General features: G+C 41.3%; 2 protein-coding genes, 1 long non-coding RNA gene and 1 pseudogene across 6 annotated transcripts in view; 2 read left to right on the top strand and 2 right to left on the bottom strand.

Moving 5' to 3' along the window:
* Positions 1 to 4,565: 4,565 nt before the first annotated feature.
* On the bottom strand, positions 4,566 to 4,682 carry LOC116071870 (annotated as a pseudogene).
* A 19,147-nt stretch (positions 4,683 to 23,829) lies between these two features.
* Positions 23,830 to 55,330, top strand: Pdlim3 (PDZ and LIM domain 3). Of its 3 annotated transcripts, XM_031339694.1 has the most exons (8): positions 23,836 to 24,037; positions 35,160 to 35,311; positions 36,414 to 36,498; positions 44,671 to 44,738; positions 49,271 to 49,534; positions 50,914 to 51,044; positions 53,378 to 53,489; positions 54,735 to 55,330. In XM_031339694.1, exons 1-8 carry the CDS (start codon positions 23,945 to 23,947, stop codon positions 54,922 to 54,924), a joined length of 1,095 nt encoding a protein of 364 aa, XP_031195554.1. In that variant the 5' UTR covers positions 23,836 to 23,944; the 3' UTR covers positions 54,925 to 55,330. The 3 variants fall into 3 exon arrangements, with proteins under 3 accessions (XP_031195555.1, XP_031195554.1, XP_031195556.1); XM_031339695.1 differs by lacking the exons at positions 44,671 to 44,738; positions 49,271 to 49,534 and adding an exon at positions 44,119 to 44,306 and having other exon boundaries at positions 23,830 to 24,037; XM_031339696.1 differs by lacking the exon at positions 49,271 to 49,534.
* LOC116069223 lies at positions 44,211 to 49,378 on the bottom strand. Of its 2 annotated transcripts, XR_004109923.1 has the most exons (3): positions 49,174 to 49,378; positions 47,155 to 47,245; positions 44,211 to 44,469 (listed from the first exon to the last, which is right to left on the bottom strand). It is a non-coding gene; the product is annotated as an uncharacterized LOC116069223 (long non-coding RNA). The 2 variants fall into 2 exon arrangements; XR_004109922.1 differs by lacking the exon at positions 44,211 to 44,469 and having other exon boundaries at positions 46,360 to 47,245.
* Positions 55,331 to 63,993: 8,663 nt separating the features above from the next.
* Ccdc110 (coiled-coil domain containing 110) overlaps positions 63,994 to 67,221 on the top strand; it is a 17,574-nt gene continuing 14,346 nt past the window's right edge. The window contains exons 1-2 of the mRNA XM_031339697.1: positions 63,994 to 64,119; positions 64,422 to 64,573. Coding sequence (XP_031195557.1) covers positions 64,037 to 64,119; positions 64,422 to 64,573 — 235 coding nt within the window. The 5' untranslated portion in view covers positions 63,994 to 64,036. The remainder of the gene's footprint in view (positions 64,120 to 64,421; positions 64,574 to 67,221) is intronic.

Consider the following 67,221-nt stretch of genomic DNA (forward strand, 5'->3'; position numbering starts at 1 on the left):
TTCTGTCTCCCTCCCAAACTCAATGTTTTGTCTTTATTATAAATAACTCTTAAGTCCAAAACATGTAGACCCCGGGCACACAGGTATGTGCCCATCCACGAGGGCATGAGAAACCTACCATCAACCACACTCCTGTAGAAGAGTGACTCTCCCTCAACAGCCATCAACTGCCAAAATCTTCTCAGACAGAGGTGGGGCCTCAGGGATCCCTAGCCTCTGAGAAATTCCTCCATCCTTGTTGGAATTTCTTGTTTTTGAGACAGCATCTCTCTATGTAACCAGCTGGCCTGAAACTCCCCATATAGACCAGGCTGGCCTTGAACTCAGACATTCCCCTGCCTCTGCCTCCAGGGTGCTGGGACTAAAGTCATGTACAACCACACCCAGCTCCTGCTTGAATTTTGACCAGCTTGATCTTATAGCACAGAATTTCTTAATGTTTTCCACTCATGAGCCCTGTTCACCCAAGGAATTGTTATAAATCCTCAGTATATAAACATTTAAATAGGCATACAAATCACTTAGTGATAATAAATCGTGAATCTACTTATCTAAAAATAATTATTTGATATATGTATGCTTTTACTATTTTTTTAAGAATAAAGCAAATCTTCATACTAATCATGTATGTGCTTAATTATTTTTACATAAAAATTTAAATGTTGGCTAGATATTTGATACTGCAGAACATGGAGTCTCTTCAACATTTCTAAGCATTGAATATTATTTGGATTTTATAATTATTCATGTTGAGAAAATCACTTCACACAAATATGTAGTTTCAAATAATAAAAAAAAATTTAGTGGCCATTTCAGAAATTGATAAGAATTCTGTGTTGATCTCAAACAAAAACTCACTTAATGATTTAATGACCTTTTATGAAACTCAATTCAGCAACTCAAATGGCAGTTATTAAAATCAAGCATTCTAACACAATATGACCCAAGTATATACAGATGTAATACTTACACTCTGAGGAATGATGATTAAAAAAATTAAAATTCTTTGTTTTCTATAATTAAACTATTATGTTCCTATAAAAGTTGGGAAACTTTGCATACACAGTTTAAAAAAGCAGTCAGTTCATAGCCTGTTCTAGACTCAGATCTGAGACTAGATGTTTCAGATAACAATTACTGGTGTAATATTATGTATGGTACAAAGTGTGTGTGTTGTGTGTTCAGAACCAAGACTGCAGTAAGATCACATGGTACCATGGTTGAACACTACCAGGACCTCCTCATACCCATGCCTTTGATCTTGAACTACTTTGTGGCCATTGCAAATTAAGAAGTGCTTGCCATCACAAAATATCTGCAACCCCCACATTCAGCCCTATCTGTGCTCCTGGCCCACAGACTGAAAATCTGTAGTTTATGACCCAGTGTCCAGAGTCTCTAGATTTCACGGTAGCCCCAGAGGGGAAAACTCACAAGCCATGCACTGCCAGCAGTCCTTCTGATCCCTGGCGCTCTGGCAGACTTCCACGCTGTTTCCTTCTAAACCATCTCTTCTGGAACGAGTAAAGTTTCATCTTTGCCAGAATAGGTCTTAGCCCTAAAGCAAACCAGGCAGCTGTTTGCCAAACTCAGCGGCGATGTTTGATGCTAATGACCAACATGGAGTTAAGGCCCTGGGAGCAAGTGATGGAATGGAACATGATGATGTTTGATTTTCCAGCAACAGTTATAACATATTTATCACATAACTAACATAACATAACATAGGATCTATCTTGCTGGCTCTAGCCTGCGGGGCATCAATAAAACTTTTCTTCATTTATTGTTCTTCTACATTTGTGGAAAGAATGTTAATGAAACACTTGCTTTATAAAAGGCCCTTGGTATAAAATAAGCTGGGCATCTTGAAGTTAAGGATATCTAAAGTATCGTTAAGGTGAATAGGAGGAAGCTTGGAAGAAAAAAAAAGGAATACAACCTATTTCTTTCTTCATTATTTTTTGGCTTGGAGACATGGTCTTACTGGGGAGACAAGGATACCCTCAAACAAGGCCTTCCTCCTTGAGCCTCCCAGCTGCTGAGATTTCAGCCATGTGTCACCATCTTTCTTTTCTTTTTCTTTTCCTTTTTTCTTTTTAGTGGTTATTTTATTTATTTACATTTCAAATGTTATCCCCTTTTCCAGCTAACCCCCTATCCCCTCCCTCATACCCCTGCTTCTAGGAGGGTGCTCCCCCACCCACCCACCCACTCCCGCCTCCCTGTCCTCACATTCCCCTACACTAGGGGACCTCCACAGGATCAAGGGCCTCTCCTCATTTTGATGCCAGACAAGGCCATCCTCTGCTTCATATAAGGCTAAAGCCATGGCTCCCTCCATGTGCACTCTATGGTTGGTGGTTTAGTCTCTGGGAGCTCTGGGGACTCTGGTTGGTTGATATTGTTGTTCTTCCCACCATCTTTTTTAGTCAGCCATTCTTTCTAAGTGCTTACAACCTCAAAACATTACATTTTAAGCTGAGTAGCATATCAACACTGGTCAAATACCACTCATAGGTTATTCTAGCTTGAGATTTAAAAAAAATAGACTCACCTGAGTTTTTATGGAGTAGAGACTGAAGGAAGGACAAGCCAGCCTGATATAGCTATCTCCTGAGAGGCTCTGACAGTACCTGACTAATACAGATGTAGAGGCTCACAGCCATCCATTGAACTGAGCACAGGGTCCCCAATGAAGGAGTTAGAGAAAGGATCAATGGAACTGAAGAGTTTGTAGCCCCCTAGGACGAACAACAATATGAACTAACTAGTACCCTCAGAGCTCCCAGGGACTCAACCACCAACCAAGGAGTATACATGGTAGGACTGATTGTTCTGGCAGCATGTGTATAGTAGAGGATTACAAAATCAATCGTCAATGGGAGGAGAGGCCCTTGGCCATGTGAAGGTTCTGTGCCCCAGTGTAGGAGAATGCCAGGGCCAATAAATGGGGAGGGTGGGGTGGCAAGCATGGGGAGGGGGGAGTCAACGGGGGGTTGTTCTTGTTGTTTTTGTTTGTTTGTTTGTTTGTTTGTTCCTAGGAGGGGAACTGGGAAAAGAAAAATCATATGACATGTAAATAAAGAAAATATCTAATAAATAAATAAATAAATAAATAAATAAATAAATAAATAAAATAGACTTACAATTAAAAGCAAACTACTACAATGTTTGTTCTGCAGCTTCAATTTTAGAGGAATTCCAGTGCTCCTTGAATCCCTCTCTAATTCTTAACTTCCCAGGTGAATCTCATATGGGCATTAGCAAGGTTCACACCAACAGCAGCAACATGTACTAGGTGATATCTAAAATTACACACTTCATCCATGAATGTGTCTATGAATACACATGAGCATACCAATAGATGAACAAGGTTTATTATAAAATACTGGTTGGTATATTTTTGGGAACAAAGAATTTTCTTGATTTTCATTTACATGCTTGAGACACAGGGAAGTCAATAGCATAGCTCAAAGATGTGAGCATTGAAGAGCTCATGATGAGATGTCAGACCAGACCTACAGATCTGAGAGGCAGAAATTTGAGAGAAGATAAATGCCCTATCTCTAGCAGTTGGACTACATCCAAACATCCTCCAACTTTTGTTCAACTTAGCCCCTCAATCGATTTTTCGATGAGTACTCACAGTGCGAAAGTTATCTACTTTGCTGGACCCATCCATTCAAACACTAATTTCTCCCAGAAACACCTTGTAGACAAACCCCCAGAGATAAAGTTTAATCAGCAATCTGGGAATCCTATGCCCCAGTCAAATGGGCATATACAATTAGTCATGAAGTCGAAACCACTGTCATAACTTTTATTAATATCTACTAAAGCACTGATCCTAACAGTTGCTAGGCAACAGGCAATGATGTCTATGGTGTGATCACCTACCCAGACATCATGCTGTCAATGTTAATGTCTAGCTACTTATGCTCTAAAACTAATAAAGTCCAGCAGTTACCTATGCCATTTTTGAGGATAATATTGGCTAAGGAAGTTATCCTTTGAAACCACCATGGTTTTGACACCGTTTTAAGTGGCAGAATGAGTGCTTCGATTCCACAAATATTCTCCTGAAGTCACTTTCTCACAATTTCATTCTCATTTGCTGCCTTATGATTCCATCGTGCCTTACCTTGGTTACTCTGAAATGACACCTTCCTGCTACAACCCATGGACTTGCTACAACCTTTGAGTACACACCCAACCTCTTGTTCTCTCTTCCTCTAGGACTAGTTCATCCAAAGGGAGTTGTACACGTAAACACCCTTTAATGAAAAACCCATTGAGTATCCGGTGGACTCACAAGTCCTCCACACATATCCAGAAACTCTTCTACCACAGGGCGTTCATGTTGCAAATATCCTTTTTTTTTTTTTTTTCCATTGAGAGCATTTGCTTCAAAAGAGAGATCATTTATAGAAGATATCAAGAAATGCTCTTGTCTTTATTCATGCCAACTGGTAGAGGAACTTAAGTATAAAACCTGAGTTGTAAAAAAAATCATAGTTATTCATCTCAGCTTCAACCTTTGCTTGTTCGTATTTTTTGCACTCCCCAAAATATCACCATTAGTAAATGACAATGCCTTAATAATCAATTTATTGAAAGGCCCAGGAGCCTTTTCCATCCATGTCAAAGGAAATGCTAAGGAATGGTCGCCTTTTATACAACACATTGGGGCCTTCTTAAGTAAAATTATATAGCAAACCGTAGCCTTCTTAAATTATACAACACACCATGGCCTTCTTTAAATAAATTAAAGTATGTTCATTAATCCCAAAAGGAACCATCAAGATCTTAATGGAAGATAGAAAAATAATAAGAGACGTTCCAAGTTAAATTCCATAACAGGGTTTAACAACATGGAAGTCTCGGGACTCTCTTAAGCAACTTTTAGTCATGATATTGTTTCTAATTTGAGGGTCATAGGGGACAGAAAGCAAGAAGAAAACATTGTAACAAGGATTCTGAATGTCTCAGTTGCCACTGCCCTGGCTTCCATCACAGCTAGGTGACAAAGCAGTGTTATAGTCCCCAAGAAGGGTTATTCTGTGTCTTCTCTTTTGTTTGTTTTGTGTTGTGATGTTTGTGAAGATAAGTATTTTTACTGATACATATTTATCATTCACAACACTAGGTTTCATAAGGACCATGGCTTGTATTTTAAATTGCTTTATAAAATTAAGTTAGAAGTTGCTCCAGCCATAAGAATGTCTATAAGCTTCCTTCTAACCCCTCAAGTCTATCACCATTTCTTCTACCTTCAAAAAATAGTTAGTTCAGGGATCTCTCTATTCCTATATTACTGTGCAAAGTAAGTTTAAGCTAGAGTGTTAAATTAAACCCATGAGAAAAATGATACGGCATTTTTTTCTAGACAAGGAAACATATTACCAAATGTGCCTCGTGAATAGGAGGGCTAAAGGTTGATTTTCCCTGGCAGTCAAGGATGTGAATCTACTCTTAAGTTCGGCTTCATTCAAATTTCATGCTTTCTGGGAAGTTTACAACTCATTGTTTATATTTCACTTGCAGACAAATATAACATTAAAACTGCTTTGCTAATTGTTTTAAGTAGTGAACTATCTTAAGAAATGCATAGTCAATGGTTGTAGTTTTAAAAGATGTCTAGAATATCTCAAAATAGCTTTGAAATCACTTTACAGTTTAATTTACAGGGAATTTGTAATCAACAAGCCAATTCCCTAGTCAAAAATATTAAACACAAATCATGAGTTTTAAATGCAGCATTAATAAGCTGACTGCAACCTATTTCAAAAACACCTAGACTACAGCTATAAGCCCAGACAACTATGAAAGGCATGCAATCCCTTAAATATAGAAAAAGTTGATGGAAAATTTATTTGCAGACAGCAAAATTCAGTCAAGTCAGCTTTAATAAAAAACTCAAAACAAATGGCCTATGGTACATTATCATTTTTGTACCTACAGGAAATATGTAACTTATATTGACCTCCCATTTTCAGAGAGTAGAAATAATGTTGTCACTATTTTCTTTTATTGTCCCTAGGATTGAAAACACATACAGATTTAACCTATTGTTGTCTTTCAGGTGATCAATCCCAAGAAGTTGTTACTCGGTGGTTGTGGGAAGTCAGAAAACCTTCAAAGAAGTTTACAAACTCCAGTTGAACATCATAGTCACGGTTTTATAAAAATCTTGAAAGAACCTCAGTTACTTAGTTGGGCACTTTCTGTAAGTTTAACTTGGAGTTTACAAGTTCAATCACTGTCAAGATCCAACCTAGTATTTAAAGGTGTCCTCATGGTCTCATGTCTGCAGTGAAATATCACTTCCTGGACATGACAGAACCATTACATACATGAACTCCCAACAACTGTGACTGTATGCATAAGACCTGCATAAGAGCAAGCCAGTCGCTATCCCAGCAGGAGCTGGGGAGGTACTCATGAAGTCTCTCTCAGCTCTAGCTGAGAGGCCATGATAATTCTTTGGTACTAAGAAAAGACAAGTAGGTTTCCTTCAGGGATGCTATACCTGTTAGGCTGACTATACAAGCTCTGGGAGATGGTCCCACTCCCGTGTACACACCAGCAGGGCAGCATTCAGAGGGCTCCAAAGGTTAGAGAGACAAAGAAAAGACAAAGAATCTGACATTGGGAGGGCAGAGTGGTGGTGAGGATAAAGAGGGGTTTGGAGGGGAGGGAAATTGATTAACTTGCATTATATGCTTTTCTGAGAGCATCAGTAGAGGAGGGCAAAGACATAAGAACAATGAGCCAGGCATGGTGGCGCATGCCTTTAATCCCAGCCCTTGGGAGGCAGAGGCAGGCGAATTTCTGAGTTTGAGGCCAGCCTGATCTACAGAGTGAGTTCCAGGACAGTCAGGGCTACACAGAGAAACCCTGTCTCGGAAAAACCAAAAAATAAAAATAAAAAAAAAAAGAACAATGGGTTTCATATGAGAAGTGTATGTTGAGCATTTATTGGACACTTGTCTGGTAGAAATCACATGGAGTATGGGAAGCAGGAAGAAACCAATGGTGAGTGTTCTTATCTTTAAAATGTTTAGTACCAGTTGAGCATAGTGTGATACACACCTGTAGTCCCAGCTCCCAAAAGCAGAGGCAGGAAAATCACTGCACACTGAAGCATGCCAGTCTACAAATAAGACTCTGTTTATAAAAAAAAATAACTTAATAGCTTGATGCTTTTGGAATCTCTTTACTGCTGATACAAAATGTATGTGGCTCTATTTCTACCATGAGAGCATTTAAGAAGTTCAGTATTAATGTTCAGTATTTAACAAGCATGGGGAGTATGCACATAAGTGTTCTATGGAGGAAGCGAAGAATTTCAGGAAGATGGAATCAAAACAGTGCTCCCAGGATAAAGCTCATGGGAGAAACATCTCATTGGTAGTCAGCTGCTATCACATCTGCCAAGTCTACCATAGACTGGGCCCTGACAGTGTGGGTCTGCAGAAAGGGAATGACACCTCGCTTGGCCTGAGAAGAGAGGGAAGAGAAGGTACATAAGCTCCAATCTCCACAGCATATTAATAGAACACTCTACCCCATTAGGGATGTGGTCTGATGGGTTTATCCACAAACCAGGCACTTAGGAAGACCAAGTAAGGGTAGGGTGAGAGACAAGCATCACCACAGAAACCAAGAACCTCTAGAGGAAAACAAGAAGGGGAAAGCCTGCGTAAACGTTCCTCTCTAGAACCACCTTGGTCAGCCCTGTCATCTCTCCCAGTCCCACACAGTCTCTTAGCTAATCTTCATATTCTCACCATGACTATGTTGCCCACAGTCACCCACCAATGTTTTTATCATTATTACTACAAAATATAGATTGTAATGTCATGGATGGAATTGTTCACTTCTAAAATGTCTATACTAAAGCTCTGTCCCTCAGTGCAGTTGCACTTGGAATAGAAGAAAGAGGTTAAATAGGACCACAAATGTGGGACTCTGATTCAAGAATCAGTACACTTAAGAAATGCAAAGGAACTTGGTTTTTTTTTTTTCCTACTCTCCCTTCCCTCCTCTCCCCTCCCCCTCCCTTCCCATCCTCTCCTCTCCCCTTTTCTTTTCTCTTCTTCTTTGCCTTTGTCTCCCTCCATCACTCTCATCTGTTCCTGTGCACACACAGAGAGAGAAAACACGACCTGAGTACACACCAAGAGGGCTGCCATGCACACCCAGGGAGACAACGATCCCCTTACCAGGCATCAACCTCGTTGCACATACTCTCATGTTAGAATCCCCTGCCTCCAGAGTCGGGAGATACTTCCTGTTGTTTAAGCCTCCTGCTTTGTTCTGAAAGCCTGATCTTATTAAAAACAAATACCATGACACTTGCCACTAATTTCATTTTACAAAAGTGTTCAACTCCCCGGTATCACATTCATTCACAGTTTCTACCACCATCCAGTTCCAGAACCTTTTTATCACCCCCAACAAGAAAAACCCTACATTCATTGGGCAGTCCCTCTTCATTTCCTGTCCCCACCAGGAGCCCCTGGAAACCACTGATGGTTTCCATTTCAATGGATTTGACTCTTCTAGGTATTCACATAAAGTTTTTATGTCTTTTTGGCTTTGCTTGCCTACCTGCCTGCCTGCTGCTTTCTTTTTGAGAGAGTGGTGGCCTAAGTCTACATACTACTGGTAGATAGACCATGCTAGGACTCTCAGCAGTACCCTTGGTTAGATAGTTTATCCTGACCTTGAACTCACAGCCTCCTACATCAGTGACTTTGAGTGCTAGGGTTACAGAGTGTGGTGTGCCGCCATGTCTAGCCTATCTGTCTTCTTTCCCTGAGCATTGTGTTTTCATAGGCCAACTCTGTGGGGTGACTTTTATTCTGTGAGGAACTGCTGGACTGTTATGCACAGCAACTAAATACCCCCTCCCCGTCATTATTCTAGCCTTTCAGGTTTTCCTCATCCTGATTCTTGTTATTTTGAAACTGCAAACCCAGTCAGACATATCCCTCCACCTTTTTAGATTAAAAAGCCAAACCCTTTACCATGCCTACAAGGCCTAACATTCTTTAGCTGCTGACACATCTCTACCTGCTGGCAATCCCTCCCTCCTTTTCTCTAAAGGTCCTTGTTTAAGGGCATTCTGCATACACAGAATTCACATACCTGCTATTACCTTAGACCCCAAGTTTGTCTCCTGACAGTAAAGATCTCTGTTAAAATGGACCGGCTTGGGAGAACCTTCCAGGAAATACTGTAGACAGAAAAGGCCTGGAAAGTGAATATATATATGTGTATATATATATATATATATATATGTGTGTGTATATATATATACATATATATATTCATACTTTTCAATTTTTAATACCTGTAAACTCGTCACTCAAGGGCATTGCCTTCATAACCTGCAGATGTAAACTTCATTGTATGCTCATGGACTGTCTTTGTCAACTACAATGTGGGCTTTGTGAAAGCAGGATCTTCATCATGTTCATGTTCACGGCTCTATCCCCCATCACTAGAGAGTGTCTGGAGCAGAATAAACACTCCACAACATTCATCATTCATTATCAATTAACTCAATACGTGAATGAACAAATTAGTTCCAGACCGAAGAAGACTGTGGCTCAAGAATGTAAATACTAAGTCCCATTAAGCGCCAGATGTGTCTTGTTTTGAATAAGGATCTCATTCATGAACTTACTTTAGAGCTCCCTTGACTTCAAACTCATGGTAATCCCCACCCCACCCCCGTGCTGGAATTATAAGCATGAAACACCATATATGCTAAGCACAGGCATTTTAGATGGCTGGAGTTTACTCAAGGAGAAGTGGATGTATATTACGGGTAACAAGCTTGAGACGGAACTTGAAGTTCTTGTGGGCTTAGGTAAGTAAGGGCTTTTCTGTCGGTCTTGAAAGCCAAAGCATGTCATCAGTCCCTGGGGAATTTTAAACAAGTGTGTAGTTACACCTTATGAAATATTACAGTGACAGCTATGTTCAGACTAAGAGCCAAAATCAGGGAAAGAGATGTGAAGAAACTGTGAATGCCTAACAAGAAAGAGAAAGGTTTGGACACAGAGCTGGTCATGTCTTTCTTAAAGTGATCCCTGGTGCTTGCTGACTCATCACTTGTTCAAGGTGTGCTTGGTACCTGTCACATGATCAAGATGTGCTTGGTGACCTCTCACATGATTGATAGTAATGTTGTTCAGCAGAACAGAAGAAAGGAAAGAGAAGGGAGGAGATCTGAATTCTAGAAAAGCTTGCTTCAGTTTGAGTTTTTCTGATACTAAAAATCAAGTAGATACTTCAGTATATGAACCTCAAACCCTGCTAAAAGGAAGAAAAATATGGGGAAGAAAGAAGGGAAAGGAAGGGAAGAGAGGAAAGCAGATAGCAGATGGAGAGAAGAAAAGAGAGTAGAGAAGAGAGAAGATGGTATGGGAATGAAAGGAAAGAGGGGGAAAGAAGAAGAGAGGAGAGGTGAAGGGAAATGGGGAGGGGAGAGGGCAGAGGAGGGGAGGAGAGAAAAGAAGAGAGGAGAGGAGAGGAAAAGAGATGGGAAAGGAGGAGAGGAGAGGAGAGGAAGGGGATGGGAAAGGAGGAGAGGACACGACAGGACAGGACAGGAGAACTTGATTGGAGAATCAAGCTTTTTTTGTCAAGGGGGAAGGTGATGGATTTTGAAGAAACTGCTGGTCAGAGTTCAAACCATGGTATGAATGTGGGAAGGGATGACATTCAGGGGGCAAATGCACAGGTATCAAAGAAGCCCTTGGAGATAAATGTCAGAGAAAGCAACCTAGAGAATCCTGGTGTCAGGGGATTCCAGAGGTGCTCGTGTCTAACAGGAGATCTAAGCCCCAGAGCCTTCACTGACTTCGACTGTAGTTCATACCATGAATATTTAATATGTGTCTAAAACTCAGCAATGAGCACACAGAGAGAAGTTAGTCCCTCCAACTATGACCAGGACATGAACCTAAAATGTTCATTTCCTGCCCCATGCCACCAAAAAAAAACAAAAAACAAAAAAAACAAACAAAAAAAAAAACTGGAGAAATCCTAGCAGAAGCTCTACCTGCCTTCCTAATTCGTCTGCATCTGATGAGAAGTGTGGCATTTGCTCTGGGATAAGAATACAACCTTTCCCGTGGAATTTACATGTGTACTGTATAAAGTGATCGTGAGATATTCTATCCATTTTTCATTTTCACTTAAGGGACTTTTTAGAAAATAGAACCAGACACTGCTCAGTATGAGACCAAGTTCTCTCTTGACTTAACTGACAGATCTAGTGCAGAACACACACGGTTGATTTGTTCAGAGGCTAACGTGGGTTGGGTGGTGACACAGGTGGAAATGCTCAGGGAGCAAGCAGGCCAAGAGCTGTGACAGATGAAATGCTAGCAGGCGTGCTTCGCTTGGTGACTACCCGAGGCCAGGCATGCAGCCATCTTCAGCCAAAGCTCCCTGTAGGATTTCCCGGGTGTGCTGTCCACTCTGTTCTCCTCTGAAATGTTTTTATAGCGATGATAAACGGACTCCAAATAGAAATGCTTCAGAACATATGGTCTCTGTTACTGAAGAATAGATTCAGATGTGTTTCTGTTGTGAATATGCACCCTGGTTCTTCTGGTTGCTCTCTGGGGTCATTAAAAGCACATAAAGGATCATGGCGAGTAGAAGGCCAATTAACCCCAGCGAGTGAAGCACCATTCAATGAAAGATCAGGGATTTCCTAAACGTCTGAAACCCATTCTGGAAGGAATTTCCAGGCTCCTACCCACAGAAAGTGCAGGCTGGGGCTGATGACTCTCCCTTCTTCCCTGCTGTAGTGGTTCCAATAGGTATGGCCCCATAGACTCATGTGTTTGTATGCGTGGCTACTATTAGGAGGTCTTGGTGGAGTAGATGTGGTGGCCTTGTCGGAGGAAGGGTGTCACTGTGGAGGCGGGCTTTGAGGTCTCCTATGCTCAAGCTACGTCCAACATGATATGAAGTCTCCTTCTGCTGCCTGTGGATCAAGATGTATGACTCTCAGCTGCTTATCCAACACCATGTCTACCTGGATGCTGCCATACGTTCTACCATGATGATAATGAACAAACCTTTGAAACTGTAAGCCAGCCCCAATTAAATGTTTTCCTTTATAAGACTTGCCTTGGTCATGGTGTCTCTTCTCAGCAATAAAACCCTAACTAAGACACATGAGGAGAATAGAACTTCAATAGAATAACTCTGACAGCCATTCACAAATTCAAACACTTACACCAAGAGCTAGTGAAGGTTAGAGGAATCCAGGATCAATGATTGCATTCATATGTGTCCACTCAAGACAAAAAATGAGAAAGTCTAAGAAACTGGGCATGGTGGCAGCTGTAGAGCCATGCTGGACTCCAACTGGCCAGGATTCCCTGATGTTCCCATGGTCCCTGTACCCTAGGATTGTAATAGCAGCTTTACAGAATTCTTTTAAGAATTAGAAACTAGGGGCTGGAGAGATGGCTCAGTGGCTAAGAGCGCTGACTGCTCTTCCCAATGTCCTGAGTTCAAATACCAGCAATGACAAGGTGGCTCACAATCATCCATAATGAGATCTGATGCCCTCTTGTGGTGTGTCTGAAGACAGCTACAGTGTACTTAGATATAATAATAAATAATCTTTGGGCCGGAGCAAGTGGGGCCAGAGCGAGCAGAGGTCCTGAGTTCAATTCCCAGCAACCACATGATGGCTCACAACCATCAGTACAGCTAGTGTACTCATATACACAAAATAAATAAATAAATCTTTCCAAAAGAAAAGAAAATAGTTTTAAAAAAAAAAAAGAATTAGAAACAGTGACCGTGGCAACTCTTAGCACTTTGCCTACCACTTCCTGGTTGTCCTCCTAATCTCCTCTATCATAACAGAACCAGAGCTGATGCTCAGCAATACTACTACAAATAATAAGCTTTCTTCAAACTGCCGAAGGCAGAAACTGAGGTGCTCTCTTTCAAAGTGAAATTCAACCTGAGGATAACCCAGTAAAGACAAAAACAGAAATGCCCCCCCTTTGGAAATCTCCTTAAGTGGGAAAATAGCCTTAAGTTAATTTCTCTCTATTTTTTTTCTCTCTTCTTCTCCTTTCCTCAGTCTCTTTCTCTATTTCTGTTATATCTCTCTTTCCTTCTTCCCATCCATCCTTCTCCCTCTCCTTCTCCCTCTCCCTCTCCATCTCCTCTCTCCCTCTCTCTGACTCTCTGTCTCAGACTCTGTGTGTGTCTCACACAGACAGACACACACACACACACATCCCTCTTCTTTCTTCACAACTGTGTCAGCAAGAGAGCTGGTATTAATCTGGCAGCCGTTTCAGCCACAGGATCTGGTAGGCAGAAGAGGCCCCTGCTCACACCACAAAGCTCCAATTCATGTCTCCCAGGCGTCTACCGATTCCCTTGACTGTTACTAGTTAATTCAGAGCAAACAGTGGAAAAACTCAGCAACATTTCAGAGCAGACTACCCAATGAACTTGAGCTGAACCATCCCGTGTCTCAAGGAGTGAGAGGACGTGGGAATGGGGAGACAATAGAGGCTCCTGCCAGGACAGAGGGCAGACAAAGCACGGAATTCAGTGTGCCTAATTCCCCAGGAGAGATTTCACAAGGGCCCAAATCTTCCAAAGCATGAAAATCACATGGGCTTTTAGCAAAGAGGAAGTCAGACACAATGCGGGGAAGGGCTTGGGAGCATTGGCTGGCTGCCCAGAACCTTGAATGTGTTGGTTTGTCCAGCCAGACGAGCAAGTCCATGCAAATGCAGCTACGGAGCCAAGAGAAGCTGAGGGAGGTGAAACCATAAACAATAGGCATAGTGGCAACTCTCAAGGAATATATTCCTGAGGTGCAGCCTATTGTTGAAGGAGGTGAAAGGAACGCATCGGCTTCCCTGTACAACAAATCTCAGATCCAAAAGCTGCTTCCATTTAATCATTGACAAGCAGCCCAGAGCCCAGCCCCGGGCTGTCAGTATGGTAGATTCTAAAGAACATAGCCCTTCCCTGATATGCAGCCCAATGTCTGAGAGGGGATGTAAAAAAAAAAAAAAAAAAATCACCCTCAGGGAAAGGCATCTTACCATAAATATGTGCCTCTCAAAATTCAGATCTGTGTGTAGCTCATTGTTTAGTTCCCAGTGCCTGCAGCCCATTGCTAGGTGCTTGGCTAAATGGAAGGGAAGTTAAATTCAAAATAGTGTTATATTGAGACCATACATAAGAGCTGAAGGCTAAGTGTATAGATCATGGTGCGAGACCACTCTGGCATGTGTGAAGACCTCGATTTGATCCCCTACCATCACACAAGAAAAATAGTAAAATAGAAATTAAATAAGGAGAAAGATTCATTTAGAAACAGATGGTGGTCAATTGAGTTTTCCCAGAAAAAGTAAAAGGACAATAGGATGCTATAGACAAAAGAAAATATTCCAGAAAGGACAGAATAAGACTCTGTGCGTGTACGTATGTAAGAAATTAGAATCCCATGTGTTGATTTGAGTTACTGATTCTTAATGTGTGGTCTACAGACCACCCACAATGGATTTGGACTTTGAATGGAGAACCTAGAAATTTACATTTCTAATAAGCATCTAATCTGTTTTAATGCTGGCTGAGTGGGAAAGGCAAATTTAAACAAATGTATATTCTTCCCTTAACAACAGACCCAAAAGAAAAGCATGTAGAAGGGAAAGAAGATGAAAATGAAGGAGAGAAGGACATTTGTTTAAGTCCTATATAGAGGACAGAGTCCACTCCATGGCTAGTCTGTGCAGTGTCTGCTGTGCTGTGCTGAGACACGTACGGCCTTTCGCCAGACAATGAAAGTTCCTCTGAGCAATCATTTAGCAGTTTTGCTCTATCTTAGGGGCAATGGAAGACTAGTAAGGGTCCTCATCAAGATGGGCGATGGGCTATCTCAGCCTCTCAACCTGCCAAGTTCCCTGGGGAGAGGGGGGGAGAGGGAGAGAGGGAGAGAGAGGGAGAGAGAGAGAGGGAGGAGAGAGGGAGAGAGAGAGGGAGGAGAGAGGGAGAGAGAGAGGGAGGAGAGAGGGAGAGAGAGGGAGGAGAGAGGGAGAGAGGGGGAGGAGAGAGGGAGAGAGAGGGGGAGAGGGAGAGGGAGAGAGGGGGGAGGGAGGGAGGGAGAGAGAGAGAGAGAGAGAGAGATCTTTCTTCTGAGTAGTATCCCTGCATCCCCATCACTGACTATACTCCCCTCCCTTTCCTGTCATTAACAAGCCTTGCAAGGACGTCTTACATTCACCTCTCCTTCTACCACCATTCAAACCCTGGCCGATTCCCTCCAGCCTCAGTGTTCTGTTAACATGGCTCTGAACCTTCCAGAAACTTCAGAATCACCAAGTCTGTCTTGCATCCCATGATGCTTGACTTCTCTCCCTGATCTTTCCCCCTCGCTTGTCCTGGTGTCAGGGGAACCCCAGCATCCGCATTCCTCTTCTCTTCCTGGGCTTTAACTGCTTCTGTTTCTACTGTCTCTTTTTTTTAAATCAGTGAAAATCTGTTCTTGCCTTGTATGACTAATTTCTGTGAGCATGTTTTCATGCAGTATCTGCTACTGTCGTCTGGGGAAAGTAATTACCCTAATATTTAGAAGCTTAAAAATGCCCATGTTATTATGTTCTCACACACAGTGGGGCCAAGACCCTGGAAAGGGAACAGTGAGACTGAGTCCTCTTTACTCAAAACATCTGAGCCTAAGCTAAGAGGACTGACTCATGGCTGGGGTGACCTACAGGCTAGACATGTGTGACAGACAAAACGTATGCAAACCCAGATATTTGTATCTGGAAACCCTAAGCTCAATGTAGCAGTACCAGGAATGCTACATTCCCTTTGAAGGGAAACTGAGTTTGGATGGGGTTTGCAGGGGGTGGGGGCATCACATTGAGATTAGTGTCCCTTGAAAATGTGGAAGAGAATGGAACTAAAAGTACAAGGTATGGAAAAAGGAAGCCATCTGCCAGCCAGGAGTGGGTACCTCACTAGACACAACCAAGATCTACCAGCACTTTGAACTTGGATTCTTAGACTGTAGAAACAGGGGCATTTGATACTTTGTTTTGCTCCCTGACAGTGTCGTTTTGGTCACAGCATCACAAATGGATTGAGACAGATTGGAGAGGGGAATCTTTACTGGTACACATTGCTGGTCTGGAATGACCAGGACTTGGTTTAACATGTGAGCTCTTCATGCAGCCTGGGCTTTCCTGTGGTGCACTAGCTTGGGACTTGAGGGCAGGGTTCTATGACTAACAAGGCAGCAGCTGCATGGTGTTTTTGTGACCTGGCCTCAGAAGCCACACAGTATCATTTTCACCTGTGAAAGATGAGTCACACATCTATGTGAGTTCAAAGTGAAGGGATTCACATGCCTCCCTTGAAATGAAGACAGTCAACTAATATGCAACGGCTTTGTAAAAGACATCGGACACCCATCGCCACAGATTATACATAGCTTCAAAATATTCGAGTCAAGCCTGGCTCTAGACTTGCGCTTCCAACTGATTGTCATTATAACTATTAAAAAACAGGATGTAATTATAAGCACTTGGTAGAATTGAGGCACAGTTCCAAACATCTGATATGTATTACAAACCCCACAATAGATCAAAACTATTCGTATTACTATTTGAAAATATTTTTTACATTATTTCAATTGGTATATATTAGTTTTAGGCATTTACAGGAGACTGTAATACATGCATGTGTGCAACATATAATGGTCAAAAAGAAGTAGCTGACATACTGATCATCTCCAACAGTTATTGTTTGCTTTGGAAGCACCGGAACTCTTTCATGTAAGTAGTCACCCCACTGGATCATAGAATGCTAATCCTTCTTTCCTTCTGTTTCTTTGCTTGTTTGTTTTGTTTTGTTTTGTTGTTGTTGCTTTTCTCTTTTTTTAACCCAATCACCATCTCCGTTCTCCATTCCCAACTTCTGAAAGCCACTACTCTATTCTCTACTACCATGAGGTCAGTCTATATAGTTTCCAGATCTTAGTGAGGACATGTGGAGAGATTGCCTTCATATACGTATCATTGAGGTTTTAAAACTGATATTAAACAGTGCACCTTGGGGTGGACCAAGAAATACAATGGAGCTATTCTATGACCCGAGCAATCTATTTCCAAATCTTAGTGTTTTAACCGGGAAACTACCTGGCCCAGATCTTCCACAGGCATTTCAAAATCAGTACTATCAAAATAGAGTTTTAATCTACCATTTCCCAGTTAAAGTAAAAATATCTTACTGTATTTCTTACCTATTATCTCCTGATGAAAAATTCTACCATTCACATAAAGTTCAAACAATAGGTTGAGAGCCAACCTTTCCAAATCTCTATGTGAAATCCATTCTATGCTCTGTCAGTAGACCCCTTAAGGACTCCCATACTCTTCTACTGTTTCCCATCCTAGGAACCCCATGAACCCCAGACCAACTGAATTAAGACTCATCTGGACTCCTGCTTTTTATTCCCTTCTATGATAATGCAAGTATAAAAACTGATCATTATGACCATTGGCTAAAACTCTTAAAACTCTGATGGAATAAACTAAAAAAAAAAATGTTAGTGTGCCATACAAAATCCCCTCTGATGTGGCTTCTGGAGACCCTGACCGCCTGTGCTCTTCCCCTCACATTTGTCAACTTCTAGCTATGACAAACTACTTGTGCCTTCCTAACTTACATTTCTTGCCTTCCAGTGTATACACTATGTTTTCCCCCCTAGTCCTGTCCCAGTTCAGCCCCCTGAGAGACCATTACTTTTAAAATGGACAGCTAGGCAGATGTTGGCAGGAAGGAGCAGGCTGTTGAGGATACTCACCCTTTTTGAGACTGAATATGACAGTATCAGGGTGTCGGATGTCAGATAACCAGGGAAATCATGCTATATTCTGGTAGCTTTGCCTCTTGATGGTTAAAATACCCCTTTGTGGCTCAATAGCAACAGCTAGGTGCTTCCCACCATATCAGAAATTCAGATACTAGGGCACTTTCATGATGATTAGCCCTAGCTATCAAAGAACATCTTGCTGAGCAGAGAAGGAAAAAAAAAACACAGGGACATCTTGACCCCCAGAGCATATACGTTAGCGTGGGGTGAATGTTGTAGCCAAAGAGATGCACTTAATGATGACATCAGAAGGAAGAAGGAACCGTAGACAATGTCCTTTAAAATCTACACTGCAGAACTCAATGGGCCAGTATCACCTTTCAAGTTAGCCCATTCCTCTATCTCTGGAACATTTTGTTTTGCTTTTTGCTAAATAAACTTCTGCTTAAACATCCCATGTTTCTTGGCTCAATTATTTCCTTGAAAAAATGATAAGAACTTAGGAGAATTCTGGCATGGGGTACAGGTGGCAATCCTAGGACTCAGGAGTCTGAGGCAAAGGGTTATTGGGAGTTTGAAGCCAGGCTGGACTCTACAGTGAGCTCTGGGCCAGCCAGGTACATGTTTCAAAAAACTAAAAGACCCAAAAGAATAAGGCTTGTCCCAGTAGCACTGCCCATCTCCATCCAACCTTGCAGAACTTGCTTGACATCTTTCCCAAGAACAGTTGATTATGTCAGTTACTCTATCAATCACACTGGGGCAATAGTGGCACAAATGATGTGGGAGAAACCACCAGCTCTCTGGTTGGATGTAAGGCTCACTCTATGAGATGGAACTCATGATGCCTAACACTACTTGGGTGGCTGAGAACCTGAGACTAGCTAGATCATGGATCTGGTGTAAATCCAATACTACGGTTCTGCTAAAGAATATAGCAATATAATAACCCCTAACAACATTCTCCAATTCTCATAGATCAGTGCCTTGCTTAACCATCCTCAAAAGCCTCCTTGTGAAGTATATGGGAACAAATACAGAGAAACACAACTAAAAAAATCTGCAGAGAGTAAAAGACCTTGGAACACTCAGTCCCATGTGTCTCCATGAAACCCCTCCCCTCAGGGCCCACAGATCTATGCAAAGGAGGAAATATTGTAAAAGTCAGTGGGGATGGAATACAGCAGGGCTGATGTACATATGAGCTCACTGAGACTGTGGCAGGTTGCATGAGTGTAAGCCAGATAGAGCCCGAGCACTGAGAGGGGAAGTAGACAAGCCCCGACCCCTTAGTAGCTATCCCCTATGGACAACCACTGGCAAAGGAAAAATTACAGTATGGGGCATCAGATGTCAAGTAACCAGGGTTGGTCTGTCCAACAGAGTCTCACTGGGTATACAAACTGCACTTAAGGGCAGGCCCCATGCCCAGCAGTAGATGGCTAATACAAAACAAATTCAATGGTATTTTTAAGGGTTTGTTTCATAATACTGTTTAAAGTCCTTTGGTTTATATATTATGTTTTCTAATTTTGGTTGTTTTGTGAGATGTGTGTGTGTGTGTGTGTGTGTGTGTGAGAGAGAGAGAGAGAGAGAGAGACAGAGAGACAGAGACAGAGACAGAGACAGAGAGAGTGTGTGCGTCTGCCTGTATGTTCTTGTGCTTTTTCTCTAGTTCTTTTTTTTTCTGATTGTCCTATTCCAGTTTGTTGGTCTGTTTGTTTAGCTGTTTATTTTCTAGTGAAAGAAAGAACATATGGGTTTGGATTTGTTGAGTGGTAGGGAGGTGGGAAGAATCTAGGAGTTAGGAGAGAGGAAAACAGCTATTAAAAATATATTGTATGAAGAAATATTTTCAATAAAAATTAAAATTATAAATAAAATATACAAATATGCTGTTCAGAGGTCTCCTTTAAGAAAGAAGAAAACATAAAATGAATATGTGAAAAATGAGTAAATCATGTGCAGCTGCTGTCCTTTCGACCTTGACAGTCATCTCTGGGTCCCCTCCTGCTGACCTCAATGACACCAGATAGAGGGAAGCTGCTCTGTTCACAGTTTTCTCTTTCCCTATTGTGAAAAACCTTAGGAAGCCATTGGGTAGTATGTGAATGTTGGGTCAATGCCACCTGTATCAACACTATAACTGCTTTTAAAAAATGTTTAGTGTGTGTGTATGTGTGTGTGTGTATGAGTGTGTGTGTGTATGTGTGTGTGTGCTCGAATACATAACTGGGTGTATGCACCTGTGTATGTGCACAGAGACTGAAAGATATTGTTGTGTGTCCTTTTCTGTCGTTCTCTGTCTATTTCAGTGAAGCAGGGTCTCTCCCTCAACTTTGTAACGATGTCTACAGGGATAAGCTCAGAGGCAACAAGCTCAAGCATTAGATCCTCTCGTCCCTGCCCACCTTGGAGCTCTGGTTGGAGGCGTTTGCCAAATGCCCAGCTTGTTAAGTGGATGCTAGCCACTCCTCATGGCTGCACAGCAAATGCTCCTAACTGCCCGCTGTCTCTCATGTCAAAGCACAACTTATCAAACCGTGTGTTGTAACCTCATATGAGTTTCATAAAAAGAAAGGTGCAGATCACCAAAAAAGGTAACACCTGAAGCCCCCAAATTAATTCAAAATCAAACAAGTAATGAGTCTGAAGTGTCTGTGCAGAGGCTGGCCCATGTTACATCTCCTGGCTGTGTTCCAGTTTGGGGTCTGAACACACATGTGCACTTTACACTGCATGTGCCGTCATGCCAGGCAACACCAGTAAAGCCTGCCTGAGCACCGTGTTTTTACTCTATACAGACTTCCTGCTTTTAGAGAAACATAATAGTTTATAAAGAAAACAAATGCTTGCAGTGTTTTTCTACCATCATTCTTATTCTGTCTCTATAAAACAGGGCTCTGTTGTTCCCTTCCCAAAGGAGAAAAAAGGGAATGAAAATGAATGAGAGGCCATGCAACTGAGTCTTAGGATATTTGATTTGAAAGTTGTGGTTTAAGTCACAGACTCAAATGATGCAAAATTACTAAATGATTTTTTGGCTTGAAATTGGCACGGAATTTTCAAAACTTTCTGACATGGCCCTAAACATGTTTGCATCATTCCATCCTACATATTCATGGGGAGTAAAATTCTAAGCATTCACAATTATAAATAGTGTTCAACTCTGAAAAATAGAAAGATAGTCTGTGTTCATCAGTACCAAATATTCAGGCAGAATTTAAATTTATGTAAAATAAACAAGCATGCCCACCTCATTAGTACATAAACTTGCTTTGCTACAAGAATATATGCATACTGAAGAAAAGTAGATTTCTTTATGACTTATTAATCATTTTGGCTTATATTCTTATTTTATATTATATATGTGTGTATACGTGGTATATATTTATATGTGTACCGGTAATTATTAAATCTGCTCTATGCTCCTAGTGGGTATGCAGGCCTCCTCTACACTCATCCAAATATTTTGGATTCATGAATGAAAAGACACACACACAAACTTTGTATTTTAATGTGCCTTAACTAGCTCAGCGGCCCAGCCACTCCTGAACCTCCACGTGGCTAACACACGCCCCTCCAATATTCCTAAGTTAATACTTACTAAATCTATATTTTATCTTTGCTGCCCTGGACCCTGCTGGGCAGCCCTCTGGGGTCGCTTTCCCCTTTGTACCTACATTTCTGCTGTCTCTCCCTCCTGTACCTTCCCTGCGTGGTCTGTCTCCCCCGCCCTTCTCATGGTGGAATCCCTATGTTTCTTGCCCATGAATCCTAAAAGTCCTGCCTCTGACTCCCTGACCAGCCATTGGCCACTGGCAAATATATTTCCCAATCAGAGCCAACTACAGGCAGGACTCTCAGTGCAGATGTGAGGGTTCCTGTGTGATTTGGAGAGCTGAATTAACACAAATAGTATTAGAACCAATCCCTACTATATATGTATGTATGGTATATGCATGTGTGTGTGTGTGTATGTATGTATGTATGTTTGTATGTATGTATATTCAGGCTCATATCAAATTTCCTGAATAAAAATGAGTCATTAATAGAAAAAGTTGAAACTCTGATCTAATGGCACCAAATATTTGGAACCTGACCAACTCATGAGATAGGTTTAGATAATTACACAACACCAAATAACATCTCATTCTTTTTGCAAGTTATGTGTGTGACTGTGCATTCGAGTGTATGTGAGCACACACACACCTGTGTGTGTATGTGGGGGGGGTATATACGACAACCTAGCCAGTGACTGACAGAGGAAATGTGTTCTGCAATCATACGCCCATCTGAAGTAGACAAAATCAACAGAATATGTTATTTTATTTTACTGATAAGGCAACATAGGCAGGACACTGGAAAATACCTGGAACTAGAAACATAGTCTTTCTATCCCCCCGAGACCTGGACAGCCCAGCACAGTGGGTGGAGTGATGTCATCCCTGGCTCTGGGTGGACTGTGACATTCCTGCCCTGCACTTTTCCAGACTGATTCATTCCATTTACAGGGTCTTGACTCTCTTTTATCTTTGCTCCAAGCACATCCAAACAGAATGCTCTATGGCATGTGCTCTGCTCTCCTGGGCCAGGATGGCCCTATGCTTGAACATTCGTTAAGTCCAAGACCCTTCTCCTCGGGTTTTAGGCATATCCTACTTCTCTTTCCACATCCTTGCCTCTCTTAAGAATCAGACCATCCTGACCCATAGCACCAGATGCGCTTGATTCTACCCTACATCTAAACCAGGATGCTACCCAGACACCCCTGACGTCTCCTCCTGTACCAAGCAGACGTTGGGGTTGAGCCAACCTGGATGGTTTATTTTACTTCTACCATTTGTTAGCTGTGGGATCTTATGCGAGTTCTTCCGATTCAGAGAAACTATTCCCTAGCCTGAGAAATGACACCAGCCATAGCAACTGGCTGCAGACGTGACCAACAAATAGTGATCCCCTTGGTGACCTCCTGCCGGTTTCCACTTTCCCAAACTGATTCATTCCATTTACAGGGTCCTGAATCTCCTTTTTCTTTTCTCCAAGTACATCCGAACAGAGTGCTCTATCGAATATGCTCTGCTCTGGGTCCCGTTTATTCCCACTCCCACAGACATCTTCATTCTGGCTGCAGCACCCAGACAGAGAAGCTTCAACTCCTAGATGGTCCTGGCACTTGCCTCTATGTATCAAACAGCCATGTCCAACATGCAGAGCCTAAGCAGTATGCTGCCACCTGTGGCTGGGAGAGTTATGAATGTTGCCCAAACTTAAAACGAAAACTTACTTAGCACGACGTGGTGAAATATTGAGGGGTAAGCAGGGCAAGAGAAGGTCCAAGCATAAACTTCACAGATAATAAAGTTATTTCTATATCACAAAGTCACACACACCTGATTGGGGACATATATTTTAATTGTAGAAATACTTGATTTTTTTTTAATGTTGTGCGGGATGCTGCACAGAAACACTTCATTTTTATTGCCACCAAATCCCCCAAATACCTTTACAAGTACACTAAAACAGGAGTCCTGTTTTACAGCTGAAAAAAAAAAAATGATGACTTTAACTTGACCAAAGCTAGATACTAAGAGAGTACATTAACGCGCGCTCAAAACTGCTAAATTCCTAAGTGCTTGGGTTTTCTTTTAATTGAAAGCATAGAGGCTGTGGTGGCGTGATTGCTTTTAACTTCCCAGTTAAAGTGCACTGCTGAGCAAGTAGACGGTAAACAGGAGGACAGGTGTTACTTAAGGGAAGGATGGAAGCTGTAACCCGAAGCCTCCTTGGGCGGGGAGAGGTCTGGGCGACTGCACCCAGCTGGGAGCGCCTCTGGCCAAGCTCTGTCTCTCACTTCCAAAGTTGGAGCTCTCCTTGGTGGGAGGGGGCGGGGAGGAGGGGAGGCCAGTGACGTCACTCCGCAGCAGGGATAAAACTCCCGGACAGCATTCCCAGCTGGGTCGCAGCCCCAGGAGCTTAGTGGGTTGTCTGGTTCCGAGACTAGCGCTTTGCAGAGCCATCGGTCACTGGACCCACTCGCGGGAAGGCGTCATGCCCCAGAACGTAGTTCTCCCGGGTCCTGCGCCCTGGGGCTTCAGACTCTCTGGGGGCATAGACTTCAACCAGCCTTTGGTCATCACCAGGGTAGGTGTTTTCCATTCTGATTTTTTTTGCTGCAGGTCACTTGGCATCCGAGAGTAACCCTGGAGTTAAAAGAGAGTAACCAAGAAGTCCAGAGAGGGAGGCAGGATGGTGCACTGGTGGGGCCTGAACTTCTGTCTCCCAGTTGGACTTCAGCAACAAGCAGGGAGGATGCAAAGCAATTTAACCAAGGCAGCTCAGAAACTCTGCATCCCTTTTCCTTGGTCCCCAGCCATATATCCCAGAGAGGTCAACTGGCAGTGCGGGATTCCTGGGCTCAGAGGAGGGCTCCAGAGCTGAGGGGTGCTTTTGACTTTCCCCAACCCCATTCCCTTTCCTAACAGATACAGGGAACAAGAAAGACTTATTATTCTCGCAGTTACTTGGTGGTGGTGGTGGCTCTAAACTTGCATCTGAGCAGTTTTCTTGCCTGGATGAGAACTTCAGCATGGTACTGTTCTCAGGGCACAGCTTGGACTGGCCAAGTTGGAACCTCTCATATCAGCCAGACAGGGAAAATATTACTAATGTGTATTCCTCCGTTTCCAGGCATTTTTGGATAAATATTTTCCACAGCTGAGAACTTGGCTAAGGCAGCATTACCTATAATCCAAACTACAAAGAAAACCTGGGCAGTCGTTTACCTGATAGAGAGCAACCACTCAGTCTAATGACTTTGAAAAATAAGACTTTAGTAGCAAAAACCAAACTGCCTTAGTCCAGGGTATCTAAAGCAAACCCAACAAGAAGAAGGCTGTAAAAATGAAGCCCAGGGTTCCCTTTCTGTCAACAGATTTCTAGAATTATTGTAAAGCATCTAGTTGATAACTCCCTCAAGTCTTGAAAGCAAACTTTTCAGTTACTCATGCAAGCCATTCTACACGTGAGGGCACGAACTTTTAAATATTATAATTTTATGTTCTAAACGTTCTGCTTTTATTACTGCTCATGCTATATTTTATGAATACAGCTTTATAGCCTGATCATTTTTTTTTCAAAAGCAGATTTTGAATAGGGCAGTGTACACACATCACTATTATTTGTGAAACCCGATGCTTTTTAAAAATCCCAAAACATGTATCATAGGGTTGCATACAATGGCTCACTTCAAGCTTTGTTTTACATTTTTCAAAAACATGTAAACACATCTGACATGTGTTTTTATATGAGACCTTAAAACATACTCCCAGAAATGCTCTTAAGTAAATTAAGCAGAAAATGCCTCCATGATGTGGACCAAGCCGTTCCTTTTATAGTTTTACCAAAGAAAACAGTTCCCACTGTCTCTAAGAAATATGCTTACTTTATAAAAGTTCCACTTGCTCATAATTAAGTAACAGAGTCTCTTGAATCTTAACAAAGAATAAATCATATTTAAATTAAATCCGAAAGAATGAATTATGCCATAAAGACACTGGAAGAAATTTACAAAAGAATTATCTTAAGTATTACTCTGTAACATATCTGTCTAATGAATCATATGTTTGAAACTTGGGATCGTTGACACTGAAAGCAAGATTTATCTTAATGCAATCTTACATCTGCATTCAGACTACAAAGACCATCGATAAATGTATTTGATGTCATGACATTTTTATTTGAAGAGCCATTCTGTCTTGGATTTTTTAACTCACAGCTAATGTGTGTCACAACTGTGGGCACTTGATTCAATAATAAACCAGATGTTATTTATTTAAAGTATACCTTTTCAACGATTTTGACTTCTAGGGAACAGATAACACAGAATTGTTCCACTCCAGCTGTCCCCAAAGCCCTGCATATCAGGGATTCTTGTTAAATCAGTGCAAGCCCTCTCACTTGGGTTTTTATGCCTTTGTGGATTCTTATTAAGAATATGTTCATAATAATTACAGAGACATGAGAAATCATTTGGATAAAAACCTCAGAGGTGTAGTCAAAAGTACCTGCCGCTGCTAGGCAGTCATTCTATTTTATAATTTTAATATTACTCTATTACTTAAGTCTATGCATGAGAAAAACATCCCTCACTGTCCCCACTGACATTCAATGCTGTTCTTCGTGCTGCTGTCTTTATTCAAGACATCATAACTTCCTGCCCAGAGCCTGCCTACGGTCTCCAAGTCGCCCTGCAAATTCTTACCATCCACCTTTGAAAAGTACCAGGGGCTGTTCATCCTTCCCATTAAGCATCCTTCAGGGACATCACTAGCTTCTAGAGATCAGGAGATGGGTTCTTCTGCGTGGCTTTTTACTCTCTGTTCTGCCTTCTTTTCTTCCCTTCCCCTCCCATTCCTCTTCTCACTCCATACAAGGACAGTGATGCCACGGCTCCTGGCTGTTTATGATCTCCTTGGCATGGCTGTGCCTCTGATACACATTACTCTCTCCCAGAATTATTCTCTCTAGCCCTACCCCATGGTCCTCTCTGCCTACGGAAAAACCTAGCCCTCCTCTAGTCCTCTAATTGTGGTCCTTTCATCCATCGCATAGTCATACATAACTGCCTGCCTATCCCCTCTTATTATCTTGTCTATACCCAAGATACTTACGCATATATGACTCCATCACTTGCTCCTCAAGGGCAGGAACCTTGTATGTTGGAAACTGTCCAACACATAGCAACATCTGGTACATCACAGATGTTATAAATATAGCTGTAATACAAATGACTCAGATGCTCACCTTTTACATAACTTTATTGACATAAAAAGGCAGATTGTGCTCTCAAAACACTCACCCCACAATAAAGGTAAATGTTTGGTTAAGTTCTTAAGGACACAAAGAACTGAAATGCCATACATACTGTTAAAGGAAGCTCCGTCTATGAGAGGTATTTTCCCAAGCCGTTGATGTTTTTTTTTTTTTTGTTTTTTTTTGTTTTTTTGTGCTACATGCTAGATTGTATGTGCCCTCCCTGTCTGCTGCTATATAAATGCAGACTACGGAGGGCCCTCAGTTCATGACACTTCCCCTTTATAATGGCTTGAAAGTGACACTTTCAATTCAGACCATACTTAGAGTTCTCGACTCTGCCTGTGCTAAGAACTGACAGTGGTGTGCTACTACTCTGTCTTGATGCCGGACAGTGGTAAAAAGCCATGGTTAGTGCCAACCATATGATCAGCAGAGCAACAGTGAACAGTGTTTTGCCCTGCTCTATGGTAGGATGTTCACCAGGTTTGGTATACTCAATTTTGGTTGATTGACTGTGTCTTCGGCTGCATCAAGAAGTTGCAGTTGCTTGGGATATAGCTTCATCCTAAGTCGAGGAGCTTGTGCATAGTAAGTACCTGCTCCTTAAGAAACAACGGAGCTACAGCCAGGCTTGTGAGAGTGCCTAAAGGATGCCAAAGCTTTCGCCTTAAATCCAAAGAATTGAAAATAACGGCTCACACAGACTTGCAAAAGTAGCAAGATAGCTTTATTCTGAGTACAGCTCAGAGAGGGAGGCATTGTCAAAGCTGACAAGGGGCCTTGTGAGTGACACTACTCAAGGGCCCCGATCATTGGGCCAGGCCTTTTTTATGGGATTTAGAAGAGGAGAGAGTTAGTTACCAAGGGTTGTATAGTTTAGGTGGTTCTCTATGTTGACTGATAGATTAAGATATGTACTTATTTTATGCTTGCACATGCCATTCCCACAATGCAGCTGGGTTTAGTTATATGCATAATTAATTACACATAGACATAAGATAGTAAATAGGAGATTTTCCTAAGGGTTTGTATGAAAACACCGTTTTTGCCACAGTTTTCTAGAGGATTCTAAAGTTGTTAACAGTGTGAGTTGTTGTCACTCACACTGTTAGGAGTGAGGTGGATGCGCATAGGCTAAACAGACAAAGGAGCTAGTCTACCAAGTGCATTATTACTAGAGGAGCATACATATGCAAAATCGGGGTTTCGGGCTGCTAAGCTCTCGCCTGTGTCCTCCTGCTTTAAGGCAACATATGTTACCCACTCCATCTACTGAAACTGCAGTTCACAGAGTTACCACAAAGAGTTTCTGTCCCATAATTATTCACAAACCCACTAACCAGTGGTATAGTTTAGTATAATTTGAAGAAACACACACACACACACACACATCAAAAGGAAGGAAAATAAACTACCAAACCCAAGATTTTTCTAGACAACCTCTGCGCTACAGTTTGTGTAAGATAAAAATGTAGGCTTGGAACACTTGGTTTAAGAGCGAGTGTTACATTACAGTTCAAGTCTGAAGTGCCTCCCACTGCATTGTGTTTCGAGTGCTCAGTCTTTAGGAATGTTGAAGGCTCGGGAGCTTTTAGGAAGGGGGGGTCTGGCTAATGGAGGTAGTCACAGAGCCAAGGTTTGAGGTCTGAGGTTACACTGGTTCCAGCCTAGGAACCCTTCTGCTCCCTCTATAGGTGTGTTAGCTATCCTGACACATGATGGCACAAACTCATAGACGGTGCATACTTCAAACACTGTATTTCATAGAACGATGTTTAAAGTTCACATCTCTACATGAGCTCCTTTAGTTTTGGAGTGTGTTGTTGGTTGGTTGGTTGGTTGGTTGGTTGGTTGGTTGGTTGGTTGGTTGGTTGGTTTTTTGTTCTGGGGGGTAGGTTTTTTTTATTTTTTGCTTTGTTTTACTTTGTAAGAAGATCCTAAGAGTTCTTCTGGAAGTTTCTTGCCCAACCAGGATGTGGGTTTACTCTCACAGAAGACACAAATTGTTGACATTTGTAAAATTCCAATGTGGAATGCAGCAGAAACTCAGGTGCTGAGTCTGTACTGAGGCCAGTAAGTCTTTCCCCCTTTTATCCCTGCTTCCTTTACCTTGGGACTTCAGGGTCTGTGCAGCGAGGAACAACTCAGAATGCTAGTGTATTCTCAGTGCTTGCTTCTCTCTCTCTCTCTCTCTCTCTCTCTCTCTCTCTCTCTCTCTCTCTCTCTGTGTGTGTGTGTGTGTGTGTGTGTGTCTATGAGACAGAGAGAGAGACAGAGACTGTCTCTCTCCCTCCATTCTTCTCTTCCTCCCTCTCTCTCTTTCCCTCCCACCCCCTTTCTCTCTCCCTCTCTCTCCCTCTCTCTCCCTCTCTCTCTCTCTCTCTCTCTCTCTCTCTCTCTCTCTCTCTCTCTCTCTCTCTCTCACACACACACACACACACACACACAAATCTGTTACTTCAATCTAGATTTTATTTGAAATTTGAAAATTTAGAATGGGAGGCTTATAATTGGACACAATCTTGTCCTAGGATAAACCAAGGGCAGTAGACTAAAACCCTGTGTAATTTTGTGCTCACAACAACGGTGTCTGCAGAGAAGCATTGGTTCATGTGTTCATAATATTGATTGCAAAATGTCCTGTTAAGTGAAAGGCACTGAGGGGCAATGATTACAATGAGTAAGGATCTCTCCCCTCGAAGGCACATGTATGTACATAAACTACCATGACAAACTGGTCCAAAATTTCACATGCAAAGTATGGTATGAGAGATAGCAGGAGGCACAGGAGTGAGAAGGGTACCCCAGGGAGGCTGCACAGAGCAAAGGAAGAGCTTGTGAAACAACCTCAGTAGGAATTCTAGATTTTTCACATAATAAATAACCCCATATGAGTATTGATTTCTGAGCATCGATTTTCTTACATTAAAATAACAGTAACTGCTTTTGCAAGATTGTCTTATGAATTAAGCAAGCTAAAAGCCCCAATAATAATGCTATCATAACAGTAAAGTAATTGTTTTCAGCCCAGACTATACATTAGAATCTTGCAGATCTCTTTGAAAACACCTATCCTCAGGGTCATGAGCACATTTTGTGTAAATGATACGAGAATGTCACCCTAGAAACTTCCATTGTACCCAGCTCCTGGAGGGATTTATATGCCTGGCCAGGCTTTCAAAGTTCATTTGGTATGGAATGGGGAATAATCGAATGGTTTAACATCAAGAGCCAAAATCATCTAAAGTATCTATAAATAACACAGTTCCTGGGTCCTTTCCTATTGATTCTGAGCCTTGATTCCAGACATCTGATGTAGGACATCGCTATGGCCAACAAGGACCCCCGGGTGGTTCTTGTAACAGGGAAGTTTAAAAATCATGATGCTGAGTGATTGACTGCAGAGTTCTGGCCAGTTATCTCTTTGGTAACTTTAATAGTTAAGACATTAATGACCACAAATATGAGATAATTCATTTTAAAACCTTATGCTTCATCTCACCTCTCTGCTCTCTCAAGAGGAGAAAGCATAGTAATAAAAAGCTGTGGGCACACTATAAAAAATCCAAAGTAATAATATAATAGTCGAACATTAAAATAAAGCAGCAGTATAAATAGAATAGTGAGTTCTTATACCTCTGTGAACGGTTTAACTTACAAAAACAAAGTCACATCAGCAGGCATTTTAGTCACTACTCACTCTAATCATCAGCCTTGCTGAACTAGAAAACGAGGAAGGACTGAAAGCATTGTGTATCTCCTTCTCTCTCTCTCTCTATCCCTTTTGTGCCTCATCCATCTACCTGTGGAGGATTAAAAGCAGTAAGAACCATGTTGAAAACAAAGTTGGAAGTGGGTTCTCACCATCATTAGCGACATTCCCTAGCTGACTTCCTTTCTGTTGCAGCGATACAACACCTGACTAAAAGCAAGGTAGAGGAAAAGGGGTTTGTGTTGCTTACAACTCCGGGTCATACTTACCAATGAAGGAAGAGAAAGGGAACCCAAGGCGGGCCTTTTCACAGCCAAGACAAACAGCAGGAACTACTTCCAGAAGCTGTTTGTCAACTGGAAAGCTTGTACTGGCTTGCCTATGTACTGGTTTACCTCTTCATCTCAAGACCACCTGCCTAGGGATGATACCGTTGATAATGACTGGGCCTCCCTACATCAATCAGCAGTTAAGACAATCCCCTGCAAACATGCCCATAGGTCCAGCTAGGCAATCCCTCAGCTGAGACTGTCCTTTCAGGTGACTCTACTCTGTGTCAAGATGAGAGTTAAAGCTACTCAGGCCAGCTTCTGAAATGCCTGGTGACATGGTCCTGTAGGAAGCCCTGGATAACTTAGATCTCTTTATTATAAAAACAGAGCAGTTCTTTCTGCTCAGCCTATCATAGAACATCACTGAAAAAAAGTGAAGTTTTAAAAATGTACCATTTTGTAGAAAGATAAGATGAAATCCTTAACTTTCAAATTTGTTGTTAATAAAACGTAGTCCCTTCTAATATCTAAAATATTTGACTTTGATATTTGAAGTCTGCTCAATCTATAAAGTCAATATTTATTACTTGTTCAACATTTAAGGTCTGGTGTCTATTTAAAATGTGTATAGGCATTTAACCCACCCAGCAGCACAGTGCACAAGCACTGACAGATACATCTAGACACACATATTCACACAGCTCTATTTTCCATTCATTATAACCAAAGTTAAGACAAAACAAAAAAAAAGTTAAACATTTCCAGATCAGGACTGACTGTTCTACAACCTGAGTCCGTTCAACTGTATTATCAAACCTAAGAGGGGGCTTTACAAACAGACACACTAAGCCTCATTTAATGTTTTAGCCCAAAGAAAGCATTCTGACCTTGGAAGCTTAAAAATAGAAAGTACTGCCCTAGATATTCTATATTGAAAGAATATTAAACAATTAGGATTCTTTTTATCCCTACCAAGGCCATTGGGGATGGAAACTTTGTTCTAACAGTTCCGAGTCCAGGAGAACTTCTAAATAAAAGTAGCTAAGAAGTAGTTCCCAAAAGCTAAGATGTAATAAGCCCAGTTTCCTCACCAAGCTTCTACCAACTGTGCCCACTAGAAAATCTTCATGACACAGACTATCCAAGCACAATAAACAATCTGGTTCTGGAGATCTAGGATACATGCAAACTTAACTATTTTTGAAGATTTTATTATCTAGATGAACTTGAATCTCTCTAGGGGCTCAGAATGGAACAAAATAAGCAAATTAAAAACAGCGAATCGACCCTTAATCCTGGAGTAATGTATTAGGAACACTAGAGCTTATTCCTGGAGTAATTTGAGGCCTAAAATAAGATTCATGAGTAATTTTGATTACAATTTCCAGTTTCTAAATATAAAAATGGTAAGTTCATAATAATAAACATAAACTGGGCTGGGATAATGACTCAGGAGAAAGAGCACTTGCTGCGCCAGCATGGGAATCTGAGTTCAGATCCCCAGCAATCGAGTAATAATTCTGGCCTGGCTGGACCTGCAATCCAGTCCCTGTGAAGTTGTGGAAACAAGGGGCTTCTTCTACCCAGCCAGCCTAGCAGGAAAATGGGGAGTTAGAAGTTCAGTAAGAGATCCTGTCTCAAAGTAGATGTCTTAGTTAGGGTTTTACTGCTGTGAACAGACACCGTGATTAAGGCAGCTCTTATAAGGACAACATTTAATTGGGGCTGGCTTACAGGTTCAGAGGTTCAGTCCATCATCATCAAGGCAGGAGCATGGCAGCATCCAGGTAGGCATGGTGCAGAAGGAACTGGGAGTTCTACATCTTGATCTGAAGGCTACTAGCAGAATACTGGTTTCCAAGCAGCTCTTATGAGAATCTTAAAGCCCACACCTACATTGACACACTTACTCCATCCAACAGGGCCACACCTTCTAATAATGCCACTCCCTGGGCAGAGTATATTCAAGCCATCACACATGAAGGTACATGTGATTGTGCCTGTGAGCATGTGCACAGAGAGGGATGGAGAGAGAGAGAAAGAGAGAGAGAGAGAGAAAGAGAGAGAGAGAGAGAAAGAGAGAGAGAGAGAGAATCACATATACACAACACATACACACATATATAATCTTTTAGTACTGCTTTTTTTTTCATAAGCCCTAATTTAAATGACTTTTCCATTCATTCTTCAGTTTTTCATTTACTGAGTTTAAATACTGGGTAATACACTGTGAAACATTAGAAATAATCCTTGACCTATAATGGGCTTATATCCTGATAACACCATCAAAAGTTGAGACTACTGTAAGTTGAAAATGCATAATGCATCTTGACAGATTTAACATGCCCAACACTAGTTTACAAGCAAAGTACACTCACAGAATGTTGTCCACCCAACTAGCCTAAACTTCAGAATCCTCTCTCTCTCTCTCTCTCTCTCTCTCTCTCTCTCTCTCTCTCTCTCTCTCTCTCTCTCTCTCTCTCTCTCTCTCTCCTGACTTGACCTGAGCTCTGCAATTACCTCCAAAATCATTAGCAAGTGTTCTACTGCAAATCTCCAAATAAGCAAAAAAACAACTACAGTGCCCAAAGTAAGGTTCATCCTGAATTTATACACCTTTTGAAAGCTGTTAATTGCCAGTCAAATCAGCATGAGTCAGGGACCCTCCAGCACATAAATTTGCAGCCTAGTTGAGAAGATAGTAACTAAGACAGCTTAGTTACAAAAGTAACTAGGCAAATACAAAATTAAAAGTAATCTTCATGAAGGAAATAAACAAGATATAAAGATAAATAACAAGTTTGAGGGACTAGAAAAAAGACATTTCAGAACTTTAGGGAATTTTCTAATATGTATTATTTGTACTTAAACCTAAAGAACAAGAAGGAGCCATCAAGTGAGGATTATGTCATATAGAAATAGTTACACATGTAAAACCTTTAGGAGGGACAGGATTGTTCTGTTTGAGAAACTTAAAGGAAATCAGAATAGCCATTGTATATAATATAAAGGAGCATAGGAGTGGGGTCAGATGTCTGGACAATTAACTAGGAGTACAGACAGAAAAATGAGAGAAATATTTACCCAGAAAAATAACCTTTCATTTTTAACTGGATATTCAGCATACTAATGGTCTACATTTTCTATTTCTAAGCATCAAAAATACAGTAACATATATTTCCCTAAAGTACTATTCTTTCATGTTCCACTTCTAAAAATTTCATACACACTCTAATAGAAAAAATTAAATCTTTTTCCCCCTATTTTGAAAAATATCTGATTTTTAAGTAACATGTTTAGGCCATTTATATTTAATGTAGTTACCAGATCAGACTTCATTAAAACCTATTATCTTATTAGATGTTTTCTAATTCCACCTCTTCATTCATGGAGAAGATAATGTGACTGAATACAAACTTCCTTTGTGTCTTTGGTTCTTTACATTCATGCTAACTTACACCAAGCCATTGGCAAAGTATTGTTTCACCTGCATTTTTATTAACAGCTATTATGTTGGCCACTTCTTCCTCCCTGCTCTGTCACAGGGACACCTATGCATAGGCATGGGCCCTTCCTTCCTTGGAGATCTCATCTTTCCTTGAACTTCTTCCCAGTGACTTCAGTTCTCTAGAATGCCATCAATGTTTATATTGTCAGGCTTCTTTTGTCAGCTCAAGAGTGACCCTTTCCCCAGATTCCTAGACTTGCTAGACTAGATGCTCTTGTCCTAGTTTAAGCTGTTATAACCGGGTGGCTTTTCAACAACCAAAATTGTTTCTTACAGTTCTAAAAGCTAAAAATCTAAGTTAGGGTACTAACATAGTTGGGCCCTCTTCCAGATTTCAGATGACCAACTTTTTGTGTCTCTACGGAGATGGCATAAAAACATCAGAGCTATTTTGGAGGACTATTTATAAGGGATCTAAGTCATGATGACTCTAGACTACTGACCTTCTTGAGGGCTTCTTCTTCAAAAGTCATCGAGTTGAAAAAATAGTCACCATATGAACTTGGGGGAGTATAAGTATCTAACCCAAGCTTCTCACCTCATGATAATGTTAAAACAAAAACTTAGCAAGTTCTTAAGTGGGTTCAATTCAAATACCAAAATTGCTAAAATGTCAAAAAACTCTATCTCAAAATAGAAATTTCTGGCTAAGAAAAAAAAAAAGCTTTAAAATTATTTGTTTTCAACAGAGAAAACATTCACAGATGTAGTTATATGAAATATTTTAAAAACAAGAGATAAAATAGTGCTTACAATATGGCTAGTATGAAAATTATTTAACATAATAAAATAGTATTAGTACAATCGAGCAACTGGGAGTTCTTTTAAAATTAGGGTTAAGATTTGGCAACAAGTGAAACACTGAAAAATTTGCCAGGATAACATACAACTACAAAGTATAAAATTCAAGAAACTGCTGGGATATTAGATTTTAAGTGGTGTCTTGGTTTCTTCCAGGTCACGCCAGGGAGCAAGGCGGCAGCTGCCAACCTGTGTCCTGGAGATGTCATCTTGGCTATTGATGGCTTTGGTACGGAGTCCATGACTCACGCTGATGCACAAGACAGGATTAAGGCAGCATCTTACCAGTTGTGTCTCAAGATTGACAGGTGTGCCTCAGCTAACTGGGTCAAACCCTGATCTGTTTTTCTGGAGAACCTGAACCAGGGCTCTAATCTGTCTCATCTGCCTCGTGAGAAATGTCATAGGCCTAGAACTCTGATGGAATTTCTCATGTATTTGCCACTTCATTCTCATAATCACTGAAATTAATCAATGTAGCATTTAGTCGTAGCCCAGGGACTTGACAATGAAAATAATTATAGCCATGACAACACAAGAATGAACAGCTGATCATATATCTGTGACATGGAATAGCTCTGAAAGATGCTCTGTATTTCAGATCTCCTAATTTGCCCAAAAGTGACCATGTTAAATTCTGTTGCTAATATCCTCTCAGCCGTTTTGTGCAGGTTCATATCAAAAGGTTGTTTACATGGTGTGAATAAAAAATGTGCATACGTTAAGTATGCAGATATTTCTATACCACCTCCTAAAGCAAGAATTTGAACTCAACTTGTTATGACAGCCTTGGTATGAAGCTGAAAATAATGAAGCAGTAATCGGTTACAGCGGTCGCTTGCATGTGATTACCATGTTGCTTCTGTACTGAACAACCATCTCTACTGGGCCAGAGGGCCAACTCCATCAGACATCCGTAAGCGTCATGAAGAAAAAATAGATTCTTTTCAATCTGTGCCTATGCTTCTGAGCCACAGATGCATGAGAAGAGCAGGACAAACCATAGCTCTGTGATGCCAGGCACACGGTCACATGGCCAATCTCTCCCTGGCTCCTGTAGCCACCTTGGTAGGAGAGGAGAGAGGAGAGACTGAGACAGCTTACCTCCCAGTGTCTTCGGGTCTCTAAACTTCCTTCTTCTGTTGTTTTTGCACGCAGTGCAGATGCACTTTCTCCAGAGACAACATCATGCACTCCAGGCAAGCTTACTGTGTTCTCAGGTCCTCGAAAGGACACTAACGATATAAGACTTAACTAAATGAGGACGTACAGAATAATAAAAAAGATAAATCCTTCGGGCTTAAATTAGTGAAGGTTGCTAATATTTTTCACAAACATCATGGGAAATAATGTATATTTTTAAAAGAAGTGCCATTTGGATTTCGAGCTTGCAAACTTTTTTATTTGCAGGGCAGAAACTCGCTTATGGTCTCCGCAGGTATCTGAAGATGGAAAAGCACATCCCTTCAAAATCAACTTAGAAGCTGAACCGCAGGTATGGGGTTAAGAGGAAGTGATACCACATCACAATTTCTGCTCAGGGTGGGGTAGCGTCCACAGGGGCAGGGGTGCGGGAAGAAGCGTCAAATCCAAAAATGAGAACAGGACACCTGTAAAGTGGTGATGCGTCAAATCCAAAAATGAGAACAGGTCACCTGTAAAGCGGTGATTGTTCTCTACTCTGTGAGATTAATTTATATGATTCATGTGTTTTTACATCCAAAGAAAAACAGAGTGTCCCTAGGCAAATGTCTCTTTAAAGATCAAGTATATTCTCTGCTGGACATGTTAGCATATGTCTGTAGTCCCAGAGCTTAGGAGATGGAGGCAGGACTGCTGAAAGGTCAATGCCCATCCATAAGAGACAAAAAGTTCCAGGCCAGCCAGGGCTCCATATTGAGGCCATGCCATACAAAAGAAAAAAGAAAAAAAGGAGAAAAACACACATTCTCATTAGGAACAATATGACTACTTTGTACAGAATCGCTATTATTATTATTATTATTATTATTATTATTATTATTATTATTATTTCTTGTGATAGACTTCAGCCAAATAAATGGCCATGATGTAATCTAAGAACCCCAAGTTGTTCAAATAAAGCAAAATAAAAACTAGGCTGTGCCATTTGGAACAGGTGCCTCTAATTTAGTAATTACTGTGCTCTTTAGTCCTTTACGGTCTTTTGTACAGGTCTTATTTTAACATCCTTCTTTCGTTCTCAGCTCTGATATTCTATAATCCAATTTACCTTACCCCAAAAGAATTGAAGTTTGTTATCACAGAAATATTCTGCACAAGCAGCTGACTTACAAAAAGATAAAGGCCTTTTCTCCAGAGGCAGCCCTGTCCCTTGAGCCATGTGAATCTAATCATCTGATGCCTATCTGGCTATGTCTACTTTGAGAAAATCTGCCCCCCCTGAAAACCTGAAATTGAATCAAACCTCAATTATAATACACTGGAAAAATCTAATTAAGAACAGGGTTTTGGAACCTCTACTTAGAAGCTGCTGTGGCTTAGAGAGACAAAGATACGTGCTTAATAGCATCTTTGAAGCAAGCTTTTCTATTGAAATGCTCTATAATCCTAGCATGCAGTTTTCCGTCCACCCAGTGAAGACTGTCTGAGAGCATATTTATAATTCACACTTAGCACTCTTGTTCCTGTCAGGCTCATTGGCTCCCTGGTTTGTCCTGAACGTTTTCTACTTGCCCCAGTTAAGACACTGTTTTCACATCATAAAATAGACATAGCACAGCATAAGGACAAGTATCTCATGAGTTACTCAAAGATTAAATATAGCAGTAGAAGCAAAGGCCTGAAGCTAGTCAAGTGAGTGGCCGGTCTCAAGCTTAGTGTCTTGTCCCCTTAATCCAGAAGCTGTGCCGGGAGCCTCCCCAACTCTTAAGAACACACACCTGCTTACCTAAGGGCTTTCTATTTTCACTGTCATGGTGACAATGAAGAGTCCCTTCCTTGTGATGATTACAAAGGAGATCAGATTGTAATTCTAAATTGTTCTCCTTCAAAGCTTTATTTCAGTTAAAATACAGTTTCTCTCGGCCCCACCACAGAAACAGAAACATAACATGTAGTCTTTACCCAAAGGATTCTTGCCTTGCCTTTTGACTAAAAGGGAAGGGAGAGCCTGTGCCTAAAAATTATGAGCAAAATGAAGAGAGAGAAGAGGCCTCAAGGGAAATGAACAGGGTATAGAATGCTCTAGAGGCAGGAGCCGATGGCCTGCTCTCCTCACCAAGGCTCCCCAAGGCATAGCCTGCAGCAAGCACCCACTACATTGTAGACTAATGAGTGAGTGAGAATAGCAGGCCAGAGGAGAAAGTGGATTTCCCAGCAATGACTAGGACTGGTCCTGAAGAGCAGTTCAGCTACTGTTGAGTCCAGCTGTTAAGTTCTGTGTGATCTTGGAAGGTGAGTGGCATATTTAGGTCAGATACAACTTTCATTCTTCAGAGGAAATGAGCAAATGATGAAAAAAGTTGGAGAGCTACTATAGATCTGCTGTCCTCTGCTAAAAATGCTTAGGACCAGAAACTCCATTAATTTGAAACATTTGCATATACACAGTGAGATACTTTATCTAAGAGATAACATAAAGTTTAATTTTGCCCTTTTTACATCTTGACACATAGGTTCAGGGTTATGGGCCCGCCCATCTCACTGGGATCCAGGGCATGAGGCCAAGCATGGGATTTTCTGTTTGTGACACCATACCATTGCTCAAAACTCTCCTCTTTTTAGAACTGTTTGGATTTCTGGATTTTGGATTAGAGACGATCAATCTGTAATCATGGCGGAAAGAGATCTGAAAGCCATTGGTGGCTCACCTCACATGCTAGGGTCCTGTATGTTGACTACTAACCCCTCTACTCGGTCACTTGACTAGACACAAGGGAAGGTTAGATGAAGCATAAAGTTCTAGATACATCACTGTTGGGCATACACAGTGCTTTTCAGTAATACACAAGCCTGTTTACTTCCCATCCACATGGGTTGGTCATTTAAGAGGCAACAACACACATGAAAAGGAGACCCCTGTGGCCCTTCTGTTGACTGCCCAAACTTGGAGTCTCTAGAATGCAATGGATAAAATTCCCATTTCTTTGTCCGCACACATTACACAGTGAACAATGCATTACATGCGCCTTTTGTGAGTTACATTCCTATCCCAAATGTCTCCTTGTTTTTCAAACCCTAACTCACCAACCTGCGATGTAAGATAACTAAACAAGTTCAACTGAGGGGCCAAACCCAAGGTGAGGCTCAATCCCAGATGCTGCTCACACGCTGTCAGGACTGATTAAACCAAGGTGTGCATAAGCCACAGTGGGAGGAGTCTGTGCTTGCCTACCTTCTCTCCAGAATTGTCCAGGAGTGACAACTCTTGAGGTGAAGTGACAAAAGAGATCTCTTCTGCAAATCTGTTTGCATTAATTTATGATCATCACTCTTCTAAGAACTAGCTTTTAAGGCATAATTCTAATTTTAAATATTCTGACCTCTTCTTAATCATTTTATTAACCCAGATATCCTAAACTTAAGGGTTGGGAACTACCAGTTTTTAGTTTTTAGTTTTCACAATTCCACAAATAGGGAAAGGGAAATGAATTTCTTTTAAAAAATGAAAAAGGTGACAATTAGGTTAACAACTATAGCAGGCATCCAGATAGAGCCTTTTAAAATTCCATTCATTTGAGTCATGCCTAGGCCTTACTGGCTCCCTCTCCAAGAAGCCAGTGTTTGACTGGCTCAGAGATAAGAACAATTTCAGCTCTCCTAATCATCAAAGGATTTCCCCTCCTGCTGCTCTTCAGCGGGTTTTCGACATGACAGACTCACAAGGCACAGACGTTCGGTCCACAAAACAGCTGAGTATCAGGGTAGCTCTCCATCTGAGTGTTCTGGAGACCACACAGAGAGATTTTCTTCTAACAGGTTATACATTTGGGGCCTTAGCATTTGGATTAAAAACAAAAAACAAAAAAAAAAAAGAAAAGAAAAAAAACCCGCTTTACAAAAAGATTTACTTTCCCCTTTAATGGGAACTATGTAAACAGAGCAGGGACCTTCTGAAAAGCAGAGGTGTGTCAGTTGGGGAAATGAATGCCATCAGCGAACATTTAAATGTTGTTATGGGTGAAAAGAAAATGTCTACAAACAGAATATTTGAGTTCTTATTTCTCAACCCAATCAAATTGTTGGAGTAAATATTGTGACCTTTGGCAACTGGATAAAATATTCTTTCTTATTTTAAATACACTATCTGATCACTGAAAGAGAAAAAAAAAACTATGTCCCATTATCCAAGACCAAGTAATAGCATGTCAATATATAGGTATATAGATATAGATAATGATGAGTGTGTGTGTATGTGTGTGTGTGTGTGTGCGTGTGTATGTAGTGTTTTTCCCTGTAAGCTCAGACTTCGAGGCCTTTTTCTCACACAATTCTAATAATTGATATAAAAGTAATGATTAGATTTTTTTTCATCTTTCCATACTATCATGAAATAGAGAAGTTTTGTTTTTATAGATTCAGATTTGAGTCTTAGGCTTCAAAAGGACCTGAGGAGGTGTTCAGATCACCAACAACTAAATGGATTTATTTCCCTTGAGCCTGGCAGTCTATGAACAGGCTTAGACATTTCTAAACAAGACATTGCTCTAGACAAGTGTGTGGTTAGACCTTCTTCAAAGCTTTGTTTCTCAAGCAAACTGTTACTTTAATTCCTGCTTAATAGCTGCCACATAACTCAAAGCTATGGTGTACCTTGTATAGCAAGAGAGATGCTAGGTGGAAACAAATTTTAAAAAACGGCTCTTTCTAAGCACGAAGAACATTATGCCTGTGTCTTTGTACAGAACTGTGTCTTCCTGTTACATGGGCAGCCACAGTTTGTTTCCATAAGTTAAGAGCAATCTCCAATGCTTTGGTAACATTTGCTATACAAAGCAAGTTTTCATTGATATTTCCCCCATCGCTCCTCTAATGGGGAGTGGATACACTTGGAGCCCAAAAGGATGGTTTTAAGAGGGGCTCCACTTCAAGGGTGAGCATGAACTGATAGCTTCATATTTCTCAAGCCTGATGCTATAGATTCATTGCCTCACTTTGACTGGATCAAATATTTGCTCACTTCATGACCTTGGTTTCTTGTGTCCCTGCAAGGTTTTCACATGAAAAATTTAGAAAATGGCAGGTTAAAAAGACAAATGAAATATAGGAGTCAGGCACACTGCTTCAGAGAAAGAAAGTAACAACCTGGATACTTTGTTTATGAACAACATCATCAAGTAAGAAATTTAAGGAGAGGCCCATTTTTCTGCTGTCAGTGCCTTTTCATCAAATTAGTAACTTGTGCCATGGCTGCTCTAACATTTCACTCCTTCAAAATATTATTCCTGAATACAAGCCTCTAACATTTAAAAAACATATTTTAAAATTGAGAATTAATCTGAATGACTACTTTTCCACAAGAATTATTTGATGGCTTTCTCTGGGTAGTACAGACCAAGAGCTGAACTACATAGAAAAATCTGTGTTGCATGTGCTTTTCCAAGAAAAGCGAAATAAGAAGGAATTAAAGTGGACTAGCAGGCATCTGATTGGCTTTGTCTTTGGATGCTGTTTGGCCATCAACAATGATGTAAGACTTGGACAGAATGCTGCCTGTCTGTACCATCATTAAATTTCTTGTTTAACTTTGGTGTATACACTTCATTGTGCTTTGGGGAATAACTCCAGAGGCCCATAAACTAATGCTTTGCAAAGCCTAAACAAAAGAGTTTTAAGCCTGTATCAGAAAGACTTCCTTTTATGTTGTAAGTAGAAAATAAAGTCATTTTTCTTTTAACCAATTCCATTTCTAATGAAAAAGAGAGGGAGGAGGGAAGGGAGAGAGAAAGGGCACAAACTGAAAATCAAAAAGGCTTGAAGCTGGTTAACTTATGCACTGCCATTTGGAAGTCCTACTGGAATCATGATACCACAAATGTCTTCAGAGGGGCTGATCCCTATGCAGGGCAACCACTATCCATGTTTATTCATTATCTGAAAACACATGAAACAAAAGCTAGAGGCAGATATTTTTCCCTAATCAAGCCATCATAGTATGTTAACTAATTATTGTAAATGTAATGCTACTTACCAAGATTTTAAAGACATTTCATACTTTGTTCTATAAAACCAACTAGGTACCACAAAGCTTGAACGGCTTCTCTTATCCTGACTAATTCACTCTATAATTAGCATGGAATATTTATAATCCATCAAAGCTGAATTGGGCAATTAGCATCTGTCTTCTTTTATATCAAAAGGAGTTATGAAAACTCAAACCACAAATGCTACCATTACTTACAATTATCTCCAGCACACTCTTTTCAAGTCATGATAATGGTTAGTCAGAACTGTAATCACAAAATACAGCCAATCTAAACTCATTATGAAATCAGCTAACACCCCAGGCTGTATGACTATGTAAATGTTTGCACACATATTTTTATATGGTATGAGATTCAATGCTGGGACATTTCTAAGACTACATTTGGTGGTTTCAATACTCTTGCTACTTAGTATCAGCAAGAATAAGGTCATTCAGCCAAGGCATCAGCATCAATCCATTCTTGTAGAGGAAAAATTTAGATGAACAAGATAGTGATTAGTCAGTCTAACAATGCTATATAGTCATGGGCAATGATGTATTCAACTAAAACCTTTTGAGAATCAGGGGACTGTTAACACGTGTGTCCCAGGTTGAGGAGACAAACCCTGTTCTTCACATCAGGGCAGATTCTCTGGTGGTATGATATCGGGAGCAGATGGAGAAATGACTCCTTAGCTGGTAGTCCAAGCTCTGCTCCATTTGCATTGTCATAGCTACTTTTAACAAGGTCAGTCGACCTATATGGGGAAACATTTCAATTATACATCATTTTAAATCTGTGTGCAACACTGAGTGCACTTTCACAAGAGAAATGAAGACTATGAAGATCGATGTAGCTATTTCTGCCAAATAGAAACATTTGTACACAGAACAGTTTCCTGTGTATGTTAACGTCCCTGCTAGTTCCCTCGGGTGCTTCTAAGACAAAACTAACAGCTTTGAAACTTATTCATGTATTCAAAACTAGAAAACATGGTTATTACACTTAGCTGGGTCATTCAGGCATATTTTAAACTCAAGGCTTGAGACTCTGCTGTGTGGTCCTGTTCCTCAGGCAACAAAGTAAAAATCTATTTTTAATTTTAATACACACACACACACACACACACACACACACACACACTCACACATCTTTAGATTCATTTGTTTTCCAAGTAAGACAACCATGAAGAATTCTTTAAGTACACGTACAACATTATCCCAATAAAGAAGAAGGAATTCCGTGTGTGGTGTTCCTGCTTTCAAAAGCCTTTCTTTTCTCCTTACTTTGAAAGTACAGACATACTCAAATTAATGACTTGAGTTTTGTCATACTGGGTATTTTTAAAAACAAAATAATTTCTGCCTAGAGCAGTTTAAATGATACACTATAGTAATTCACAAATGCTTGTTCACCTCCTGATTTTATCCCCTCACTTCTTAAAATAGAGGGACATTCATTCAGATGTGGTGGCAGAAAGCTTGCCTGGGATGTGCTGGTCCCTGGGCTCAATCCTAAGTATCACAAAAGCAAAAAGGTGTTATAGAGAAGCAAGCACATATAGCTGCAGCTGGACAGAATACTAAGTCAGGGAATTTATTCTAAACTAAAAAAAAAAAAAAAAAATCTCATTTCTAATACACTGTTTTTGGAGTCTCATAAAAGAAGCAGATGAAGCCAGAAAAGGAGAAGGTCTGTCAGGCACTGTTTGCACTTAGTGGTATCAAATGAGGTGCTGTCTATGACATCTCACATTTGATAGATGAACGTAGCATGTGTAAGTTTCAGAGACGGGATCGGCGGATCCTAATTCCTCCCCTTAACCTTTTTGCTAATCCGGTAGCGGGTAACGATGCCTTAATTAACAACAGCGTTGCTGACAGTTTCGTTCATTAACAGCTTTGTTGTGCGCTCTCTGTGGCTCTGTGTATTTTGTCTGCCGTGTACAGGAATTCAAACCCATTGGTACCGCGCACAACAGAAGGGCCCAGCCTTTCGTAGCAGCAGCAAACATTGATGACAAAAGACAGGTAGTGAGCGCTTCCTATAACTCACCAATTGGGCTCTATTCAACTAGCAATATCCAAGACGCGCTCCATGGACAGCTGCGGGGTCTCATCCCCAGTTCACCGCAAAAGTAAGTACTGGCGTTCAGTTCTGGTCGTCGACGTTCTTCATGGTGTGGTTTCTTTTCCAAGGTCCAGCTCTTGCCGTTTTCTCCTTTATTTTCATGAAGGTGCTATCAAACTTTCGTTTTCAAAGAGAAGCATCTCAAACTTGGCTCTCGTTGCTTCGAAGCCCTGTCAGACAGTTTCCAAATATTTAGCGACTGTGTGGATTTTAAAAAAATAAAAGGGATCTCTGGTCTCATCATCTCTTTTGTCATGTCAATATTTGGTGGTAAATGATTCCCTCTGCACAGTTCTCACTCATTTACTTTTTACTCTCAGAAGACTGAGCCTCCACTGAGAGATTGTTCTTTAACCCTTTGTTTTTTACAGGATGTGAACTACTTTGAACACAAGCACAATATTCGGCCCAAACCTTTCATAATTCCAGGCCGAACCAGGTCATAAATTCTGAGATTGTGAAATTTGAAGTGCATGTTGCTTTAATGAGTTCTTACTAATCACCAGGGAAAGTAACTTCTAGGTGTCTGGAGTGACTTTGTATTGTGAAGCTTATTTCAAAAGCAAAAAGCAACAACTCACTTAGCAGCAAACAGTAGCCAAATAGCATCCATTACGAAGGGTAAATACTGACTAGATATGTAGCCACCATGTGTATTTATAACTAGTGCCCCAGAAGCCCTAGAGATCCCATCCAGAACACGGTGACCTTTGAGTCAGCCAGATGTCCCCTGCCCCAGATCAGGAAAGCCCAGCCTACCAGGGCAAACAGTGCAAACTAGCTCCAGATAGCAGCAAGGGAAAGCCACGATTGCTTTAAGTGTTCCACAGACTCTGACCATCCCCCTCATCGCCTGCTTCTCTTTGTACCTTCAAACTCACCAAGCCCTTATATAAAAATAACTGTTCATCCATCCGGATCCTTACAAAGAAACAAAGGCTCCTTGAGAAAGAGACTTTTGTATCTGGTGAAGATCAAAATATCATGAAAGAGGGAAGTCAGTTATTGAGTATTGCTGACTCTCATAGGATACATTGTGTAGACCATAGTAACAATAAGGAGCAGGATCTAAATTCTTACCTGCCAATCAGAGAAGCGATCATGGCCACACAATCTTTCCCAGAATCTTGTCTAGAAACTGAAACTTGGTTGAAAGCAAATAGCAACTCCAGAAAATTTCTTTGTGACCTTCAGTTAGTTGCTCCAAGGAAGCTGTTTCTCACACTAGATTGATCTGCCTGGTTAGTAACATGGCTTAATGGTTTGCATCATGTACCCCAAACTGGGAGCCCACAGGTGAGCTCATTCCATAGGCATGATTTATTTAACCCTCCCATTGCTTTATGGGGAGGGGGTAATTAAATGCTTTTACATGCCAGCTTATTGAAATGCTCGTCCCTGGTAAGTGCATATTAACTGGTACATTTCACAATTACATGATGAACCTGTAGGTACTCAACTCCTCCTGTAGCTAGCAAATCATTACTTGATAGATGATTTTTAAGTGGACACCCTGCAATAAGCTACAGGAAGGGCCAGAAGATTGTCTCCAAAAAAAAAACCACACAATTTTCATAATGTCAGACAGAGGAAGAAAAATGAATGGGGGCGGGGGAGATGCTGTGATGCCAAATGCAGGGTCTAGGTCCGACCAGATCCGTGTTGGATCCCTAACACCAAGGGATGAGCCTGGACCACAATAGCAATGCTCATCACATGTGCACTGGGTAGAGGAATAAAATCCCAAGAGACCCCAGTATTTCCTGAGACAGAGGAATTGGAAGCCGTTCTCCCACTCCACCCATCCTGCAGCTCCACACCATCCTCTTTGATACCTTGTTTCCGTTCCTTTTCTCAATCTTTTTCCCCATGACTATCACACACACACACACACACACACACACACACACACACACACCATTCCACCGCAGTCCCGGATGACACTGCAGTAAGAGTTCAAAATGCTATTTCTCTATTGAAAGATGGGCAGCTAAACAATATGTAAATATAGACCCAGGGACACATTTAATTGCACAAAAATTCAAAGAAGGTCAAGAGAGGCTTTCTTCTGTGTTACTTTAACTTGAATGTGGTGACAAGGACAAAGGGTTCACAGGTGTGTCACTTGCAGGTACCTCAATAGTGCAGAATAACAGGAATCTTCTAAAAACAGGTAAATAAATAACAGGTACCTGTGTTCAGACCCTAAAGGCTGGTGGAAACATCTCTCCCTTCTGCCTTTCTTCCTCTGGCCCCTCACTATTTGGTCTAGCCTCACAACTTTTTGCTCTCTCCCAGGGATGTTTCATCAAAGACAGAATTTTGAGGCTACACCCCAAGCTATTAGTGCACTGTGAATGAACAGCTTCCTTAATCTGAAGTCAAACAGGTGTAGTGGATTTATGCGCCAACGCACCTGGTGTTTTAGTATTAACTCTGGCTCATTTGATCACTTCATCACATTTGAAGCCATTGAAAGCACCAGCGTTTTTATATGGAAATATGCAACAATTTAAATTCAGAGTGAAAATTCAAAATATAGGCGAGATTTTTTTTTTTTTTATAAACCTGAATGTGAAAATGAAATGTGTCTGGATAGTTTTAAACAAGTTGCATCCAGAAATATACCCTCTGAACACAGTCCCAGGGATGTTCGTTGTCTGTGGAAGAACACATCTGGTTGGGAACTAGTTGAAGTCACCTTCCCCTTTATGGGTGATCTTGCCACATGACCAAGACAGCCTCAGGAGATAGCATTAGCATCTGCATTCTGAGTCACTAAGAATAGGTTCCTGAACAGCAGGACAATATTTCACTGGGTCTAGAGTCCCTGAGAAGTGTCTTATTTAAATCACCTGGAGCTCTTTCAACGTTGTCCTGGATGTTTATAAAAGGCCACTCTTGCTGCTATTATGTCATTTCCTCCACTTAGTAGACACAGGGCCCCTAATTCAAATGACAAAGGAAAGAGAAATAGAGACATAATCTTTGACAAATTAAAACCATATGCACATCCATATCTATATACAATTCCTAATAAGAGACGAGGATTACTAATTACATATCAAAATAAAGCCTATCTCTGAATTCCCATTGGTAATAGTTTAGCCAGTATCTAGCATCCGGCACGGGGCACAGGAAACCAGAGATGCTCTCAATCTTTCCTGAATGCATCTATTGTATTTGGTCCAAGTCCCTCAAGATTTAACCCAGTGTCTCCAACACCCATTTTTCAAGTTCATGAACCTCATTATGAGTACATCAAATCATTTAATCCTGACCAAACTGCTCTACAAGAGGAAAGTTTCTTCATTTCTTTTAGCAGTTAAACTCAATTTTGGGAAATAGTGCTGAATCTAAAAAGGCCAGATGCTATTTTGGTACGTGACCTAACTCGTGCCCTGGTTGGATTTTAAACAGAATCTCAACAAGCAGGAGTTAAAGGGATGGTGTAAGAAGTTGGATTGTGTAACATAAAACCCTAAAAACAAAAATTAACTAATTTATTGACCATATTGTCTAAACTAACCAGCTGCAACATTGACTTTGAAAACTCTCTGCTCAGCATCCTTTTGGGTTTTGGTGTCTATGTGGAGTTCTGGTTAAAAACAGTAGCCCTTTAAAGTAAATGCAGAGATGGGGCCCCATATGTCACAGCTCAGACTGTTGACCTTACAGCAACCACAACACATATATGTACCTGTCTCAAGTTCACTGCAACACTAACAGGCAATCATAACAGAGGTTTATATTAATATCAACACCTCTTTTTGCTTTCTTCTAAATGGCTGTGCATATTCAAAGACTCTCTTAATACATTCCAGTTTCTCATGAAATGTATCTCTGTGTGGATTTACTATGCTCGTAGAGGGATAAGGATGTAGCTCAGTGATAGACTGATTACTAAGCATGCATGAGGCCCTAAGTTTAATTCCCAGTGTCTAATTAATTAAATAATTAATTAACAAAATGCATGTCAGTTGTGCCTGCTCTCCAATTCAGTTTCATAAAGAGTACAAAATCTCCCTAGTTCTTGACGAGTAATATTACCAACCTCTGTAAGATTACTAAAGTCCCTAAATCTTGTCCTTAAAGGAAAATAAAAAATTTTGCATGGGAATATGTGTGTGTGTGTGTGTGTGTCCCTTGCATGAGACACCTGTGTACAAAGGAAACAAATGTTAGCCTTGAGTAGCATCCAAATATTGTGAGGTGAACTATTTGTTCTGTACTCATCACGGGCAAGGTGATACGCATTTATTGACTGTTTCTAGCTCCTGTATTAAGTCACAGAACAGTTTTGAAAGTATGTTCTTAACAAAATAAGTAAAAAAAATAATAATATACTGAAATAGTAACAAGTAAAATATTGATAAAATAACTCTAAAATATAATCTTTATTTAGCCGAATCCATAGGTAATTACTATGTAGTCAAAGCTTGACTTTATGACTGGAGCATGCTTATTTTGAAATGTCTAGCCTAAATTCTCATACTACATAGTGGTGCTATTCGTTAAATAGCAGTAATTAATACTTTAATTATAAAATTCAGAGTCATAAAAGTATAACCAGCTAATCTCTCTCTACCATTTACCTGTGATATCGTCAGAAACTAAGTTATTTGACCTACTTTTAAAATGAAGACAGGCATTTGTTATCTACCTGCTTTATTACTCTACTAAGAACCCTCAACTTGACAAAAATCGAGCCAACAAATGCAGTATCACCTGCAACTTTTAATTTTGTTCACGTTTTTGTTTGTTTTTCTTTTTCTTTTTTTTTTTTTTTTTTTTTTTTTTTTTTTTGCATGTACATTTTACAACGTCCCTTTTCGAAACCCCTTCTAGCCAGTGTTTTAGATTGATGTGATCACCTCTTCTGTGGCCACTTCCTTCTAACTTCTCTGTACCCGTTTTCTGTGTTCTTCCGGTTCCCTGCATCACCTTTGCGTAACGTGGTCATTAACACAGTGGCTGCAGCACTCCTTCCGGTATTGACTGTGGCAGTGGACGTAGCACCCCTTCGTCCGTCAGTACCGTTAGTACGATCTGCCCAGGTGACTTGAAAGTTGCTGCTAAGATGGCCCCTAACATTCCTTTGGAAATGGAACTTCCGGGCGTGAAGATTGTACATGCTCAGTTTAACACTCCTATGCAGTTGTACTCAGATGACAATATTATGGAAACACTTCAGGGTCAGGTTGCCACAGCTCTAGGGGAGACACCCTCCATGAGGTAATATGAGTCTTTTTGAACTGTGGGCATATTGACTAAACACATGGCTGATGTCAGACTTTAATGGTGTCTTTTAACATTGTCTTGGTGGAAAGAAAGCTACGCAAAAGCTTTAAGGGGAAAGAAAATGTTTTGCAAACATTTAAGCCTGGTTAAAAACTTATCTACATGGATAATAGGACAGATAAAAATAAAAATAAGATCACATAAAGACCAAATGGATGTCTTCTGAAAGCTGCAGTGTTCTTTATAAGTGCCTGATTTAGTATTCTCAGAAGTGGCTTAAGATCGTACATCGTCTGTCTTTGGTAGATGAAGAAATGGGAGGGGGTGTGTCCAAACACTATTATGAGATAATCCTTTCTATTTTTCTAATGGAAATGTGTGGAGAGGAATTGTTTTTGCTGTTTTAAATGTTTGCATCTCTTTAAGGTTTTATAAGCAAATGCTTCCAGTTGTTAGTGAAGATATTCAATTCCTGTTAGTTTTTATTTTGACTAGTTTCTTCTTTGTTGTTAATGGATGTCTGTTCCAAGTACATTTGCCACAGAGCTTCTCCAATTTAAAAGACTTATTATGAAATAAAATCCCATTGCTTCTTTTAATATTGCAAAATAACTTTTTATAAATTATTGTGATAATTAAAAATGTTATGTACAATATCTCAAGGTTGCCTCAGGGTTTCTACAGTGACTCAAACCCAAAGCTATTTTACAAATAAATAAATATATATATATATATATATATATTTCAAATATAATATAGGTGATTAAAATATGCACAGATAAATTCTAGGTAATACAGTAAAGTAACAAAATATTTAGTGCCTGAAAAGTATAAAATTATATCTTTAACTGTTTATTTTTAATATATTTACTAAAAGCAAGGTAGATAAAACTGCTTTCATTATTACCAACGTGACACTTTCAAAAATTGCATAATCAGTTTAACAAACACATTGATGAGTTACTGCAGTATGTGGTTTGAAACACTGTCGGGTGAATTTCATCAACTTACAAGTTATATGAAACTCGGTTTCATATCAAAAATAGGAATATTTAAACTTCTATGAGTAAGAATAATCAAAACGAGTCCCTCCTACTCTACTGTGTCTACTGTCTTTTTCTGGGGGTGGGGGAGAAGGGGACAGTTTTGTTCATGTCTATAATTATACAGCCATCAGACATAAGTCTTGTCTTGGAAAACTACCATGTCCTAGCAAGAGTCACCTAGGTGAAATCAACAGGTATTTCTTGTCTGAGCGATTCACTTAAGAATAAGCCCTGCTCAGCCCTTGCAGTAAACAGAGGAGGGTATTTGTTGTCATGTTGCCTCCTGGGGCTCCCGAAGATGCGTCACCAGCTATATTTGTGTTTCAGTGAACCCACAGCCTCAGTGCCCCCTCAGTCGGATGTGTACCGCATGCTCCATGACAACCGGGATGAACCAGCGGCTCCTCGCCAGTCAGGCTCCTTCAGGGTGCTGCAGGATCTGGTGAATGATGGACCTGGTGAGCACCATCAGTATCCTACCACTTACAGGACAGATCCTTAATGGCCTGTGGAGGGCTGGGGAGGGAGAACTGAGCAACGGGGAGTGAGGCAGATCTGAATACTGACTGGTTTTAGTCAGTAATAAAGTGAGTCTTCTGCTCAGAAGGATTTAGGGAAAGAACTTTCTGGATGTGTCTAAGTATTCGTGAAATGAGACCACTCATTTAAATAAAAAGCACCAAAGCCAAGTTCTATCTGTAGTAGGCAAGGACCATTGTAGTTTATTATCAAAGATTTGGTTTTCAACAGATGCTATAAGATTTCTCAGCCTCTCCGTCCCACTCCTTAGAGTATTATCAACCTTGGAGAGGAAAACAAAGCATGAAATCAGACGTACTGTGCACCTCATTCTTCGCCAAAGTACCTTGCAGATAGTTTTCCCAAATTCTCACCATAACTCAGGAAGACAGAAACTATTGTTTGCCCCATTTGACAAAAGAGAAACAGACGCATAAGAAAAGTGGACTTAGAGAAGGTCACACAGGCTACTGACCAAAGGAGAGCTGACCTCTAACCCACTTCTGTTCTCCTCTGGCTCGTCCTTGAGCTCCTAATTTTTTGTCCCCCTAAAGATGTAGACTGCCCTTTACGAGTCACACAAAAGGTAAAAATGCCTCCATAAGATGGGCTGGCAAGGTCCTGGATATAATAGCAAACTGTGTGCATCACTGGTATGGGTGTGAATGGTGCAACCACTCTGGAAAGCAGTGCAGCTGCCTCTTACAAAGTTCACTAAGAAATGACCCAGCTATTCAGGACCCACATGAAGGTCAAGCTGCACATCTGCTACATATGAACAGAGAGGCCTAGGTCCAGCCTGTGTATGTTCTTTGGTTGGTGGTTCAGACTCTGAGAGCCCCAAGGGTCCAGAGTAGATGACTCTGTTGGTCTTCCTGTGGAGTTCTTATCCCTTTCCAGGCCTGAAATCCTTCCTTCTATTATTCTTCCATAAGAGTCGCCAGGCTCCATCCACTGGAATGGGGGCTGTCCTAAAAGCTGTTGCCTGTATGTGGGATACATTCTACTAGCTGGGCTGCCTAGTCTCAGTGGGAGAGGAAAAGCCTAGCTTCTCAGAGATTTGAAGTGCCAGGGTGGGAGGGATAACCAGGGGGACCCCAACCCACTCAGAAGAGAAGGGGGGAGAGGGAGAGGGGGAAGAATTGCTGGCAGGGGTGCCAATGAGTGGAATGTAAAGTGAATAAGCAAAAAAAAAAAAAAAATCAGTGTTCTCGGGTAAATAAGGGAGATGCATTTAGGTTCAATAATCTCTGATGGAGGCTTCTTTTCAAATAAATGATAGGCATCTAATCCGAGCGTGGGCGGCGGGGGAAATGACCCAGCAATTCTGTGCCTCAACAGACATGTCAAAGCAGAAAAGAAAACACACTTGTACAGTGGTATTCCCATTATTAACAGGAACCAAATGGGTGGAAACCCTCAAATTCCCATTGAGACACCAGTGGATAAACAAAGTCTTATACCTGAAAAAGAATGTTACTCCACTTTTAAAAGGCATGAGACTCTGAATGACGAAAGACTAGGGAGGAGCCTTGAAATCACTATGCTAAGTGACAGAAACAGGACGGGACAGCAAAGGTCATGTTAGCTCTGTTTATAGGAGATCTCTAGAACAGACAAATTTGCACACAAAAAGTGAAGAAAGGGTTTCCAGGGTCTGAAAAGAAAGGAAAACACACTTCCTGCCTGGTGGTTACATGGTCCACAGATCCTGTCTGTGGATGGTAACAGGTAGCTCATACATAAGGATCCTGAGTTTTCCGAAGGTGAGCTGCATCCTCAAGTCTTTGGAATGGTAAACTTACATGTTTTATTTCCAAAAGACATCAAATGAAGCAGCCAGGTATGGTGGCGTAGCCTTTAATTCCAGTGCTGGAGAGGCAGAGGCAAGTGGAACTCTGAACTGGAGGCCAGCCTGGTCTACAAAAGAGTTCCAGGACAGCCAGGGCTGCACACACACACACACACACACACACACACACACACAAAATCCAGTGAAGGATGTCCAGTCCTTGTAGCATCTTGCAATGGTTCCCAACAGCAAGTTTTGTAAGTAGTTTCACTTTAAAAGGGACCTATTTCAGAACCAAGTCTCTTTTACACCAATAGGCCCTGCTCCCTTTGAAACCACAGCACAGATGTGGCTGAAGAATTCCTTGGGCTAAAGTGCACACTTTAAAATAGACGTTAAAGTGCTCACTTTAAAATAGACTCCAAGCACAAGCTGGAGCCAGCTGTTCCCCGCCATAAATGGAAACACTTTGTTTTTCAGATGACCGTCCTGCTGGAACTCGCAGTGTGAGGGCTCCGGTTACTAAAGTCCACGGCGGGCCGGGCAGTGCCCAGAGGATGCCACTCTGTGACAAGTGTGGGAGCGGTATTGTGTACGTCTCACTTTTAACTGGCTCGGGAACTCTGTGTCTCATTGGCACCTTTCCATCTCTTGTACTTTTAAGACTTTATATAGAAAAGGCAATTTTGGAAAACTTAAATTTCTATTCATTAACTTCAAATAGAACATTTATAACACTGTCACATATTTGGCCAATGTGCCTTAGACGTAACCCCAAATTGGCATAGGATTTAAGTCAGCAGCCTGTATCTTTAGAAATACTTGTGTGAGATAAAAACAAAGCAAACAAACAAACAAAACTGCCCAAACATGTATATAAAAACAATTTCTAAGAATCATGATTTCTATTTTAAAAATTGGTTTCATTAATATATAATCTTTGGATACTTACTTTTCTATATAGAAGAGAAACAAACGCAGGGACCATTATGAATTAAAGGGCATTTTGTGACCAGCAGTTTTAATTATACAAATATCAAGATAGAAATTTTTAAAATATAGTCAGCCTACATTATCAAGAAACTCTATGTGTATATAAACAGCCACCTTCGCTAATTCAGATTTTTCAAGGGAGTCCTATCATTCTTAAATGTGGCTCAACAGTTGGCAGGACCATCTGGCCCCCTAAGGGTCGTGAGTTCGATCCCTGGCTCTCGTTAAATGTGTCTCATGTGGACATTTCTCCCACCCTTGCATCCTCTTCTCCCACCACAAGGAGAGACAAAATTTGCCCCGTTACCTGTTACCTAAGAGAGCAGTTGGGGAGGACGAAAAGACAAGGGGGTGACTTAACAGCTCTTCTGAAAATGTCCAACTCACAGTGTCACCAAAAGTAATTATTGTTCCTAAAGAAATAATGAGCTGTGTCCTTAGTTAAGGTGAGTCCATCCACTGGGTGTGCCATCCCTACTGAGTAGAGTTACTGCTGGGCCACAAGAATAAAAGAAGCCATCAGTGGAACTTCCAACTCGGCAGCTCACAGCCTGGCTCAGTCACCACTACCCCTTCATGGGGTTCGGCTTCCACTTGCCATGGCTCCCACTTGTAAAGAAGCTGGGGCGGAAAGGCAGGCAGGAAGCGGGGTTACCTGTCTGAGATCCTGAAAGATGATTCACAGTTCACAGAGAAAGGTGATGGTGTGGTCGAGCGGTCACATACAAATGCCGATGTGCACTGTGTTTCCCTGACTGGGAAACAGGCCGGCTTCGGGCAGCACCCTCTCTCTTCTCTTTCTGTGATGTTGTCACCTATCTGTAACCGTGTCTTCTCCCCACAGAGGTGCTGTCGTCAAGGCCCGGGATAAGTACCGGCACCCCGAGTGCTTTGTGTGTGCTGACTGTAACCTGAACCTCAAACAGAAAGGCTACTTCTTCGTGGAAGGGGAGCTGTACTGTGAGACGCACGCGAGAGCCCGCACGAGGCCCCCAGAAGGCTACGACACCGTCACTCTGTACCCCAAAGCTTAAATCCTTTGCAGACAAGAACACTCATGCACGCATGCACGCACCCACTAACACTGGCCGATGATGTGGAGGACTTCAAGCGGGAGGAGTGCGAACAGTCACCTCTTAATCTAAAGCCGGGGCTTTTAGACACTTATCTTAATGTGTAGTGAGGGAAAGACATGGGGAGGCAAAGGCCTGCCTGCTGACAAAAGACAAGTATTATCTATGGATTGCAATTCTTTATCTTTGGGGACAGCAATGGTGACATTTAAAGCAATAACGTTTTGATACCAGGCTCCATCTGTTATACAACCATCCGGTGTGTAAACACCTGGATATTTGGGGGAGTCCACTTGTTTTTCCTTCCAAGTTGCTTTTGGTAATTGTAGTAAGTCATGCCAAATAACAGCCTTGTGCTCTAACGAAATCTGCAGGTGTCTGTGTCCGTCATTCCTAAAGCGCATGTCAGGACGACACTTCCAGGACCGCTCTACTCCATATGCGAACAACTATACCACTGCATAACGCAAGCAAAATAAAGACGCGGGGCCTGTTTTTGTAATTCATAGTGAAGTAGTGACCAACAGATTCAGAAAAAGGCCCCGTTCCTTTCTTAGTGTGTGAATTAACAAATATTTTAGGAAATCTGTGTCCTCTTCAGTTTTTATAGCTCAGTCCTTTGTTTATACGGTAAGAGTTGGATGCTGCGTATGTATATGTGTTTGTGTGTGTGTGTGTGTGTGTGTGTGTGTGTGTAAGGGGGCCTGAAAAAGTGTAACCATGTTTGTGAAGGCCAGAAATCAACCTTCATGTCAAGAAGCCATCAACCTTGGGTTTTGAGACAAGATCTCTCCCTGGGACTGAGGGCTTGCTGTTTGGGCTGGAGGGTCAGCAATCCCAGAGACCTACCCTTTTCTGCATCATCAGCTGTCAGCACCTCTGCCTTCTTACAGGAGCACTGAGGATCAAACTCTGGCCCTGACAGTTGGTAGGCAAGCACTTTGACTGAGGGGTACTTCCTCCGCTTCCTCATTGCTTCTTATGAGCCCCCAAATCTCTGCGGATGCAAGGGGTACTGAAATCCTCTAGTCTAAGGTAATTCAGTACCTTTCCCGTTATTCATTTATTTTTGCTTTGGCTTGGGCTCTTTTTTACTTTCTAGATTTCTTTCTTTTTGTATTGTATTTGTATGAGTGTCTGGCCCACTGGGACGTCTGCGTACCACATCGTATGCCTGATGCCTGCAGGGGTCAGAAGAAAGTACTGGGTTCCCTGGAACTGGAGTTGGGGAAAGTTGTGAAACACTATGTAGGTGCTGGGAACTAAACTCTGGCCCTCTGCAAGAATGGCAAGTGTTCTTAATGAACCATCTCTCTGGCCTCCAGCACAGACTTTTGATTGAAATGTCTATTTCATGTGATGTTTAGTGAAATTGAAAGGTTAAGGGTCCATCAGGGTCATTTCTTTCACTGGCTCAGCAGCATCCTCTTCCCCATCTCAAGATAATCCCTCTATGGGGGTATCTCCTGGAGAAGGCAGGCATTGCTGGTCTACTGGGGCTTGCTGGCACCCACTGCTGATCTCCATGCTTTTGCTGTGAACTTCGTCTTGGCACAGTTCTGGACAGGCCTTAACCTTGACTCCTCTGTAACCTCAGAAACTCTTAGCTCAGTCTTCCAAGGAGTTCTGAATCTGGACATGAACTCTCTCTGGCCCCTGGCCCAGACAGTCTGCCACATAGTTCCTGCTAGGAATCCCTTTCCTGTCACCTAAGCTAGCCCCAGCAATGCCCTAGCCGCACAGCAATGCCCTAGCCGCACAGCAATGCCCTAGCCTGACTTGTACCTCTCTTCTGCTTTCCTCACCATTGGCACTGGGACATTCCTGACTCTGATCTTTTAAAACTCACACAGTGGGGAAGCAGTGAGTGAGGTGATTCAGACTGCCTCAGATAGTCTGCCTTCCCTGGTAGACACAGCCATGTCTATCTGCTATAGCTGCCGCTTGCTAACGTAGAACAGGTGTCTTCCTCCTACAGTGTCCAGGTTGAGACACCTAACTAATTGTCTCTAGCCGGGCGGTGGTGGCACACGCCTTTGATCCCAGCACCTGGGAGGCAAAGACAGGTGGATTTCTGAGTTCAAGACCAGTCTGATCTACAGAGTGAGTTCCAGGACAGCCAGGGCTATACAGAGAAACCCTGTCTCAGAAAAAGAAGAAAAACAAAAAACCAAAAAAACTAATTTTCTCTGACCCTGATTTCTACAGAGAATACCTGCCTGGCCCCCACAGGCATTTGAGATGGTAACCTCTGCAATAAAACCTGTTTGTTTCTACAGCTATTAAAAATTGTAAGTTCTTATTGAGATCTAGGATGTGAATTATGTAAAACTCTTCTTTTTTTTTTTTCCTCAAAGATTATTTTTAAGAATTTGTTCTGGAAAACAAAGTTTTAGAAGCTAGAAAATAAATGTGTGGCAAAGGACTTTGAAAATCTGAGAAAATTAAAACCAAAATTAGCAACTGAGAACGCTGAACTTATTTTCTAGATTATTGAAAATCAAGAGACTTGACAACACTGTGGAGCCAGGGGTTAGAGATAGGGCCACCAAAGGAGAATACATGGAAGTATTTAAGAAGCACTTAGAGGTTAGGGATGTGGCTCTGTTGGAGGAGTGCATGCCTCCTCTACACAAAGCTCCAAGTTTGATCCTCACTACACATGAAATAACCCAAGTGTTGCGCTGGAATGCACATCTGTAATTCTACACCAGGGAGTCAAACTCAGGAGGATCAGAAATTCAAGGTCATCCTTGGCTACATAACACATTTAGGACCAGATACACTGAACTTTGTTTCAAACAACAACAAAGAAGTACTCAATGCCTACACACTCTCCTTCTGACCCTATACTGTTCACTCACACCCCTCCAGTGAATTGGTGAGCCTTACAGAGAAAGGGGGAGGAGAGTACTGTTGAGCCAGAAAAGGAAGCACAAACGATGATCGTATACTTCAGTGAAAAGAGAATGAATTAAGACCAAAAGGTTCATGAAGAAGCATTAGGCATTACTGTACATTGCGTTTTTGATGTTAGACAGTATTTTCCAAGCTCGACGTGAGGACATATGCCTATAATCCCAGCATGTGAGACTGAAACAGACAGATGGGGCTAGCCTGGGCTATGCAATAAGCCTCACTTAAAGAGTCAATGAGCAAACAAAGAAATGATGGAGACTTCCTTTAAATTATAGCTCACATATTTTAAATACGGTAGAGTACATAGTGAATTGCTCACACTCAAGCTTAATAAGGGACTTATTATTATAGTAAAATATAATGGAGTCTGTAAAATCTGAAACTTCAGAGAGATAAGGCTCTAATTAGATAACGTGGGTTATATGATTAAGGCTTGTAAGGCATGCCCTAAAGCTGCATATTCATTATTTAGAATCAATACTATTCTTCAAATGATCCAAAGTTTTTAATATATATGAAAGAATTAACTAGAATTAAGAAAGAGAAATGAATGTCATATGAAAATTATTTTAAAATGTGTAAGGTAAGACATAAAAATATCAATGGTAAAAATGAAAGTTTTTTAAAAGCCTTTTCTTGAACACATTATTAGTTTTATGTGTGTGGTAATTTGCCTGCATGAATGTCTGTGTGCCATGAATTTAAAGTACCCATGGATGCCAGGAAAGGGGTTGAGTTTCCTAGAACTAGAGTTACCAATGGTGAGTCACCATGTGACTCCTGGGGATCAACCTGAATCCTCTAGAAGCACAGCCAAAATTCTTCAATGCTGAGCATCTCTCCCCTCCCCCCAAGAACTTTTTTAAAGCAAACAAATGAAAAAGAAACACTCTCCTTAGATTGTATCTTGTCCTTTTGTAACAAATTCACACCAGAAATTCTATGTAGAAGAAACTCATGTCATGAGCAAGAAATAAACAAACAAACAAAAAAAGACAATCAATTTTGACTTCCTTCTCTCAGAGACAAAAGAAGGACAGGCTTGACCATTGATTAGATTTACAAGCTGTAGAAAGTCAAAATACTAAACTATCCATGTTACCATGGATTTTTGTACCTGTTAAGCAGAGAAACATAAAGCATATTAGTGTCTCCCAGTAACAGCTCACTCATTACTACATAAGGTAAAGTTTCTTGGTTGCCCGAGAACACCTGAAGTAGGCAGGATGCAGCTTTGGGTCATTTCTTATCAACATCTCTAGTTAACAAATGTTCACATAGGGCTGGAGACATAACTTCATGGTTAGGAACATGTATGGTTATTACCCAAGTTCGTGTCCCAGCACCACATCTGGCAGCTCACAATTGGTTGTGACTTCAGTTCCAGGGAATGCCTCAAACCAAAGGCACATGCATATATCATGCATGTATAAAGATATAAATAAATAATAATATTTTAAAAATCAAATATTTGGCATATTGCCCGTTAAGCCAATCTAATTTTATCCATAAGAGAAGTTGCTCCCTGTAACTATTACTCTATTTTTATGTCCATCATGGCTAAAAGTTCTTTTATTTATGCTGCACCTTAATTTAAATAAGAAAAGGACATTGAGGAAAGAATAAAGGGATAAAAAGAATTCAAGTAAACAAGTCTCACCTGTCACCTGCGCTACCTGGCTCAGGCAGATCTCTGATGGCTTCCGGGGACTGTTGGCATATTTGTTTAGCTTTTTTGGGGGGGAGGGAGGTGTTCTATTACCTCCACCCCTTATTCCTCCCCAATACCTTCCAAGACCCCAACTCTAGGTAGGAGAGAGAGAAAGTAAGAGTAGAAGGGGACATAGACCTCTGTAGACTATGGTTCCTTGGGGAAAGTCCAATCTTCATCATCAGGAGATCTTCCACTCCTCACCAAACCACAACAGCAACCATGAGCAGCAGCCTCCACAGGCCCTCTTGGGGATCCCCCCTTTTTATACCCTCTCCAGAGTCCCGAGAATTAAACTATCTGCAGCTGGCAAAAAATCACACCTCTGCTAGTGCATGAGGCAAATCATAATCTCCTGCTGTGAAGCAACCCCATATCCCACACCTGGGATTCAAACAAAAACACATTCACATAATATAACTGGTTTTTTAAAGAAACCAAGATTCTCACTACTACAGGAGATGCTTCTATAAACACTCACTGGGCACAGACAAACAAAAAATGCTGAAGACCTGACATGAAGTCATTTTACTATTCCCATCTGCTCCCAGAGCTCTTCAAAGCTCATGAGAGTGGTTCCTATGAGTGATCTGTAAAACCAAGCACCTTCAAAGTGGGCTACTTTATTGTAATTACTTTTAGGTTAGGTTGGGGGATTATTATCAATCATTTTCATTTGATTATTTGATGAACAACCAAACACAAGATCAGAGGCCACTGAGATGGCTCAGTGGGTCAAGGCCCAATAACCTGAGTTCAAATCTCCAAAGCTCACACAGAGGAACAGAACTAACTCCTGAAATTTGTATTCTGACGTTCAAACTTTCAGTATGTCATGTGCATGCCCATATATACAAGCATGGTACATGTATGCTCATGTATACCCATGTATACAGGCATGCTATGTGCATACCCAGATATACACACACACAGTAAGTAAATAAATGTTCAAATAAATAAATAAATAAATAAATCAAGTATTGGCATTAACTTTTAAAACAACTTAGAATAATGACTAAGAATGCAGATGATGTCTAAAAATATGTTTCTTTTTTCTAAGAGTAAGGCATGGCAGGCATTTTAAGTTACAAAAAACATAAATCATGATTCCATAACAATCATTTAAAGTGTAATACCTTACCTAACCTTAGTTACTATCCCCATAAGAAGCACCTGGTATACACTCATCTTAAATTAAGATTATATGAAATATTTGTTGGGCATGGCAGTGCACACACCTTTGATCCCAGCACTCAGGAGGCAGAAGCAGGTGGATGTCTGTGAGTTCGAGACCAGCCTGGTCTACATAGATAGTTCTAGGCCAGCCAGGGCTCCAGTAAGATGTTGTTCCCCCCCAAAAAAAGATTACATGAAATAAGGATCAGCAGGATGCTTCAGTGGGTAAAGACTTTGTCATGCAAGCCTGGAGACTTGAAGTCAGTCCCCAAGGTCCAGGAAAGGGTAAGGAGGACCCTGAATCTGTAAAGCTGCCTCTGACTCACACACACACTCACACACACACACTCACACACACACTCACACATACACATACTCACACACACACACACTCACACACACTCACACACACACACTCACACAGACACACACTCACACACACACACACACACTCACACAATACTAACAATATATTAAAATATAAATTATTTTAAAAATGAAAATTACCCCATTCTTTTGGGGGTGTTTTGTTTTGTTTTTTTGAAACAGATTTCTCTTTTGTATCCTTGGCTGTCCTAGAACCTGCTCTGTAGACCAGGCTGGCCTCAAACTCATAGAGATCTACCTGCCTCTGCTTCTGGAGTGCTGGGATTAAAGGCGCATGCCACCTCTGTGCAACCTCTTTTTTCATTTCTCCAGCTCTCGATACACAGAATCAGGTTGAAATTATCTCTGCTGGAAACTTAGTGGGGACCAGATGTAAAGATGTTTTCACTGGATCAAGCCTCAAGCTGTAGAAGTTCCTTCTGTAATCTTTCAAAGACTTCCGAAATCAATGTCATGAGGTTCTCTTCTCCATCAAACACAAGTCTTAGTAAACAAACACAAACAAACAAACACCTGTCACATTGGTATGTCCTCAGAGCAAGTTGACAAGTATCACACTATTGTAGACTCCATCCATGCCTAGTGATACCCCTTTAATCCCAGGTGTAAAAAAAAAGATCCCAAGAAGCTGAAAACCCCAGACATCTTATAAGTCTCATAAGAAGTTGTTAAGAATGGACCTGACAAGCTTGTTTTATGTAATGCTCTTGCGTTTGTTCTAAATTCTGAACCTGTAGCTATTAGCTAACAAGTAAAAGTAGGTTTTTCTAAAAGGAAAATTGGTTTTGAAGCAAAAAGATTTTGAAGTGTTATGACGCTAGGCTTTAAAAAAATGATCATGTAGATTTTAATCCCCATAGGAAAGGACTTTACAGTTAAAAAGTCAGGCTTTTATAAAACAGTTGTGGGGATGGTCAAAATATTTGGCCAGAGAAGCCATATCCTGACAAAATACACTTTGCAGTCTATGTGATATTAGAATGAATTAGAGAAACTGTCACCGACCAAGTCAGGAAAATTTTAGCATTCAAACAAGTAATATTAGCAACAGAATAAAATCCATTGTTAACTAGTAAATAACATAAGAAACAGTGACCCATACAGATAACTATGGGTAAATTTAAAAATCCAAAGCTTATGAGGAATGGAATTATTGTGTAAGTCAAAATATTTTATACCAACTATTTCTTAATCAAAAAAGAACAAAAGTTAAATATCTATGGTAGAAATTAGTAAGTCATCAACTGAACACCACACTGATGGTGCAGACCACAATCCTGTGCCACACTGATGACAATGAAGACAAACAGCCATTATGCCACCTTGACACGAGTGCGTGGCCTAATCTACCCACTAGAAAACATCTACAAAAGACATAAAAACATTTTAAGGAATAATTGGTCTAGAATGTTCTAAAATGTTAAGGTAAGTCAAATTGATCAGACTAAAATACATTAAGTAAACATATCATTGCAATTAGATGTAATGCCGGCCCTCAGGCTGGAACCTGTGGCTACCCAGGGCACTATTGCAAGAACGTCAGTAATGCCTGGAAGCTATAGGGTGACTGTGCATCAGTGCTAATCTTGAATGTTAACAGCTGTAGTGTGCTTCTTTTCAGTGTTCTTAAAAAATGCACACCCAAATGTTCGGGAGAGATAGGGTGAAGTCAGCAATTTGCTCTTAACCATTCAGGAGAACAAGCAGAGGGATAACTCAGTTGGTGAATGGCTTCCCATACAAGCATGAGGACCTGAGTTTGATGTCCAAAACAACAGGTGCAACAGCACGTGCCTGTCACCCAGTACATCGGAGGATCCCTAGGACCCACTGACCAGTCAGTATAGACTGTCTGTGAGCTCCAGGCTCAGCGAAATATTCTGCCTCAAAAGCATTAGGTGGTAGCAATAAATAAATATTTGCAACTTTTCTCCAACTTCTACACTTATGTATACACACACCTACACACTCATACATATCTGCATGCATGCACACACAAACACATACACAGACATACACCACACACACAAAACAAATGAATAAATCTTTAGAACTTAAACCTTCCCTATGATCATTTTTCTGATAGGTTAATTGATTGAGAAGTTATCATAAAATAAAAGTAGGTTTCTGTGGAGACTAGTGCACAGATTAAAATTGAGGTTGACATTGCAAGCACCTATCATTTTTGTTTTACAGTCTATTCCACCTGTTGTGACTTAAACATGAAAATCTCTAAGTAATTTCTACATAATAGCCAACACTCATTTGCCATCCCCATCCACAAATTAGAGTTGTCACACAATATTTCATTGTTACGTTAATACGTAGCATTTGATGAACTGTATTATTTTCTTTAGAAGAGCGGTTTAACAGACATATTAGACCAAAATTTTTTAATGTATTAAAGCTATCCCAATGTGAAAAAAAACCTGCCAAGTCTTATAAAAAACCATTGCTCTAGAAAATTAGAAAGTATAGCTAATGAACATTAAACTATCATGCCTCGTCCCTGAAAGTAAGCCAGGTATAATTTATTAAGTAATAAATTATTATATCATAGTGGCTGCCAATTCCTACTCACTGCGATTTAAAATTCAGTTCTCAATGACTGTATAGCCTATCTGAAATCAATGATTTTGCAAAAATAAGTCATATGTATTTATTGAAAACTTTTACTTAGAAGTTTGTGCTTTCTAACCAGTCCGTTAAGCAAGCTCTGCTTCCCGGGGAAGCATCCGCCTTTTACAAGCGTTTTATCAAGTGCTCAATAAAATCAGTGTACTTTGATAAATGGAGACCAATCACGTCCTCTGCATCAGCTCCCGGAAAAGGGTTGGGGGGTGGGTCTGGCTTCCCGACCTCCGTTACTAGGCAACCGGGATGCTGCGGCTAGACGCGGCAGAGCTGAATGCTTGGAGCAAGGCAGTTGGTAGAGAGATCTCAAGCGACAGAAATGAGCCCCGGTAAGAACGATCCAGGAGGCTGTCCTCTAGGGGGGAGCGCTGGGAAATGGAAGATAGTGAAGCCACACCCGGGTCCCTTCATCCCAAAGCCTCCGGAGTTTTCCCGGATGGGTCTAGTGTGAGAATCTTCCCGACCTCAAATCCTCTGCTCAGTGAGAAAGCACTCGCCTGCCCCCTGGCGGGCTGCCTCCTCCAGTCCTATTTGCAGAGTCGACATCTCTACCTGGCCCCAGCGCGCCCTCCGGTGGCCGCCGAGGGCGTGGGCGACCCGAATCTCTGTGCCTGTTTCCTCATCTTCCCAGGCTACCTTCCAGCGCTTCGCCAAAAGCTGTGCTCGGGTCTGTTCCAGAAAAGCACCTCGCGGAAGAAGATGACGTTGACTCCATTCTCCTCTCAGCATCCAAGATCCTGAATTCCTCTGAGGGGGTAAAGGAAAGCGGGGGCAGTGAACCAGGTAAAATGCTGGGTGGGAAAAAAGGAAGTTGGGGGTTTGCTGTTTCCTTTTAGTTGGTTGGGTTGGGTTGAGTTGATTTGGTTTGGTTTGGTTTGGATTGGATTGGATTGGATCGGATTTCAGTTTTGGACAGACATCTAAATGATGCATGAGTTTTCTGACAAAATCTACGTTTTTACAGTAAATATTGGTGGGAAATGAGCTATAGCATGGGGAGAATATTTAAAAGAATCGAAACAGCTACGAGTTCCAACGGACCATGGGCCATTTAGCATCAAAGATTCAGGTGTGAAGAGTAACTTGAGGACCACAGAAACACTGACATTGGGAATCTCACTTTCTGGAGAAAATCCCAAAGTGAGAGCAGCCCTCTCACATGGATGCACAGTGGGACATCAAGAGAAGGAGCCAGGACTCATGAGCAAAGGTGGCTCTTAGATTGATGGGTGGGACCCCAATTGTGTGTTCCCCAGGTGAGGCAGAGAGAAATGATGGAGCAGAGCTTGGGACAGGATTTCTTTCCACACCCTGACCAATCCAAGGCCACACCTCCCCTGATAAAAGTCAACTTGATTCAAGATGGAGAACATGGAGGACGACTGGACCAGGGCTTTCTGCATTCCTCTGTCACCAGGCATGAAGGCCTGTAGTCTTCCCTGAGCATCTAGCAAAGGGGAGGGGAATGAGACAAAGGACTATCACAGATGGTTGAAGACATTAAATTAGCCTGGTCCTCTGAGCTCAACAAAGGTCAGAAGAGACGGAGTCGCCTCCATACGGCAAGCGTGTGTGTTTTACACTTAGAGGTTGAGGAGATGGTTTGACGAGTGAAGCCCTTACTGGGCAAACATCAGCTCAAATCCCCTGTAAAGGTCAGGCTCAGTGGAGACAGAGAAGCCGGAAAGTCATGGGCCATTTAGCCTCATAGCAGCAAATAAGAGAGTTCACCTCAAACCCAGTAGATGATTGTCACCCAGAATCCTGTAATACTCAACCGCAGGATGTATACAAATAAGAGCAGTTAGTTAACATAACCAACCTTAACTTGTCAGAATGAGTACGAGGGGTACTTTTGGGTTGGTTCTGGCCCCCCTGTTCTGCTTCTGAACCTCCATCCATTTGCTCAACTGCCAAGAATTTTGAAGAACCTGCTGTATCTGGCCCTGTTCTAGGTTTTGGCCATCTGTGATGATCAATGCCATATGGACTCTAGAATCCCTTGGGTAATGAACTGTAGGGGATCATATGGATGTGAATGACTGAGGTGGGAAGAGCTGCCCGCTGTGGGTGGTACCACTCCTTGGCTGTGTTCTAGATATCTTTAATGGAGAAAGGAAGCTGAGCACCAGCATGAATTCATCCTTTGCTCTCTGTTTACTGTGGATGCAACTCAGCAATCTGTCCTATTGTGACTTGCCCTGAAATGATAGCCTGTACCCTTGAGTTATAATGCTGACATAAACCTGTTCCCACGTAAGTTTGTTTTGTCAGAGTGTTTTATAGTAGAACAGAAAAGAAACTAAGACAGGATCCAAGACGATATATACAAGCTCTCATTCAGCTTGTCTGTCTGTGGGAGAGCAGACATTGTTTATGAGGTAGCAGCAGCCATTCCTATGGGGAAAGAGAAGGCAGAAGTATCTGGAATGTTATAAGCAGATGAGGATTCTTCTGTTTTAAAGGGAGAAGGTGACCAGAGAGGGCTCCATTTAGCAGGTCCCATCTGAGCAAAGACCAGAGGAGGTAAAGAAGAATTTGCAAAAAGTTCTAGAAAGGAACATCTTATGCATCAAGACCAGCAACAGCCTGGGGTCTGAGGTGGGAGAGAGGCTGGCTTGCTTGAGAAGTTAACTCCTGTGGATGAGGCAGAATGAATGAGGGGGTGGTGGCAGGAGAAAGTTGGAGTGGGGTAGGAGAAAGAAACTTTGTAACTCTGGGCAAGGATTTGGGGTTTTATTCAGAACAAGATGGGAAGCACAGGGAAGTTTTGAGCAGCCCCCTTGTGTGTGGACTAGAACTGTTCTCATGAACCAATGCTAAGGGTGATACACACTTACAGTATCAGTACAGTCACAGTATGTTATAAAGCCAGAATCAATGTCCAGGCAGCCTGATTCCATAGCTGATACCCTAACTTCCCTGACAGCGTGGACTCTAACCCACAGGCCACCTACACTGCAGATGTCACTAGGCCTGTCAAAAAAAGTTAGTGTTTGCACTTGAAAACCAGTTTTCACTTTTTAAATCGCCATGCTTCCCCTTAGCCTCAGTCCCAGGCATTCACACCTAACACATTCTGTATATGTTGAAGATGACATAATTTTCTGCAGGCTTGGACGTAAACTTCCTTTTTCTTTACTATAAAAAGGTCATCCCATTGATAACTGAATCTTTTTTATTTCAGCACTTAAATATTAAATACAAAACATAAGTGTTAGCATTCCTTCTAGGCTCCACCCCACAGTTACCTGGCAACAGCCAGGTAATGTCTGGCTTACTATAAAAGAGGCCGTTTGGCCCCTCCTCCCTCTCTTTCTCTCTGCCCCTTCTCCCTCTCTCCACAAGTTCCTCCCCCTCTCTCCACATGTCCCTGGCTGGCCTCTCCTCTCCTCTCCTCTCCTCTCCTCTCCTCTCCTCTCCTCTCCCCT

Source organism: Mastomys coucha, unplaced genomic scaffold (genome assembly GCF_008632895.1).
Source record: "Mastomys coucha isolate ucsf_1 unplaced genomic scaffold, UCSF_Mcou_1 pScaffold22, whole genome shotgun sequence".
Classification (NCBI taxonomy): Eukaryota; Metazoa; Chordata; class Mammalia; order Rodentia; family Muridae; genus Mastomys; species Mastomys coucha.

What these genes read in the sequence shown, in the direction of transcription:
- Pdlim3 (XM_031339694.1), top strand. Translation starts at nt 23,945, where the DNA reads ATGCCCCAGAACGTAGTTCTCCCGGGTCCTGCGCCCTGGGGCTTCAGA. An exon ending in AGCCTTTGGTCATCACCAGG is followed by an intron (nt 24,038 to 35,159) that starts GTAGGTGTTTTC and finishes GGTTTCTTCCAG; the next exon opens with GTCACGCCAGGGAGCAAGGC. An exon ending in ATAATTCCAGGCCGAACCAG is followed by an intron (nt 44,739 to 49,270) that starts GTCATAAATTCT and finishes TCATTAACACAG; the next exon opens with TGGCTGCAGCACTCCTTCCG.